General features: G+C 36.4%; 1 pseudogene; it reads right to left on the bottom strand.

Annotated features, from left to right (window-relative positions):
• Positions 1 to 43890: 43890 nt before the first annotated feature.
• Positions 43891 to 53663, bottom strand: LOC125873784 (uncharacterized; annotated as a pseudogene).
• Positions 53664 to 72089: the final 18426 nt, after the last annotated feature.

The following is a 72089-nucleotide window of genomic DNA, read 5'->3' as shown; positions in this document are numbered from 1 at the left end:
AATCATCATCCCAATAGAAAATTCTTCAACTTATATAAATATAACGAACTCCTTGTCTAGATACCACTGCAAATGATACATACAACTTCAATTTAGCTCTATCAATATAGTTCTCTAATGGGCATGAAAAAGACAGTATAAAATTCCTATCAAATTGAATACATTTGTGATATAGCCAAGCATCTTCAATTATACCTCCAAAAGATTCTTCCACATAAATACTATTCACCCATTATTTAATATACATTATTTCCAAATAAGATATTGAAGTGCTCATAATCATGTACCTCATTACTAGTAGCAAACGCCCTTTCCAACTCACAATAACGAATACTTGAAGAATTATGACTTATTACATATAATAAATCATATTCCAACAACTTATCACATAAAAATAAACCCAACACTAGAACAATAGAAGAATTAACTAACTCAATCAGAATCTTCCTCACAATAACATCACTTCTCTTTTCAACAAGTTAAAATCCGCAATCATCTATGTAATGCTCAATTTTGAAAGATCTCAAATTACACTTATTGAACTTGGCAATTAAAGTTAATGACATACTATGTAGCAAAATATCATCATCCTAAAAATCTATGAAGTAACCAACATAAAAATTAAGAGGATCGTTCATTACCTCCAAGAATACATTAGCTGTGTTAGGAATACAAAGAATGTTAATAAACCAATTATACATATCATACTTTGTTTTATGTAGAAAAGAAATTACAGCACCTCATTTTTCCTTTCTCATTGGTGTTGGATCCACAATTGCCTTGTTGAACTTTCTGTTATGAGCCTTATCTTGGGCAATCCGAACAAGAGAGTCAAAAACACTAGAAGAAGTAGTAGTAATGCTAGAGTTAGAATAACAAATAACCTCACTCAAACTCTCTTTTTTTTCTCTCTCGACCTCACTATCATTCTTTTCTTCTTTGCTCTTGTGGTCATCTCTCTTTTATTTTCTCAGATTCTCACTTTTTCTTACTTGAAATCCCATTCTCTTCACACAACACAACCTCTCCTTTTCTCTCTCTTGGAATGTCAAAATGAACTCCTTTTCTCCTCTCACACTTTTCTCTCTCAAATTTCTTCATTACTTTTTTCACGCATTTCTGATCTTTATAAACTTGGGCTGAAGTTAACGGTTCAATTGTATATTTTCTTTTATTTAGCTCAAGAGAAACTATATTATTTCTCCTACCATGAATTTAACTCCTATTAAATTGACATGGCTTCCCAAGCTTGATGTGACAATCTTGCATTGAAATAACATTACAAAGAACCTTATCAAATATCTCCCAATGGAGAAAGAAATCATGCATTGCTTAGTAACCATAAGCTCACAAAAATCATTCAACCATTTCCACTTATAAGGAGTAGTGTGTTTATTGCATTTATGTTTAATCTTCTCCACAACATATGAACTTACCACATTAGTACCACATTCACTAACTATAATCATAGAGAAAATATTGACATTTATCCCACACCTTGTACCAAAATGATCTTCTATCCTTAAATTAGCTATGGTGATATTCTTCTCTTTTAATAGTTTGATCAACACAACAACACAATTAATGTCATTTTGAGTTCTAGCTTCAATTTCCTTACTTGTTTTGTAATACCCCGGGTACTAGTAGACTATACTAGAGCTTTACGTAAAGGTTTCAAGGTTTGAAACAAAGGTTAGAATCATGAAAATGATTTCCCATAGCTTAGTAGACCATCTAGGATTTGGTTGAGGGATACAAGAGTCAAGGCTAAAAGGCAACTGCCAAGGCAAAGGGGCAAGTCCCAAGCCAAAGACCAAGGCTACCCCAAGCTTCGAGCACACTGCCTCAAGTCCATGACCACCGGCACGGCCAGTGTTGTGGAACATGGCTCGTGGTTTGATTCATTAAGACTAGGCAGTAGCTCCCTATGGGCTGCCTCAAAGTGGTACACCTTCATAAGCCACTTCACGACCAGTGGTCTTGACCACGGTTCGTGGGAAGGCTCGTGAAGATGCCTTAGGATGAGGGAGGCCAACATTCATTGGCCAAGAGACTACCCAAGGGACTACAGGTAGGACCACGACTCGTGAACCTTGTCGTGGTGCATGGCAGCATGGCTACCTAATGAGGGTCAAAATAGGAAATTTATTATTAGTTGGTTTTAAGTGGGGGTCATTTTATATGGATTTTATACACCTATATAACGTGTTTTAAGTATTTAACAACCCCAACTAAGTCATTAATTCCAACACTCCAAAAGATCCCAAAGTTCTTCATCTCCAAACTTCTCTCTCTAAGAAAACCTAAGAAGAAGGAGAAGGAGAAGGAGCAGGAGGAGAAGGAGAAGAAAAAGAAGGAGAAGAAGAAGAAGGAGAAGAAAGGGTCAAGCTAGGTCAAATTTCCCCGTTGTTGCAATCTTAGTAACACTTTGTATCTCAGGTATGTTATCTTGTTCATCTATGGGCTCTTCCTCCCATAGAACCCCTTAGTTTTCACGCAATTGTTAATTTAAAAACCCAAATCTAGCTAGGGTTTCTTCTTATATTATGGGTAGTGATGGGTATGATTCCAATGAAGTGGATAATACCCAATTAATATTGATTTAGCATTGAATTATGACAATATGATGAATTTATGTGATTTCCATTGTTACCCTAATCTAATAACAGAAGTTGAATTATGTGGGTTATAGCCATGAAAGGTGAAATTGAAGGTTCATAGGTGATCTTCTAAAATCAATATTATGTGTAGTAATTGGTCAAGGCTAGGAACATATAAAAATAAATTGAACTAGACTTTATAGAATATGAAGGATCTTGACTAGTAAAGTTGAAGTTGAACATTTATGATAAATTATGACTAGAATCACTTACTAATGAAGAATGTGATTAGAATACCTTCAAATATATGTATAATGATAACAATAAAGAGTAAAGCTTGAGAATAAGTCTTGTAGGCATCAATGATAGGGCTTTGAGAGTAAAGCTAAATATGATGTAATCTTGTTGTGTATTGTTTAAGGCATATTCTCATTCACACACATAGGCATAAATATGCTAGAAGATGCAAGGTTATCTCACATAGAATAATTCTAGGTTGAAAATCTAATCCCCTAAAATAATTCAAAGCATTTTAGACTAGAATAGCTTGAAGTTGTGATATGTGAGCCCTTTATGTATAACTTGACTTGGTAAGACAAGACCATCTCATGGTAGCTTAGGATTGAGGGCATATAGTGTCCTAAGAGTTGCTTGAATTAGCATTATATGATTTTTTACATGGTAGCTTGAATTAGGAGTAGTCATGGTAGACTAGGATTGATGAATCATATACTCTCTCAAGGGTAGCTTGAACTAGCATTGTAAAATGCCTTCATGATAGCTTGACTTGGTTAGGCCAAGAACATTTCTTGGTAGCTTAGTATTAGGAAACCCTACTCCCCTAAGGGTAGCTTGTATTAGCATCATGGGATATGTTGCATGGTAGCTAGGATGGACCACTTGTATCTTTCCTTGAATACGTTGGACTTGAATGTTAGTATGCCCTCCATGGTAGCTGGACTTACCATAATGTAGTCATGTTAGTTAGATTATTAGGTTGGTCTAGCCTAGTAGGGTGTTATTCTTTGGTAATCTTGAATATATAACATGTGATCCTTCATGTGTGATGTCTTGCCTTGTACTAAGAAAAAAAGTACCTTGAATAAATAGACGATAATATTGAAAAGGGACTAGTCCTCAACAAGTGAGTATGTATGATAGCCTAAAGTGGTACTTACTGTTCGAAGTAGTGTGGGATACTTTTCATACATTGCACAAGGATGACTTGAAGCTACCAATGAAGTTTGCTCTTATATGATGTATGTTTAGCTTGGTTATTGCTCTAGTTTCCTTCCATGATATGAATGAGTTAATGTGTTTATAATTCCCTTATCTATATGAATTAAGCTAAAGAATGAGACCAAGTGAATGGTATACATGCATAAGGTGACTTCAAGGTTATGCTTAGTGTGAATGTTATTATGAGTTGCCCTTCATGGATTGCACAACTGTACTTTGAGGGTACTTAGAGGTATAGTACTCTTATGATATGAAAGCCTATGATTTGACCATGCATATAGACTATGATTAAGATGACAAAGAGGGATACTTAGTTGGGATGCTATTTATGCATTGCACAACTGTGTTTTGAGGTTACTTGAGAATAGTCCCTTTTTTTTTATGAATGACGAAGAGTTGAGTAAAGCTTATGTGATGATTATGTTTGAGACTTTGCTTATTATTATGATATTGTCTGTTATACTTAGAATTGATGTTTCATGAAGTAGTTCATATGATTTTGGATTATGTGTTATATTGAGTAACCTTTGTCTTATGCTCTTATGATTATGCTAGCTAACATATTTAGTGCATTTTGTACTAGTGCGTAGTTTGCCTACATTCTTATCAAATATGGGGTTTGGAGATTGAATTCTATTCTCGGAGATGGGTTTCTAAGGAGCAAAGTAGTTGAAATTTTGGTGAGTCCTCATAGCTTCAAGAACAAAACCCGCCATTTCCTTTATGTCTTTTACTTCATGTTAATGCTATTGTATGGGCTATGTCCCAAGAATTTTATTCTAAAGATGTATTAGATGTTTTGGGACAAAATTTTAGTAAAGACTTTCGTTTGCATTTTTATGAAAAGTTTTCGATTGTATAGATAAAATTTTTTAAATTTGTACTTTTCTATTGTCTTATTTAATGATATTCTAAGTGATTTTGTAAGACCCCTTCGGGGTCAAGTACGTCATGTTACATCTAGGGTGTACCTCTGGATCGTGACAAACTTGGTATCAGAGTAGAAGGTTTAGAATGGTTCGAGGATTTTCTCAAACCACGTCTAGTAGTGTCCTATTCATAAATGTGAAGCGTGCCACATTAATGAATACGATGCTATTGGATGTTTAGAAAATCTCACTTCGTCATTCTCTAAGTTCTGCCATATAGTTTGACTCTAGTAGGTCATTTTTCTAATCCATGCCCTATTGTTTTTGAGGATGCGAACAATACAAAGGCAATGCTAGGAGAGATGAGAAAGGCAATGAGGAGCAAGAGGTTCCTCCCCACGTTCCACACCAAGCTCTTCCCCAAGCTCATATTGATTTTCTAGATATGTCGAATACAGAGATTAGGTCAGCCTTTTTAACATTGGCACAAGCCATGACGGCACATGTGAATATGGAGGTGGTATCTCCGGCAAACCCAAATAGGGGAATGGTTTCTTCTACAGTAAGAGAGTTCTTAAGGAAGAACCGTTCGGAGTTTTGTGGCTCCAAAGTAGAAGGGGATCCTAATGGGTTTATAGTTGAGGTTTGTAAGGTGCTAGCTATCATGGGGGTGAGTTTTGTAAAAAAAGCGAAACTAACCATTTACCAATTGAAAGATGTTGCCCAAATATGGTATGAGCAATGGAAAGATTCTAGGCCGGTAGAAGCGGGTCCTATAGAGTGAGAAGTGTTTAAGAAGGTATTTCTTGATAGCTTCTTCCCCGGAGAGTTGAGGGAAGCTAAGGTGGAAGAATTCATCAACCTTAATCAAGGTAGTATGAGTGTTAAAGAGTATTCCTTGAAATTTACTCTATTGTCTAAATATGCTCCACCTGTGGTAGCAAGTCTGAGGGATATGATGTCTAGGTATTTGACCGGTGTGTCGAATGTGGTAGCAAAAGAATGTCATACAACAATGCTCTATGATGATGTGGATATATCACGTCTTATGGTGTATCCTCAACAAATAGATGAAGATAAACTTGAAGAGGAAAAATCTAGAAAGAAAAAGAGGACTAGGATGGATAATGATAAGTCCTTTCATGATGGGTCCAATGGGCATGGTCGTTTTAGGAATTAACAAAAGTTTGCTAGACAAGGCTTTTCTAATGCTCTTAGGAATAAGGATGAGAGGGTCCCTACTCCTAGGCCACAAGGGATAAGTAATGTGTCCCTATGGCCCCCTTGTGCTAGGTGTAGCAAGAAAAATGTAGGTAGGTGTTTTACCGATAGAGAGGGTTGCTTTAGTTGTGGTGAGAGCGGCCACAAGATGAAAGATTGCCCAAAGGCAAACACTACAAGAAGAGAGGGAAAGCAAGTTTCCACTGGTGATCCCAATGAGAGTGCTCAAAAGAAGAATAGGTTTTATGCTCTCCAATCTAGATAAGATCAAGATTGATCTCCTCATGTTGCTTCTGGTATGTGTTTTATGCTTTAGTATTTTCAGAATTTCTTGTCTTTTGTGACTTGGTAAGTTGGACTTTGTAGTTGTCCTTAATATGAATGATGTCTAAAGCAGTTTGTGTATGCTTACTCCCAAAGGGGAGATAGTTTGCCTATCTGGAAAGGTTACTTTTTATATATGTGTTGCCATGATTTCCTTATATGCATGTTAATGAAAAACTATAGGTCTTGATTGAAATGACTTATATGCATACTATTGCCTAATGTTGTAGTGCATTTGAGTAGAGTTGCATATAGACTTCATATGATGAATTAATGAGCATCTTTAGCTAGGATATGCTAGTTCCTCCTTGAATATTAGTAGATATGGAAGTTCATGCATTTTGGGTTGATAGATGTAGTTCCTACTCCCTTGTGTTGCGTTGAGCATGTTTAGCTTGGAGTTGAAGTTTTCCTCCTTGGTTGTGTGCATTTAGATGTATTGCATGCATGATGGGATGCTACTCTAGAGTCGTTTCCTCTAAGAAGTGTTTAGAATTGTCATTCGAAGACGAATGATCCCAATGAGGAGATATGTAATACCTCGGAAACTAGTAGATTATAACTAGAGGTTTACGAAAAAGTTTCATGGTTTGAAAGAAAGGTTAGAATCGTAAAAATGATTTCCCATAGAATAGTAGACCATCTAGGATTTAGTTGAGGGTTACAAAAGTTGAGGTTAAAAGGTAAGTGCAAAGGCAAAGGGGCAAGGCCCAAGACAAAGGCCCAGGCTGCCCCAAGCTTGGAGCACACTGCCTCAAGTCCACAACCACCACAGCCAGTGTTGTAGACCATGGCTCATGGTGTTGTTCGTGACGACTAGGAAGTAGCTCCCTAAGGGCTGCCTCAAAGTGGCACACCTTCACGAGCCACTTCACGACCAGTGGTCTTGATCACGGTGCATGGGAAGGCTCGTGAAGATGCCTTAGGATGAGAGAGGCCAAGACTTATTGGCCAAGCTCGTGGTCTTGACTACGGCTCGTGGGCCCTGTCGTGGTGCCTGACACCATGGCTGCCTAATGAGGGTCAGAATAAGAAATTCATTACTAGTTAGTTTTAAGTGGGGATCATTTTATATGCATTTTATACATCTCTATAAAGAATTATAAGTCATAACCACCCAAGCTAAGTAATTATTCCAAAACCCCAAAAGATCCCAAAGTTCTTCATCTCAAAAATTCTCTCTCTAAGAAAACCCAAGAAGAAGAAGAAGGAGAAGGAGAAGAAACGGTCAAGATAGGTAAACTTTCCCTATTATTGCAAGCTTAGTAAGGCTTTGTATCTAAGGTATGTTAGATTAATTATCTAAGGGTTATTCCACCCATAGAGCCCCTTAGTTTTCCCCCAATTGTGAAGTTAAAAGCCCAAATCTAGCTAAGGTTTCTTCCTACATTGTGGATAGGAATGGGTATGATTCCAATTGAGTGGCTAATACCCAATTATCATTGACTTAGCATTGAATTGTGATAATATGATAAATTTATGTGATTTCCATAGTTACCCTAATCTAATTAAAGAAGTTGAATTACGTGAGTTATAGCCATTAAAGGTAAAATTTAAGGTTCATAGATGATCTTCTAAAATCAATGTCATGTGTAGTAATAATTCAAGGTTAGGAACATATAAATATGAATTGAACTAGACTTAATAAAATATGAAGGATCATAACTAGTAAAGTTGAAGTTGAACCTTTATGATCAATTATGACTAGAATCACCTACTAATGAAGAATGTGATTAGACTACCTTGAAATCTAGGTATAACGATAATAGTAAAGAGTAAATTTTGATAATAAGGTTTGTAGTCATCAATGATAGGTCTTAGAGAGTAAAGCGAAATATGATGTGATCTTATTGTGTATTGTTGAAGGCATATTCTCATTCACACACTTAGGCATAAATATGCAAGGAGATGCAAGGTTATCTCACATAGAATGATTCCAGGTTTAAAAGCTAATCACCTAAAATAAATCCAAGAATTTTATACAAGAATAGCTTGATGTTGTGATATGTGAACCCTTCTTGCATAGCTTGATTTGGTAAGGCAAGACAATCGCATGGTAGCTTAAGATTGAGGGATTTAAAGCCAAGAATTCAAAAATTTATTTATAGTCGCCAAATATATGTTGCGAAGGATCATTTGACGCAGTAAGTTGGGATTAGCGATCAACTCGGCGATCTGCCCTTTGGTCAGTTCCATCGCCTTTTTGCTTTAGCCTTCAGCATCCTCAAGTTCTGTAATTTTGGGCTATCCAACACTGCATTGTGAAACCGTTCGGTTACACGCCGACTGGTCCTTTCACTCGCCGAATTGATTTTATCCTTTAGGGCTTGGAACGCTGGAACTTTAGGCGAGACAATGGCCACTCGGCGATTCGCCCAATGGATTAGGCGATCCTCATGCCTTCTTTTCTTCTTTCTTTCAGTTGTATTGTTCCTTTTTGCCCTTTAGTGTCCACGCTTTGTTCCTAAATATAAATTCCTGGAAATCAATGATTTTACATCAGTTATTGACACAAAATAAGCATCAACACCCCCAACTTAAACGTTTGCTTGTCCTCAAGTAAAACTCAAGTTCAACAGTTCAAAAAAGGATGTCTCAAACAGTGATACATGAGACTCAATCATGAATGCACACAAAAAGACTGAACCTACTAATGCAAGGATCAATTGTGCACTCAAAGATTCAAGTTGTGACTCACCATTATCAAAGTTTCTCAAGTACATAATAATTGCTTCATATGCAAGTTCAAGCTCAACAAAGGTACTCAAATGCCCTCACACAAAGAATAATTCCATATTCACACACAATGGTTCAACAACTTATAGCTGCAGAATAACAATCAACACTCACACTCAAAAAGATAAACACAATGCATGAAATCACCCTTAGGTTTGCCCTTATTTTCTGACCAACAATTGTTTCAGCACACTCAAGATCAAAAAGGTTTATTCAAGGCTTGTAACGGGGCTGAGTGCAAATGTATGGTCATTGTTGACACCCAATTTTGGACCTCCACAATATAGATTAATCATCAAGCTTCTTTAATTTTTAAATGATTTAAATAATTAGTTTTATAAAATTTCAAAAGTTTTGTGCAAGTTATTTTGAATAATAGTCATTTTTATAATCTTTTTAATAATATATGTGTTTTATAAATATTAGAAATTCATTTTAAAAGGATTTTTGTTTTTCTTAAATATTTGGTTAATTAGTTTAGCTATATAATAGTTTACATTTTTTAAAATAATTAGTTTATAATTGAGTTAATTATTTTATTTCGATTAGATGAAGAAACTCGTTAATTAATTAATATGAATTCATCTTATTTAGGATTTAGTCGAATTTGTTAATTTAACTTAAATTGACTACTTTTTAAACTCCAAGATCTAACCCATCTTTGACCTCACTTTAATTGGAGACTAATTTTGGGCTTTTTAGTGCCATTTCCAGCAGCCCATTTCTCAAACTAAACAAACCCATTCTTTTCCAATTTTCAGCATTGCCAAAATCCAAGCCCACGCAGCTAAATACAATTCCCAGCCCATTTCCAATTCAACCAAAAGACAAAGACCCATTCCAGCAGCGTGCAGTACACCCAACGACCCCCTGCACGTTCTCTTCTTCTTCCTTGCGAGAAGAAACCCAGAAACCAACAGCCTGCAACGCGAGCGCAAACCCCCCACATATTTTTAGCCCAAAATCTCCTCTTATATAAACCCCTCTTCTTCTTTTTCATTGTGGGGGTTGGATATTATTTTATTTCTTTAGCAGAAACACTAAGAGCAGCTTAGGCAAAAACAACCAAAACATATAGAAATGCATTCAAGAAAAGAGAAGAGCAAACTAGTTCGCATCTCGGTGGTGAAAGCTTATCATCTCTGCTCGTTTAGTCTCACTGGCTGCCCAAAAAGAGGTAAAATTCTCTTTTCTTAGACATAGCTATTTAATTTCAGACCATGTTGGTTTCTCTATGTATGCATTTAGTTGAGTTGGAGCTTTCTTTGTTGATTGTATTTGCCGAAATATGGTTATACACATTTAGTTGTTCGTTCCCTTGCTATGGTTGTTGTTAGCTTTCTTGTGGATTCTTAGCATGTTGAAACCTTTTACTGTTTAGTTCATTTTCTTATGTTTGATTGCTCATAAAAGTCAGCTAACCTGGTTTGATGCATTTTCATTCGATCTCGTTATAAATCATACCCTCTTCGGTGCATAGTTTTGTTATCTTCCCCTTTCCCCTCGAGTTTGCATTTTTCTTTAACTATCTTCAGCATGCGTTATTCTGGATTTTCCCTGCATTTACCATTGTCTTGATCGGCTGTCTTAATATGCATATTCAAGCTGCGGTCCAATGATTATGTGCTCGTTTTGAGGCAGTTCTCTATCTGCGTTAAGCTCATTTAGTGATCATTTAATCGAATCCTATTTTTTTAGTTTTCATTGTTTAAATCTCATCTTTTTTTTATGTTCGTTTTCTTACGGCATTTAGATTTAGCTTTGGTTGGCTCTTCTCATGATACTTGTAACGACCCGAGACCACCCCCGAGTCGTTACTGGCGTATTCGACCTCGAAAAGGTCTTATACAAGCCCTTAGCATTCATCATAGCATGTATCATAGAATAAAAACACGGAAAATTCAAAACTTTGACTTTAGAAGTTCAACTTCGCTTCATATATGAAAATAGAATCTAACTTCGTCACAATGTACCATCTAGACATAGAAGTATCGAAAATGGGACTTACCCCTTACATCAATAAGAAGTCTAGAAATAGGAAAGTACAACAATGTCTTTCAACATAAGCAAAGAAGTAAACATAGAAGCTAGATCATAGGGTCTTGTCTTCGGACTTGAGAACTCACTAACTTGGGGAAGCAACTCCAAGTGTCTTGAGAGGTAAGCTTGAATCCTCAACGGCCCGAAACTAAATGTTTGGGGGAAAATCGAGAAAATATGGGTTAGTACAACACACGTACTAAGTATGGCTAGTATGCATAAAAACCATTGAAACATGCATAAAAAGACATTCTAGTCAAAACATGCTTTTTACCAAGCAAATCCAATATGCATACAAAGTAAGCATCATAGTACAAACCAACATAATATCATCCCAACACGTAGACAACCCAAGTAATACTAGTGCAATGCAAGGAATAGAATCCCATAACCCTATTCAAAGTCGGTCCAAATTTGGGGCAGCCTTGGCTTGCCCCTTTTGTTTGGCAGTTCTCCCTTAGGCCTTAACTCATAGACCACCAAAGCCCACCTAGATTGTCTACTAACTTAGGGGAATTCATTTTATACCACATTGACACTACGTTTAGGCTCTAGTTCAACCTACAAAATTTCCGGGGTGCTACAATAATTTCCCATTCTGTCTCCAAGTGCTGCAGCATGCTTATTTCCCCCTCCTTTTTCTTGCTTGAATTTGTAATGTTGTTAAAATCCTCTCTTATTCATGTCTGGAAATTGTGTGAACTCTTGCCATATTTTTATTAGCATTATTTTGCTTATTTATTCATATATAAAGTACTCAATTTGATAAGTTTGTTGTTACTTCTCTTAATGGTATAAGTGTATAATATTAAACTTTTATCTTTCATTTTTGTTACTTTTCTTTCTTTTACGAAAATCAATGCTTGCGAGCCATGACATTTGTCTTTTTTTTCCTCAAGACTCGGTCTTCTCTTACTCTTATATTATCCTATTTTAAACTCGATGATATAGATTCCCGTTAAGAGGAGCATGGTTGGTCCATTTGCTTTCTGGTTAGTCTCAGTTGGTGGAATGTAGTTGTCTTTTGATGCCTATTTTTTTATTTACTTGTTGGGTCTGAATATTTTTGTTTAAAATCAAGTAGTAATTAACCAATCATGGTCTGGTTATCCTATCTAAAATAGCCTTAGATAATATCTTAAAGTTTAATGATGGAGCTTTGTGTTTATTTATTTGAAATTTGTTGTCATTAATAATCTATGGTATTTAAGGTCTTCTTTCGTGATTGATTCAGAAAACTATATGATCTGTCCCTATTTTTATTTATTTTTTAGGCTTAAAATTAAGAGTAGTTATATAATGGATTTAGTCTATTTGGCATTTTCATGTATTAAATCATTGAGTTGTCACTTACGTGCGTATTTGTTTATGTTTGCATGTGAACGCTATGCAGGTCCGATCGGACTTAAGCCTCCGCCTATGCATTTCGAAATGGGACACAAAGGCCCCAAAATTCTCTATTCGAGTCGGCCGGTCATTTAAAGTCGACATACATGTCCCGAAGTTGAAAGAAGCAATAGATCGAGAAGTTTAATAGATTGGGCCAAAGGCCCACTCTTAATTCAAATTGTATTTTGTTACTTTTGGGCCTAAGCCCACTTATCTATTATCTTGCTAGAATTTAGGACAGGTGAAAAATTGGACCAAAGGACCAAAACAAAAATGGGCCCAAATGCTGGCCCAGGGTGACAGGAAAACCATATTTGGGCCTAAATCTTTTTCCCTCTTCATTTTGATTATGTTTGTTTACTTGTTAATATTTGTTGTTAATCTTAAGGTCGAAAAAATGCAAATTCCCGAAAGACACTCAATTTGACTTAACAATTTAACTAAATCAGTCTTTTAGCCAAATAGTTAATTATTGGGTAACCGTGTGTTAGCGGGCATTTCGGGTGCTTTAAATCCCTTTCCGAAATGCTAATAAGAACCTATAACCCCTTTTAATTTTTCCTTAACTTTCTATTTTATTGTTTTGGAAACAATAGTTTCTCTTGATTTTTTCTTTAAAATTAAGTGGCGACTCTTAAAATCAGTCTTAGTATATTTTTTTTTAATATAACAGAATGGCGACTCTGTTGGGGAGTTAAATGGGTTCTAACCTTAAGATTAACTTATTTGGCTATTTGTTTAAATTACTTACTCGTTTAAATTCTTGTAAATTATAAATTGTGGCATTTCATGGAATCAATTCCGCCAAATAGTTTGCATTAGGAAATAAGGCGGTTACGTGCCTTTCCACGGCTATTCTTCAGAAAGCACCCTTGAATTCTTTTGAAGTGATAAACGAATAGTTGGCTTGTGGTCATCCAACACCGTTTATTATACTTCACCCCTTAGTTTGTCCAACTCGGGTAACCAGATCTTGTCTAAACCAACTCTTAGTCAACTAGCGTAGAGCGAAACCAAATCCCTTTTAGCGCACGGAACTAAGATGACTCAACATCCAAGGCGCGTTGGGCCCATTAGAGAGACCACCTTTAGTCCAAAACGGCTCACGGCCTAAATGGGGGATCATACTTATGTGTTTAAATTTCAAGGATGGATACATTGTTTGAAAAATCATTGTTCCTTGGGGGTTGAGAGTTTAATAGTTTGTTATAGTCGAAAAAGGAGTTGTACAAGCTACTATTCCATCTAAAAGTGTACACATTCGAAGACGACAAAAAATCAAGGATGAAGAACCTTTAACGGACGCATAGTTTAGTATTGTACCCCTGTGTGGGACTGATTATTTGTACTCTATATTCCCCATTATGTATCTTCATTCAGATTATTCACAAAATTTGTAGAAATTTGGATTTTTGGGGCAATGGGTTGTTTCAAACGACGGTATACATCCTTCGAATCGCTAAGCCTAGCTTTGGCTCAACAGGGTCATATATTTTCTTAGAACACACAATATTTGCTTATGTGTTTTAACTGATTGTGAATATGTTGCTTTATTTGAAGATATTCTATCTCACTCCTCTTCAAATTATTTTCTAGAACCCTTTATGCACAAATATCAAAGTCACTATCAAAAGTGTGTCCAAATACTTCTTCAGTCTTTAGTTTCCCAACAAAATTCGAACTTCATTTTTCACATCTTACTTTCTCATTTCAGAAAAAAGGTTAAGCCTTTATCTCAAATCTAAAAAAGGTGCAAGGGTCGAACTACGTAGGACCTGAATTCTCCCTCATGAGATACGTAGGCAGCTTTTCTAGGCTCGGTCCCCATTATTCAAAAAACTTTATCTTTTCCAACTCTAGCAAAGACATTAGAGTTTCATATCGATCGAAAATCAGAAGTACAACAATGAAATATAAAACCGACTTTGTCTCGACTCAAGTCAACATTTCTGATTCACTAAGGTCAAAATCAAATAAACAAATTCCTTTCTATTTAGTCATTTCTCTATATATGCGGGTTGGTTTATTTTCAAATGAAATAACTCTTATGTGTCTATCGTAATGTGTGTGATAGTTTGTATTAATTATCACCGACACAGACTAACACATTTGCCTTTGAGTTGTTTTTCTTTGTCAGGTACTCAAAACTGATTTGTGTTGAGAAATTGGTTGAACATTCAAAGTTCTCAAATATTCCTTCCCCAATCGAATTTTTTTGAAAGGAAAAAAGAAAAATGACTAAGAATAGTGAGAATATTGGCCTGACCGAAGTTGTTATAGTCCAGCCCCCTACCGTTGAACAAAATGAATTAATTGCATAGTTGATGCAACAAATTGCTAAGTTGAGGGCTAAGCTCCAGAAAAACCAAGATTTGTCAATTCCGGTTGTCGATATCAACAATTCAAGCGATGGAAGGCTTCCAGTCCATTTTCCACCTCTGAATTCAAACTCGAAACATGTCCTAAATAACCCTCTCTCCAACCCTGTTCAAAATCCCTCCGCCATCAACTTAACTATCCCAACACTTCATCATACCAAGTACTGCCTCCTTTTCAAAGCCTGAATCCCATCCCTCAAGTTTTTCCTCCCATTCAAAACCAAAATGCAAATAACTCTCAAATATTTCCTCAATTTCAAAGCTTTAATGTCAACAATCCTCAAACATCTCATTTCATATACCAGACCCCTGCAAAAGGCACTCAAAATCCACCAGACGCTCAATCCCTACAACCAAATGTCACTTTTTATATCCCAATACAAATCGAACCACACCTTCACTATGCTGCTTATTCCGAACTTGACCACTACGAAGAGAAGGAAAAGGAGTGGAGAGCTAAAGAGGAAAAGACTAAGAAGATCATGAAGGAAGAGATTGCAAAAGTGATAAAAGAACTTGATTACTCTTCAGAAGAGGTGGGATTGAACTACGAAAATTTATGCATTCACCCGGATTTGGACCTTCCGAAAGGGTTCAAATTGCCAAAATTTGTCACTTTAAATGGAACTGGAAATCCTCTACCACATCTTAAAGCTTATTGTGATCAACTCGTGGGAGTTGTCAAAAATGAAGCATTGTTGATGCGCGCGCCTCTTCAGTCGAAGTCTAAGTGGAGAGAAGCTTTGGAAGATTGCTTCAAGACTGGAAAGGTCACAAACCTTACTCCATTGCGAGCTAATGACAAATCTACTAAAATTAGTGGTGTGAATACGTCAAAAGGAAAAGTAAAAGAGGTATATGTGGTGACGTTTATCCATATGCAATCGGCTCTACAAAGGAGACATCAAAACCATAATGTCAATCAGAAACGATTCCCTCGTCCAAACTTTAGGAATCCTCCTAAAGTATTTAGACCACTAAGGGAATCTCAAACTCAACTTTATGAAAGGTTGAGAGCAATGGGTACAGGAAGACCAGCCAATCCTTTGGGAAAATTTTACAGGGCTGACCACAAATGTGCTTATCATTCAGGAACGGTTAGACACGAAACAGAGAATTGTTCAACACTCAAGCACAAAATTCAAAACATGATCAACAATAATTTAACCAATATTAATTAAGCCTCCCGAATGATAACTTATTAGATGCTAAAGAGTAAGTACATGACATTTTTGAATAGAGTCATTTGAAGATATTCGCCATCAAAAAAGTATGCCCAGCATTGGCCAGATATTTGCACATGAAGTTATTGTTATCTTTCTTTCAAAAATGCATATTTAATCTTTTTTTTGTTTTATCGCGCATTCCTTGTATTGAACTACGTTCGACCTGAATTCTCAAGAATGAGATACGTAGGCGGCCTATGTCTGCCTCTATCGTTTCCTTATCAAAATTTCCTATTTTTGTTAATCCTTGAGAGGAGGAACTAAGTTTGACATGATTCCTGCCTCAACGAGATACTCATGCGCCACAACGGCTCGGTCATATTTTTCGTAAGATTTCTATTTCTTTAATAAATAGAATACGAGTCAAAAAAATTTAGAGGATCTCAAAAATTCATTTGAGAAGATCTCTCCAACAAATCAAGACTAAAGATCAAAATGCTACGGGGTTGGTTTTGAGTGGATCTCGAAAAATAAGATGAATTTTTTTAGAGAATCAGGTTTGCAACTGGGACATAATTTTTGAGGTGATCTCAAAAGTTCCACAAAAATGTCATTAGCTAAATGACTTATACCTATGATTATTGAAGCAAACTCAGACAGAATTGTGAGGAGGGATATCAAATTTCCAGAATGAGCAACCTCAGAATTAACAAAGCAAGTTGCAAGAGTTTTTCCGTATTTTAGAATGGGAAATAATTTTTTAGGAAGGTCCTAAAAAATTCCATCAAGACTATCTTGCAAAGGACGGACGAGCGTGTAAGCTGACCGCATGAAGGAGCATGGAGACAAGACCAACACAAATACGTCTTTCAAACTAAGAATTTTTCTTTGGATGCAGGAACAATGAAGTCACAAAGATGGCAATGTAAAGCTATCAATCGTGACAAAAAGCGTCATTTACACCTACTGTGGCCTCATCAACATAACTTAAAAAACTTTTCATCTCATTTTATCTTCATTTCATCATGTTGCGTGAAGTGATTTATAAACATTTTCCTTTTATTTTTGCAGGAATATTTACGAGAAACGCTAATAGATTCTTTCAAAGTTTTAAGAAACAACGAGTTGGAGAATCTCAAGTGACAACTCACGATCAAAGTCACAATCATAGCCTAATCCTGATAAGAAAAATCACTTAATCTAGCGCTTTATCTTTAATTTTATTCTTTACTTCATCATCGATATTAATGTTTGGTGTCAAGCTTTGCAGGTGATAGTATTGATAAAGTCAGGATCATCTGTGAATTCGACCTCAAATATGAAAGATGATAAAAATGTAACACTATTTTGGAAATGTTGCAACGGAAAATAACCAAGTCCATCACATCAGAATAGATGTTGGAGATTGCAACATCCTCATGACAGTCGAAGTTAACGAAATGTTACAAGTTTTCGATAATGATTGATGATGTCAACAACAACCTCAAATTTTGTTGAGTTTGTCTTGAAAGACGGGATTGACTTTAATCTTCGTGTGAAAGAATTAAGTTATTCACCTCGATAATTCTGTCTGTTAAAGAGAGAATCATAGTCGCAACGTGCATATACGACGATATAGTTTCTTAGTATGATCGGCATACGTGTTGCTTGACAAAGTTGGGGTCAAGATTTCAAAATTTGTTGGGTATCCACCCCATAAGTGGATTATGTGTTTTGATTGGTTGAGCAAAGACTTTAGTATATAGTTTTGTTGGGCGATCCACCCTATAAGTGGTTCGTATATTTGTTTGTCCATTTCAGGTTCCTATTTTGAATTATGTTGGATTATTATTGAGACATCCACCCCGTTACATTGGGAATATTATAGAGCATCCACCTCGTACAGTTGGAATATTATCGAGCCTCTACCTCGTAACAGTTGGAATATTATCGGGCCTCCACCTCGTTACAGTTGGAACATTATCGAGTTATCCACCTCGTTATTGTTGGAGTATTATCGAGTTATCCACCTCGTTACAGTTGGAATATTATCGAGACATGCACCTCGTTATAGTTGGAATATTATCAAGCATCTACCTCATTATAGTTGGAATATTATCGACCCATCCTCCTCATTACTATTGGAAAATTATTGAGTATCTACCTCGTTATAGTTGGAATATTATGGAGACATCCACCTCGTTACAGTTTGAATATTATCGAGCATCCACCTCGTTACAGTTGGAATATTATTGAGTCATCCATCTCGTTACAGTTGGAATATTATCAAGCTTCCACCTCGTCACAGTTGAAATATTATCGAGCCTCCACTTCGTTATAGTTGAAATATTATCTAGTTATCCACCTCGTTACAGTTGGAATATAATGGAGCCTCCACCTCGTTATAGTTGGAATATTATGGAGTCATCCACCTCATTATAGTTGGAATATTATCGAGCATCCACCTCGTTACAATTGGATTATTATCGAGTATCCACCTCGTTACAGTTGGATCATAAGAGTTTTTTCATGCACAAAACAAGCAATGAAATCTCGAAATCCTCAGCAAATCATGAGTTATAATGGACACACGATGTTCGAAAGTGGTATCAATTATCTTGTACTCTCAATACTCCTTTATTTTTCTCATCTAGTTTAAAATGATGTTTATGCCTATTCATCAAGATATACTCATTTATTATATAAGTGATCTGTCTTTATTTTTTTACTCAAGCCGCTACCTAAAGCGACACTATGTCTACTAATTATTTACTTTGAGTGCGTAGACATGTATTGAACATACCTATATTACATCTTTCAAAGAAAGAGTAAACTCAAAATACCAAGGCAATGGCGTGCGTATCCACAGAAACGTGCAAGAACATAACTAAAAAAGTATCGTAATAGATGTTACCATTTCCTTCAATGATAGTTTGTACTAACAAGTTTATTTCAGTCTTTGACGAAAGCATCCAAGAGGATGAATTCTCAAATCAAACCACAGGTGCGGACGACATCAATATGGATGCAGCACAAAGTGGAACTTTTTCTTAGCAGGGAACTAGGACATAGTCTGAAAAATAGTATCAAACTCTTGGGACGCGAGTTGAAGAGCGACTTCCACCACAACAAACCACATCCCTATCAGAAGGCATGTGGGTTTTTCTTTGGGTTTATCGATTTCAGTTTCACATCCGAAAAACTTTGATGTTAACCAGGAGCAACTTGCTAATCTGAGTGACAATGCACCAAGAGCTTTGGAAATTATGTCCATGCAAGTTCTTAATTATGGATGTGAAGAGCTCCACATTCATAGCAAAGAGGTTGCAAACCTCTTTTTCATACTCGACTTACTTGTCACTCCTCCAAAACTAAAGGTTATCTTGCTTAATAGATTTCCTTTTCAACTGATCGAGTCGAACCACAAGCAGCCTGATTCCTAATGTTTAAGGGTATGTAAGCGGGCTCAATGTTGAAAACTCTATTGTACTCCAACATTCTCTTGTAAATCTTATTCTTGAGCATTTCGGTCCCTTCATAATTAGGTGTCGGGATAACTTTTGAATCCTTTAATAATCGTGCGTTAAATCAAGCGTATAGAACTACAAGTGGCCTGAATTCTCATATAGCCTGGGATATGTAGGAAACCCGATTCCGAGGTCCGACCATAATTCTTAAAGTTCATACCAAAAGCTCTTTTCTGAAAGATGAAGATGTGGTCGGTCAAAATTGGATTTGTCAATTAATTTGCCTAGGATTTCTTTCATCAATCCAACTCAAATGAGGGACAGTTGTTGAAACCCAATTTTGGACCACCACGATATAGATTAATCATCAAGCTTCTTTAATTTTTAAACCATTTAAAGTAATTAGTTTTATAAAATTTCAAAAATAGTGTGCAAGTTATTTTAAATAGTTGTCATTTTTATGATTTGTTTAATAATATATGTGTTTTATAAATATTCGAACTTCATCTTAAAAAGATTTTAGTTTTTCTTAAATATTTGGTTAATTAGTTTAGTTATATAATTGTATATTTTTTTTTAAATAATTAGTTTATAATTGAGTTAATTATTTTATTTCATTAAGATTAAGAAGCTCGTTAATTAATTAATATGAATTCATCTTATTTAGGATTTAGTCGAATTTGTTAATTTAACTTAAATTGACTATTTTTTAAACTCCAAGATCTAACCCATCTTTTACCTCACTTTAATTGGAGACCAATTTTGGGCTTTTAGTGCCATTTACAGCAGCCCACTTCTCAAACTAAACAAACCCATTCTTTTCTAATTTTCAACATTGCCAAAATCCAAGCCCACGCAGCCATATACAATTCCCAGCCCATTTCCAATTCAACCAAATGACCAAAGACCCATTCAAGCAGCGTGCAGTACACCCAACGACCCCATGTACATTCTCTTTTTCTTCCTTGTGAGAAGAAACCCAGAAACCGACAGCCTGCACCGCGAGCCCAAATCCAGATCGAGTCCAGCAGCCCATAATCGTGAACCCGACCCATCTCGCACAACAACTCGTGCTCTCTTTCCACCTCTCTATGTCCTCTCCGTACAATAATTTTCTAGGTGTCAAAATCGTGATGCTAGACCATTCTTTTCTCAAGAACGAAGGGCTCTCATTTTCATCCGTTGAAGAATTGTACTATTCAACAGCTGGCCGACCTTATCTCTTAAAGGAATTCAAATTTTTTATTGGAAATGGATCTCATTTTCGTTTTCATTTTCCCCCTCATTATTTTAACCCAAAATCTCTTCCTATATAAACCCCTCTTCTTCTTCATTGTGGGGGTTGGATTTTATTTTATTTCTGTAGCAGAAACACTAAGAGCAGCTTAGGCAAAAACAACCAAAACATATAGAAATGCATTCAAGAAAAGAGAAGAGGCAACTAGTTCTGATCTGAGTGTCATTCTTCTTTCTCGCTTATCATCATTTCCGGACGTTCGTTAGAGTTTAAGATTCTGCCCATGTCTCCTGTTTGCTGATTCTTATTCGCATCTCAGTGGTGAAAGCTTGTCATCTCTGCTCGTTTAGTCTCACTCGCTGCCCAAAAAGAGGAAAAATTCTTTTTTCTTAGCCATATCTATTTAATTTCACGCCATGTTGGTTTCTCTATGTATGCATTTAGTTGAGTTGGAGCTTTGTTTGTTGAATGTATTCGCCGAAATATGGTTATATACATTTAGTTGTTCGTTCCCTTTCTTTGGTTGTTGTTAGCTTTCTCGTGGATTCGTAGCATGTTGAAACTTTTTACTGTTTAGTTCATTTTCTTGTGTTTGATTGTTCATAAAAGTCAGCTAACCTGGCTTGATGCGTTTTCGTTCGATCTTGTTATAAATCGTACCATCTCCGGTGCATAGTTTTGTTAGCTTCCCCTTTCCCCTAGAGTTTGAGTTTTTTTTTAACTGTTTTCAGCATGCTTTATTCTGGATTTTCTCTACATTCACCATTGTCTTGATCGGCTGTCTCAATGTCATGCATATTCAAGTTGCGGTTCAATGATTATGTGCTCGTTTTGAGGCAATTCTCTATCTTCCTTAAGCTCATTTAGTGATCATTTAATCGAGTCCTATTTTTTTAAATTTCAAATCCCCGAAAGACACCCATTTTGACTTAACAATTTAACTAAATCGGTCTTTTAAATGAACTTAAAGAATAATTTTGCAAATTATCTAAATTAGATAGTATTCCCGTATTTCCCCCCTTTTTCCCCTTAAAAACAGTTCTAACTATAAATTATTCAATTCAAATTAAGTCAACAAATTTAGCCAAATAGTTAATTATTGGATAACTGCGTGTTAGCGGGCATTTCGGGTGCTTTAAATCCTTTCCTGAAATGCTAATAAGAACCTCGAACCCCTTTTAAATTTTCATTACATTTCTGATTTAGTCTTTCGAAAAAAAAAATTTTCTTGATTTTTTCATAAAAATTAAGTGGGGTCTCTTAAAATAAGTCTAAGTATATTTTTTAAAATAAAACATTCATTTATGCTCAATGGTTGTAATCCTATTGAAATGTGGTATGAACAACACTTCCTTTCCTTTTCTTCATCATTCTCATTCATGCTCAAAAGTCACCCCATTACTCATCATTCATGCACTGTTGGACACGCTATTTTCTTTGCACTTTCAAATTATATTCCACAACTCTTTCATTCTTTTTCTTTTTCATTCTTTTCTTCTCTTTCTCCTTTTTTTTTTGTATTGAGGGGTTCCATCTTTCTCAAAATCATGGGTCAAACGGGACTTATTTGCATTTCTTGATTTACGTTCTCTTTTTACCACACCCCCAACTTAGGATTTTGGATTAAGTTGGCTATTCAAACAAACCACAAAGCATGAGGATTATGGTTAATTAATGGATAAAGAAAGGTCACAATTTCGTCAAGTTTCTTCCAAGAAAATGTTAAGGCTCAAAAGGTGTTCAAGTGAAGTTCACACACTCACAAGGTAGGCTACAAAAAGAGGTATAATATCAAATTGTTTCTCACTCTTCAAAGTTGCCTAAGATCATCTCAAGAGCTTGCATCACTTAGTCAACCGGACCAACGGGGCAAATTCTAGGTGTCATCACACATAGTTCACGGTAAGCTCATCTCACAATCCATTGACACCAATGTCAAACATGACTCCACACTTTTTCTAGTGTGCAATATTCATCACAAGACACTCAATTTGATAATTTGCTAGTCACAACGAGATATAAAAAGTTTGCATATTGTCTATACAACTTCCTTTGGCCTCATTGTAGCCGCACATTCATTTTTGTTTAATTATGAGCACTATTCCATTCATGAATATTGATCAAGACCGAAAATCAAATTTGCAAGAGAACAATGACATTTAAACATAAACAAGACGTGGCACAAATTTTTTCGGAACGGTCTAAAAATCATTTGCAATCAAAGCAAGGAGCCACAAGCTCAATCACCCACAAAATATAGTATCAACATAATTTATAGCTCAAAATCCCAAATATATAGACAGAACAATAGTCACAATAGGTGGGCCCCACCCCACCACAAAATAAAAGCTATTTTTCCTCAAATGCAAGTAATAATATATCCAACAGTCAAAAAATAAATTTAGAGTGAGGTAAAAATGGATCTTGTCTAAACAGTCACTCTATCTGTCAGGACATCAGTACCCGGTGCAAAACTCTGATCTTGGGCATCAGTTCCCAGGGTCACATCAACCTTAGTAGGTCAACTAGGGGTCAGTTAAGGGTGTATCTGCCAAAGAATCCTTCACAATTGCATCTACCATGGCCTTCTCAGTCTCCGTAAGGCCCTCATAAGATGCCTCCTCAGTGACTTCAAGCATCTTCTCATCCTTCTCAACCTCGGACTCAGGATCAACTGCCTCTTCAATCCAAACATCATCTCTGGTGTTAGCCGAAGGCATTTCTAGCACATCTAGGATCTCCACCAACTCGAAAATCATGGACAAGTTGGTGGACTTCAACTAGTCTACATCTCTCCTCGGTGCAGCAATACGGCCTTAGGGCCATCAATTCCTAGGTGGCCCGTTGGACACACACACCGTTATCGTAGCCGCAAGGGCATCAAAGGTAGCACTCAAGGGTGTCACAACATCAGCGAAGGCTAACTAAATCATGCCCGAAATAGAGGCCTCAATTCTGGCAACACGACGATGGGCATACTGGGCTAGGTGTCCCATCTGGAGTAATGCAACCTGAGTAAGCGTGGGTCGGGAAACAATAACAGCAGATCTCACGTCTTATGGTGTATCCTCAACAAATAGAGGAAGATAAACTTGAAGAGGAAAAATCTAGAGAGAGAAAAAGAACTAGGATGGATAATGATAAGGCCTTTCTAGGAATTGGCAAAAGTTTTCTAGACAAGGCTTTTCTAATACTCCTAAGAATAAGGATGAGAGGGTCACCACCCCTAGGCCAGAAGGGATAAGTAATGAGTCCCTATGGTCCCCTTGTGCCAAGTGTGGTAAGAGAAATGTAGGTAGGTGTTTTGCCAGTAGAGAGGGTTGCTTTAGTTGTGGTGAGAGCGGCAACAAGATGAAAGATTGCCCAAAGGCAAACATTACACGAAGAGAGGGAAAACAAGTTTCCACTAGTGATCCCGATGAGAGTGCTCAAAAGAAGAATAGGTTTTATGCTCTCCAATCTAGATAAGATCAAGATTGATCTCCTTATGTTGCTTCTGGTAGGTATTTTATGCTTTACTAATTTCCAAATTTCTTGATTTTTGTGACTTGGTATGTTGGACTTTGTAGTTGTCCTTAATATGAATGATGTCTAAAGTAGTTTGTGTATGCTTACTCCCAAGGGGGAGATAGTGTGCCTATCTATCAAGGTTTCTTTTTATATATGTGTTGCCATGATTTCCTTATATGCATGTTAATGAAAAAGTGTAGGTCTTGATTGAAATGACTTATATGCATAGTATTGCATGTTGTAGTGCATTTGAGTAGAGTTGCATATAGACTTCATGTGATGAATTAATGGGCATCTATAGCTAAGAAATGCTAGTTCCTCCTTGAATATTAGTAGATATGGAAGTTCATGAATTTTGGGTTGATAGATTTAGTTCCTACTCCCTTGAGTTGCATTGAGCATGTTTAGATTGGAGTTGAAGTTTTCCTCCTTGGTTGTGTGCATTTAGATGTATTGCATGCACGATGGGATGCTACTCTAGATTCGTTTTCTCTAAGAAGTGTTTAGAATTGTCATTCGAGGACGAATGATCCCAAGGGGGAGATATTGTAATACCTCGAAAACTAGTAAACTATAACTAGATCTTAACGTAAAGGTTTCAAGGTTTAAAATAAAGGTCAGAATCGTAAAAATGATTTCCTGTAGAATAGTAGACCATCTAGGATTTAGTTGAGGGTTACAAAAGTCGAGGTTAAAAGGCAAGTGCAAAGGCAAATGGGCAAGGCCCAAGACAAAGGCCAAGGCTGCCTCAAGCTCGTGGTCTTGTTCGTTAAGACTAGGAAGTAGCTCCCTAAGGGCTTCCTCAAAATGGCACACCTTCACGAGCCACTTCACAACCAGTGGTCATGCCTACGGTTCATGGGAAGGCTCGTGAAGATGCCTTAGGATGAGAGAGGCCAAGACTCATTGGCCAAGCTTATGGTTTTGATTACGGCTCGTGGGCCCTGTCGTGGTGCCTGACACCATAGCTTCCTAATGAGGGTCAAAATAGGAAATTCATTATTAGTTAGTTTTAAGTGGGGGTCATTTTATATGAATTTTATACACCTATATAAAGAATTATAAGTCATAACCAGCCCAACTAAGTCATTAATTCCAAAACCCCAAAAGATTCCAAAGTTCTTCATCTCAAAAATTCTCTCTCTAAGAAAACCCAAAAAGAAGAAGAAGAAGAACAAGGAGAAGAAATGGTCAAGATAGGTAAACTTTCCCCATTGTTGCAAGCTTAGTAAGGCTTTGTATCTAAGGTATGTTAGCTTATTCATATAAGGGTTATTGCACCCATAGGGCCGCTTAGTTTTCCCCCAATTGTGAAATTAAAAGCCCAAATCTAGCTAGGGTTTCTCCCTACATTGTGGGTAGTGATGGGTATGATTCCAATTGAGTGGATAATACCTAATTATCATTGACTTAGCATTGAATTGTGATAATATGATGAATTTATGTGATTTCCATAGTTAACCTAATCTAATTAAAGAAGTTGAATTATGTGAGTTATAGCCATGAAAGGTGAAAGTTACGGTTCATAGGTGATCTTCTAAAATCAATGTAAAGTGTAGTAATAATTCAAGGTTAGGAACATATAAAGATGAATTTAACTAGACTTAATAGAATATGAAGGATCATAACTAGTAAAGTTGAAGTTGAACCTTTACGATCAATTATGACTAGAATAACCTACTAATGAAGAATGTAATTAGAATATCTTGAAATCTAGGTATAACGATAATTGTAAAGAGTAAATATTGATAATAAGGCTTGTAGTTATCAATGATAGGGCTTAGAGAGTAAAGCTAAATATGATGTGATCTTATTGTGTATTGTTGAAGGCATATTCTCATTCACACACTTAGGCATAAATATGCTAGGAGATGCAAGGTTATCTCACATAGAATGATTCTAGGTTGAAAAGATAATCACCTAAAATAAATCCAAGCATGTTATACAAGAATAGCTTGATGTTGTGATATGTGAACCCTTCTTAAAAGGCAAGACAATCGCACGGTAGCTTAGGATTGAGGGCATATACTCTCCTAAGAGTACCTTGTATTAGCAATATAAGATACTTTCATGGTAGCTTGAATTATGAGTAGTCATGGTAGCCTAGGATTGAGTAATTGTATACTCTCCCAAGGGTAGCTTGAACTAGCATTGTAGAATGCCTTCATGATAGCTTTACTTGGTTAGGGCAAGACAATTTCATGGTAAGTTAGGATTGAGAAACCATACTCTCCTAAGGGTAGCTTGCATTAGCATCATGGGATGTGTTGAATGGTAGCCACGATTGAACACTTGTATCCTTCCTTGAATATCTTGGATTTGCATGATAGTATGCCCTCCATGGTAGCTTGACTTAGCATAATGTAGTCATGTTAGTTATATTAGTAGCTTGGTCTAGCCTAGTAGGATGCTATTCCTTGGTAGCCTTAAATTGATAAATTGTGATCCTTCATGTGTGATGTCTTGCCTTGTACTAAGAAGAGAAGTACCTTGAATGAATATAGACAAATAGTGAATAGGGACATGTCCCCAACTAGTGGGTATGTATGGTAGCCTAAAGTGGTACTTAGCCTGGATAGTAGTATGGGATGCTATTCATACATTTCACAATTAAGCATTAAAGCTACTTATATAGTGTGCTCTTGTATGATGTATGTTTAGTTTGGTTGTTGCTATAATTTCCTTCCATGATATCAATTACATAAGGTGATAGTTCCCTTGTCTATATGAAGTAAGCTAAAGAATGAGACCAAGTGAATGGTAGGTATGCATATGGTGACTTCAAGGTTATGCTTAGTGTGAATGGTATTGTGGGATGCCCTTCGTGCATTGCACAAATGTGCTTTGTGGTTACGTAGGGGTACATTACTCTTATGATATGAAAGCCTAAGACTTGACCATGCATATAGACTATGATTAAGATAACTAAACAGGGATACTTGGTTGGGATGGTATTATGGGATGCTATTCATGCATTGCTCAAGTGTGTTTTGAGGTTACTTGAGAATAGTCCTTTTTGATATGAATGACTATGATTTGAGTAAAGCTTATATGATGCTTATGTTGGAGACTTCTCTTATTATTATGATATTGTCTCTTATACTTAGAATTGATGTTTCATGATGTATTTCATATGATTTTGGGTTATGTCTTATATTGACTAACACTTGTCTTATGCTCTTATGATTATGTTTGCTAACATATTTAGTACATTTTATACTAATGCATACTTTGTCTAGATTCTCATCAAATGTAGGGTTTGGAGATTCAGTTCCATTCTTGGAGATGGGTTTCTAACGAGCAAATGAGTTGAAGATTTCTGTGAGTCCTCATAGCTTTGAGAAGAAAACCACCATTTCCTTTATGGGCTACGTCCCAAGAGTTTTATTCTAAAGTTGTATTAGGTGGTTTGAGACAAAAGTTTAGTAAAGACTTTCGCTTGCATTTTAATGAAAATTTTTCGATTGTATGGATAAAAGCTTTTAAATTTTTAGTACTATTCTATTATCTTATGTTATGATATTCTAAGGTCTTGGATGAGACCCTTTCGGGGTTAAATATGTCGTGTTACATCTAGGGTTTACTGATTAATAACGTTTCAAAGACACTTCATTCAATACTAAGCGTCAACGATCGTTAGTTAGTAATATAACCCAACTAAATGCGTTGGGGTCGAATCTCACAGGGAGTGGTACGTGTTTGAGAATCAAGAGCAAAGAACGAATATGTTCAAGTCAATCATAGGAATAGATATTTATGAATAAAAACATAATTCAAGATAAGGGATGGCACAAGTGTCAAATAACAGGGGGGTTTTGATTGTAATTAGCAAATACAACATCAGCAAATAACACTAATTACCATGTAATGAGACTGATTCTTGGGATGTGATTGGATTATAGGCTAAGGTAGACAAATGGGTAATTGCAACTGATAGTACATAGCTTTAAATCACTGAATAAGCGAGACTTTAGTGGGGATAAACGCTCTCTCAAACAATTTACCCCGAATCAAGTTGGTTTCTCTCGAATACCAACAAGCAGCAATTAAGAACAACCTACGATTTAGTCCATTCACTCTCTCGAGCTTAATGTGTGGAAAAGAGTTTATGATTCACTCTCTCAAGCTGAACCAATGACAACCCAATACCCACAGACCTTCAATTTAGTAATCTTGGTTTTAAAATCTCTCTCTCGAGAAAGCCAAAAACACTAAGATAGAGTTGTATTTGCAACTACAACCCTTTAAATTAAACCATAATTACTGATTGAAATCAATTTTAAACTATCAATTACCAATAAACATAAACTAAATCAACCCAAAATCACATAATCACACCCCAAGAATTGGGATTTTAGCTAGACATCAAAAAAAGATAAAAATTGTTACCAAATTGTGTCTCCATCAACTGCGTAAGATTCATTTCATCTTTACAAAGGTCCAAATTGAAGAATCTCAAAGACCCACTTCCAATTTCGCAAAAATGGAAAACTTCAGTTCTTCAAAGCTAAGGAAAGTTTTGTCTCCAAACTTAGAGTTCTAACTCGAAAATTCTATATTATGAAAACTGATACTAAACTAAGAATTCAAAAATTTATTTATAATCGCCAAAAATATGTTGCAAAGGACCATTCGACGTAGTAAGTCGGGATCGCCGATCTACTCAGTGATTCGCCCTTTGTTCAGTTCCATCGTCTTTTTGCTTTAGCCTTCAGCATCCTCAAGTTCTGTAATTTTGGGCTATCCAACACTGCATCGTTGAACCATTTGGTGACACACCGACTGCTCATTTCTCTCGCCGACTTGATTTTTTCCTTTAGGGCTTGGCACGCTGGAACTTTAGGCGAGACAATGGCCACTCGGCGACTTGCCCAATGGATTAGGCGATCATCAGGCCTTAATTTGTTCCTTCTTTCAGCTGCCTTGTTTCTTTTTGCCCATTAGTGTCTATGCTTTGTTTCTAAATCTAAATACCCAGAAATCAACGATTTTACATCAGTTATTGGCACAAAATAAGCATTTGAGGACACTAAATATATCCAAATAAAGCCCTAAATGAGTCCAAATAGTGGACTCATCAATACCCCCAACTTAAATGTTTGCTTGTCCTCAAGTAAAACTCAAGTTCAACAGTTCAAAAAAGGATGTCTCAAATAGTGATACACAAGACTCAATCATAAATGCACACAAAAAGACTCAACCTACTAATGCAAGGATCAATTCTGCACTAAAAGATTCAAGTTGTAACTCACCATTATCAAAGTTTCTCAAGTACACAATACTTGCTCCAAATGCAAGTTCAAGCTCAACAGAGGTACTCTAATGCCCTCACACAAAGAATGATTCCATATTCACAAATAATGGTTCAACAACTTATAGCTCCAGAATCACAATCAACACTCACACTCAAAAAGATAAACACAATGCATGAATTCACCCATAGGTTTGCCCTTATTCTCTAGCCAACAATTGTTTCAGTGCACTTAAGATCAAAAAGGTCTATTCAAGGCTTGTAATGAGGCTGAGTGCAAATGTATGGTCATTTAGGCTCCATGGTTGTAATCCTATTTAAATGTGGTATCAACAACACTTTCTTTCCTATTCTTCATCATTCTCATTCATGCTCAAAAGTCACCTCATTATTCATCTTCCATGCACTGTTGGACACCCTATTTTCTTTGCACTTTCAAATTTTATTCCACAACTTTTTCATTCTTTTTATTTTTCATTATTTTCTTCTCTTTATCCATTTTTTGGTATTGAGGGGTTCCATCTTTCTCAAAATCATGGGTCAAATGGGACTTCTTTGCATTTCTTGATTTACCTTCTCTTTTCACCACACCTCCAACTTAGCTCATCACACAAAGCATTGACACTAATGTAAAACAAGACTCCACACTTTCGCTAGTTTGCAATATTCATCACAAGAGACTGAATTTGATAATTTGAAAGTTACAACGAGATGCAAACAGTTCGCATATTGTCTAAGCAACTTCCTTTGGCCTAATTGTAGCCGCACAACCACATTTGAACACAAACAAGAGGTGGCACAAAATTTTTTGGAAGGGTCAAAAAATCATCATTTGCAATTAAAGAAAGGAGCCACAAGCTCAATCACCCACAAAATATAGTATCAACACAATTTATAGTTCAAAATCCCCAATATATAGACATAACAATAGTCACAAAAGGTGGGCCTCACCCCACCACAAAATAAAAGCTATTTGTCCTCAAATGCAAGCAATAATATATCCAAAATTCAAAAAATTGAATTTAGAGTGGGGTTAAAAGGGATCTTATCTAAACAGTCGCTCTATCTGTCAGGGCATCACTGCCTGGTGCAACACTCTGATCTTGGGCATCAGTTCCCAGAGTCACATCAACCTTAGTAGGTCCACTAGGATCAGTTAAGGGTGTATCTGCCAAAGAATCCTTCACAACTGCATCTTCCATGGCCTTCCCAGTCTTCGTAAGGCCCTCATAAGAAGCCTCATCAGTGACTTCAAGCATCTCGTGATCCTTCTCAGCCTCAGACTCTGGATCAACTACCTCCTCAGCCCAAACATCATCTCTGGTGGTAGCCAGAGGCATTTCTGGCACATCTAGGATGTCCACCAACCCGAAAATCATGGACAAGCTGGTGGACTTCAGGTGGTCTATATCTCTCCTCGGTGCAGCAATAACAACCTTAGGTTCGTCAAATCCTAGGTGGCCCCTTGTCCACGCTCACACACCGCTATCGTAGCCGCAGGGGCATCAAAGGTAGCACTCAAGGGTGTCACAACATCAACAAAGGATAACTAAATCATGCTCGGAATAGAGGCCTCAATTCTGGCAGCACGATGATGGGCATAATGGGCTATCTCCCCCATCCGGACTAATGCAACCTGAGTAACCGAAGGCCGGGAAATAGTAGCAGCAGATTTGGAATGTAATGGAGCAACAACGAAACCGGGAGATTAAAAAGGAACAACGCTGGAAGCACCCGAAGGCCGAAGGGTTGGAGTAGGCAAATTATCCTCTGCATGTAATGTGTCTGTGTCCAAAACTGGGGAGGAGTCCACCGGGGCTGCCTTATTCTTCTCCACCTCATCTTTTAAATACTTCACCTCGATTCTCTGGATATTAGTAGAAGATATGGGAATCACTTCCACTTCTTTCTTCACATCTCTAGGAAACACTTTCGAACCGGTCTGCACAGCTCAATCATCAACACCAAAAAGGGGAGACAAGTCTGGTGCTGCTTGGCCCTTATGACCATCTCATGAGCCATAGTAATCTCCAGATTTATCCTGATCTCATCAATGATGCAACCCAAATAAGCTTCCTTGGCTAGGCAGAGAATCGACTCATTTTGGGATGGCATGATAGTGCTGCTAATTAAGCCAAACTAGGACGTTGCAACTACGTTTAGATCCTTCTTTTCAACCGGTGCTCCAATCTCCAGCCACATGGGAGTGTCTTCTGATATTAGCGGAGTCAACCACTTCTTCATGGTTTTCCAGTGTCTTTGTTATGATCAGATGCTGGCAATCGTCGTTAAAATCATCAGGACAATCCAGGACAACATTAGTAGCCTCACTATCACTTTTGAATTTCCTTCCCCAGACAACTACGTAGTAAACCATCTTGAATGCAGTTTCCTGCTTCTTTCTCTGTGTTACCATGGCTCCAAAAGTAGCGTAGAACTCCCGGACCCAATTAGGAATATAAGGGCCACGGGGCTTGGTGAAGAGTTGGAAGTTGTGTGACTTTAGGCAACTCATTATCTCCGGGTACCTGTAAATAACTCCATCAGTGGACAGACGATTCTCCTCGATAATGGTCGTCAGCCCCTCAGTCTTCAGTGTGTACATAGACTTGGGAGGAGGACCCTATACTGGTGGTGCGAGGACCACAACTTATGTTGGAGCAGGAGGAGGAGTAGTGGTTGATTGAGGAGTTCTGATCCTAGATGGTCATTCATCCTTCTGGATCGCAACTCTTCTCTCTATGCTGCCAATGACTCATCCTTCTCCTCAGTCATCTTTTATTCTACCAAATAATATTGGTATCATCTTTACTGCCTTTCAAAATTTTGTTGAAGAAGATGTTGTGGCAGTCAGCATTAATGAAATAAATAATTTAATTTCTCAAAATAATTATTTAGGACTTTATGTTAAAGTTTTTGGTGAACATATTATCTCTCTTGATAAAAAAAAATTGGATGAATTAACTACTTTGATAATTCAAATAAAAATAATTTAAAGACTTCTGATACGGCTTCTACTTCTAAAGGTAATTCAGAAGCTCAGATTATTTCTACTCATGTGCAAAGGCCCCCTGAGATTTGGAATTTTAAATTTAAACCACTTTATGATTTAGAAGAACTCTTGAATAAAAGTTGTCTGCATTTGGTGCAAAGTCCATTGATTTGTCAGATAATTTTACAGATGAGATGGAAAAAACTTTTGATTTTAAAAACCATGTTTCTTTATAATTTAATAAACTTTGTGGTTATCCCAAGAAGAACAATAATATAAAGTTTGCTCATAAACCTAGCATGCAAACCTATTTTATTCCATACCAACTCCTCAAGATGTGCTTATAGAGGGACGAGACTGGAATTAGACTAATACCTCTTATAGTGGATCTGGAATTTGTGAATGAAATCTTGATGGTATGACTGATAGACAGTTAACTATTCTTGTTTATAGATTGCTTATATATGAAACTATCCGTCAAAGTGTTAAAAACACAGATAGGAATATTTACAAAATGATTATTGAAGGTTTTACTAGCCAACTCAGAGGTTGGTGGGATAATTATATGAGCATTGAACAAAAAGTTGTGGTGATAAATGCTACTTCCGATAGTGAAGGTGTTGATAACTTCGGCATGGCGCTAGTGAAAAATAGAGAAGACGTTGTTTATACCTTAGTCTTAACCATTTTAGAACACTTTAATGGTAGATTTACCAATCAGTATGAGACTGTTCGCACCTTATTAAATGGTCTATGTTGTAGAACCTTATGTAAATTTAGATGGTATAAAGATACTTATATGAGCAGGGTGATGGAATTGCCCGAAAATAGTTACGAGCATTGGAAAGCTAAGTTTATAGATGGCCTTCCTCCTTTGTTTGCCGAAAGAGTTAGAAAAACTCTGAGAAATGAGCATGGTGAAATTCCTTATAGGGATTATACTTATGGTAAGCTGATAGGAATTTGCACTAAAGAAGGTATAAATCTGTGCAATGAATTGAAGTTATCCAGAGATCTTAAGATGGATAAGCTTAGAGAAATATCTCAGCTAGGAGACTTTTGTACCCAGTTCGTTTTACCTGATACTTCGGCTAATAGCAAGAAGAAGAAACATAGAGATTCTAGAGATTCTAGATACTCTAATCCAGATAAACCTTATAGGAAGAAGAGGTCTAAATATAGATCTAGGGAAGAACCCGATGCTAGAAAAGCCTTTCGTAAGTCTAATAGATTTACCAAGAATAGGTCTAAGCGGAGCTCGCAAATATCAAATGCTATAAATGTGAAAATTTCGGTCACATAGCACCCAATTGTATGCTTGAAAGGCTGAAAACCTTTGTAACTTGATGAAGAAATTCATGATAAGGTTTATAGTTTCTTATACACTTCTGGTTCTGAGTCTGATTATGATTCTGATTCAGGTTCTGAAGAAGAGATTGATTTGCTTGATTTATCTGATAGTAATCAGTATGATAAAGTGAATACTTGCAATGCTTGTCATGGTGATATTTGTTCTTGTGAAAATGATGAATTTTATAAATTGCAATCTCAATTTGAAGATTTGAATATAAATACTATTACCTCTGATAATATGACAGAACTTTTGAAAGAAGTTACTAATAATAATCTTCGTTAAAAAATTATTCAATTAGCTATTCATAATAATGCTAGTTCTAGTTTTTCAAAAAATTTAGGATTAGAGTAGATAACAATTTGAATAAATTATATAAGATAAACTTATTATTTCTGAACCAGGCACATAATTATAACCTTTCGTTTTAACGTTTAATGTTAAGGCATCAAGTATATTAACATCAGAAAGAGATAACTGCAAATTTGGTCAAGCATTAAAATATACGATTAGAACTATTAGACACATGGGCTCAATAAGAAATATGCATTAGATCCTTCACAGACCCTTTGCTCAAGTAAAATTTCACCATCTAGTCCGAGGAGCTATATAAAATTCTTGTGTATTTCAATTCTTATGCAGTGCGGACTACCGCTAGCTTAAGGATGATGAGCTGTTAAATTTGACTGGCGAATTACCGCTAATTGTCGATCCTGTAATCTAGTATCAGAGCCTAAAACTTTCATGAACATTTATAACTTCTCAAAAATCATTATTAAACAGATTATATCTGTTGAAGATTGGAGTATTTCTACCATGAAAGAGAGGCAGATAAGCCTCAACAATACTAGAATGAATTTCACGTATTGGAGTTATATCCAACCATTTGATAAAGTGCTCTATTATAATAATGACAGACATAAACACACTTGGTTCATAAAAGTATGCGCAAAAATATTTGCAGAACCAATCCCAAATTGGTTTATAAATTGGTGGTCATACCACGGTCCTACATTTCAAATTCTACCAGAACAATTCCTCAAGTTATACAAGGAATGGACCAAAGTGTTACCAGACCTGAACAAATTGTATCATGCAAATCATATCTAATGGTTAGAAAAATTAGATCAAATATATTTCTTTATTGAATTTTCAATACCATGGATTCATAAATGGACTCCTGAAATAGGTTTCACAGAAGAAAATATTTCATGCCTATACAGGACTTATTACAATAACTTTTAGGACAAACTAATGAAACAAGATCCCAAAATCAAACAATTATTTGGTCAAGAGCTCTTGGATATCATTATCGAGAGAATAAAATAATATAATAGAATTCCTCAAAAGGGGATTGTAGATGATAACTCAGTAAGGCATATTGCCAGAAGGATCTCCTTTCAAGACGGAGATAAAGAAAGCATGATCAATGATTATTTAAAAGAAGCAAAAAGAAATTTACTTCAAACCAAAACTCAGATCGATAAATTAGATACTTCGATGCGCAGTGAAACAAGCAACGATATCGCGGAAGAGTCACAGAAAGCTGAAATAGACAATATATTGTCTACAATTGAACTACAAGATGCAGAAGAGTTTTTGCAACTGAAGGTCATGGATAAGAAACATGGCAAAGAAAAGACATAACGAAGATGGCACAATAAAAGTTTGAGCCCACTTAACAGTAGATACACTGTTACTTGAGCTCACTCAACAGTAGATACACTATTTAGGGATCTCGATAGTGGGACCCCTTTTACTGTACATAGATTCTTTCTGTTTTTGTTTTTGTCTATAAAAGCCTTCATTTTTTTAGTAGAGAGGCATCAAAAAAATAAACACTCTCTCTCATAGAAAGTTGTAAATCTTTCTAAAGCAATCCATTTGTAAGCACTGTTTCGATTATAAATAAATATCCGGTCAATTATTCACATCTTGGACTTCAGAGACAACCATCCTTATAAGGTATTTTTATTTTTAGTCTTCCTCTTAGCTTTGTCTCTCCTAGCCAGGACTATGTCCGGCTAAAGATCTCATATCTATGTTGAATAACAAACTTCTCCCCTATATAGACCATGACGATCTAAGCTTTATTAAAATATAAAGGAATTCTGTTATGGGTTCTCGACTTGGTTCTGAAATCGAGGTACAATCGGATCTAGCTCTACTCTTATTGATTTTGCCTTAGTTGCTCCGTCTGGTCAACTATGGTTCATTGCCCGATAAGGAGTTGCAAAAGGGCGCCTTATACCCGGTTAGAACTATCAGACACATGGGCTCAATAAGAAGTATTTATTAGATCCTTGACAGACCCTTTGCTCAAGTAAAATATCACCATGTAGTCCGAGAAGCTATATAAAATTTTTTGTGTATTTCAATTCTTATACAGTGCAGACTACCGCTAGCTTAAGGATGTTGAGTTGCTAGATCTAACTGGCGAATTACCGCCAGTCGCCAATTCTGTAATCCTCTCGTAAATCTCATAGATTTACCAAAGATAGATCGGGAAGAGATCTTTCGAAGGTAAAATGTTACAAGTGTGGACAACTTTGGTCATATAGCCCCTAATTGTAGGTTGAATAAGTTTAAAACTTTAGAATTGAATGGAGAGACCTATGAGAAGATTTATGGCTTGTTATACACCTCTGATTCTGACGAGGATTATGAATTTGATTCTGGTTCTGATATTGAACTACTTGATTTATCTGATAATGATAAAATTGTGTTAGCCCTTGCACCACTTGTAAAGGTGATACTTGTAATTGTGAAGATGATGAAATTTATAAACTTCAATCGCAATTTCAAGACTTCAATATGAACACTATCGCTTCTAATAATGTGATTGAACTTTTAAAAGAAGTTACTAATAACAAGCTTCGAGAAAAAATCATTAATCTGGCTACTTCTAACAAAGCTAGTTCAAGTTCTTCTAAACCTTTTCAAAACAAGAAGAATGATTTAAATGATTTTGAATATTCTGCACCTTACTCTTTAAAAGAGGTTGATGATCGTCTTATAAAAAGGAATGTTTTTCCTGAGAAAGATTCTTGTTTCGATGATTTAAAGATTGTAATTGAGAATTTAAAAAGAGAGATTAAATCTCTTAAGCAAAATCAATTGATTTGTGATCATAGAATTACTCAGATTGAGATGCATAATTCTGAAGACAGGTTCTCCAAAAATAAAGGTATTTCTGAAAATCATATTGGAAAGGAACCTATTAATCTTGGCCCCAAAAGGGATATGTTTTTAGGAATGATGCAAATTATTATTACTCATAAACGATATGTTAAATGTACTATTTTGATTGATAACAATTTTTCGATCACTAACATTGCCATGATTGATAGTGGTGCAGATGTTAGTTGTATTCAAGAAGGCTTAGTGCCTACAAAATATTTTCAAAAAACTACTCATATGGTTAAGTCTGCATCAGGACATGCTTTAGATATAAAGTATAAATTGCCTAATGCAAAAATTGCCAGAATAAAGTCTGCATTCCTCATTTCTTCTTCTAGTCAAGAATCAACTATATCCTCCAATCATACTTGAAACCCCGTTTATTAATGTTATTTATCCTTTTACAGGTATTGACTCAAAAGGATTTTCTGCCACTTATAAAGATAATGAAATAACTTACTCTTTTGTTACGGATCCAGTAACCAGAGATATTAATGTTTTAATCAATATGTAGCAGAATCATATGGATTCTTTACAATTAGAATTATTCAGTATGAATATATTCGATTCTTTGAAATCTGCTAAAGTGAAAAAAAAAATTAAATTAATTTCTGAACAAATTGTCGTTGATATTTATGCAGATCACCCCAGTGCTATTTGGAATAAAAAAAAAGCACATTGTAACTCTTCCGTCTGAAGAAGAATTTTCTGAAGATGATATCCCTACTAAATTTCGACCGTGTCAAATGAACACTGAGTTAGTAGAATTTTGTAAAAATGAGATTGATAATATTTTAAAAAAGGGTTTGACTAAACCTTCTAAATCTCCTTGGTCTTGCATAGCCTTTTATGTTAAGAATGTTGTTGAAAGGGAACGAGGTGTCCCTAGACTGGTTATTAATTATAAACCCTTAAACAAGTATTTAAAATGGATTAGGTATCCTATTCCAAACAAAAGGGATTTATTATCCAGATTATATGATGCCAATATATTTTCAAAAATTGATTTAAAATTAGGATATACAGATCCAACTATTTAAAGAGCATGCTTATAGAACAACTTTTAATGTTCCATTTGGACAATATGAATGGAATGTTATGTCATTTGATTTGAAAAATGCCCCATTTGAATTTCAGAAAATCATGAATGATATTTTTAATCCATATTTGAATTTTATCATTGTTTAATTAATATTAATGATATTTTAGTATTTTCTAAAACATTTGAAATGCATTCTAGGCATCTTGATATTTTTAAGAAAATAGTTATACAAAATGGTTTGGTCATCTCAAAATGAAAAATGAGTTTATTCCAAACTGATGTTCGATTTCTAGGAAATCATATTTGTCAAGGGAAAGCTACCCCTATTCAAAGAGATATTGACTTTACATCAAATTTTTCTGATGTTATCATTGATAGAACTCAATTGCAAAGGTTCTTGGGAAGTTTAAATTACATATCCCCTTTTTATAAAAATCTTTCTCATGATTTGGCCCTTTTATATGACAGGCTGAAGAAGAATTATAAATCACCCTGGACTGATAGTCATACCACTTTGGTAAAGGATATTAAACTTTGAATTCAATCCTTACTTTGCTTCGCTCTTGCTAATCCTGCTTGGCAAAAAATTATTGAGACAGATGCGTCTAATATTGGTAATGGTGGGATATTGAAACAAATTAATCCCACTGATAAGAATGAATATCTAATCAGATTTCATTCTGGAAAATAGAGTGAGGCTCAGAAAAAATATGCTACTGTGGTCCATGAAATGTTAACCATTGTTAAATGTGTATTGAAGTTTCTGAATGATTTATACAATCAAAAGTTTTTAGGCATATTGCCAGAAGGATCTCCTTTCAAGACGGAGATAAAGAAAGCATGATCAATGATTATTTAAAAGAAGTAAAAAGAAATTTACTTCAAACCATAACTGAGATCGATAAATCAGACACTTTGATAAGAAGTTAAACAAGCAACGATGATATCGCGGAACAGTGACAGCAAGCTGAAACAGACAATATATTGTTTACAACCGAACTACAAGATGCAGAAGAGTTTTTGCAACAAATGAAGGCCATGGATAAGAAACATGGCAAAGAAAAGACATAACGAAGATGGCACAGTAAAAGCTTGAGCCCACTTAACAGTAGATACACTGTTACCTTGAGCTCACTCAACAGTAGATACACTGTTTAGAGACCCCGATAGTGGGACCCCTTTTACTGTACATAGATTCTTTTTGTTTTTCTTTTTGTCTATAAAAGCCTTCATTTTCTTAGTAGAGAGGCATCATAAAAATAAACACTCTCTCGTAGACAGTTGTAAATCTTTGTAAAGCAATCCCTTTGTAAGCACTGTTTCGATCATAAATAAATATCCGGTCAGTTCTTCACATCTTAGACTTTGGAGACAACCATCCTTATAAGGTATTTTTATTTTTAGTCATCCTTTTAGCTTTGTCTCTCCTAGCCAGACTATGTCCGGCTAAAGATTTCATATCTATGTTGAATAGCAAACTTTTCTCCTATATAGACCATGAACGATCTAAGCTTTATTAAAATATAAAGGAATTTTGTTAGGGGTTCTTGACTTGGTTATGAGATCGAGGTACAGTCGGATTTAGCACTATTCTTATTGGCTTTTCCTTGTGGCTCTGTCTGATCAGCTGTGGTTCACAGCCGATAAGGAGTTGAAAAAGGGTGCCTTATACCCGGTTAGAACTATCAAACACATGGGTTCAATAAGAAGTATGTATTAGATCCTTGAATAACCTTTTGCTCAGGTAAAATATCACCATGCAGCTCGAGAAGCTATATAAAAATTCTTGTGTATTTCAATTCTTATGCAGTGCGGACTACCGCTAGATTAAGGATGCTGAGTTGCCAGATTTGACTAGCGGATTATCGCCAGTCGCCGATCCTGTAATCTGGTATCTTATTATTATTATTATTATTATTGTTGTTGTTGTTGTTGTTGTTATTGTTGTTGCTGTTGTTGTTGTTGCTGATGTTGTTGTTGTTGTTATTGTTGTTGCTGTTGTTGTTGTTGCTGATGTTGTTGCTGATGTTGTTGTTGTTGTTGTTGTTATTGTTATTGTTATTCTTATTCTTATTGTTGTTATTATTTTTATTGTTATTATTATTATTGTTATTATTGTTATTGTAATTATTGTTGTTATTATTATTATTATTATTGTTATTATTATTATTATTATTATTATTATTATTATATTATTATTATTATTATTAGTATTGTTATTGTTATTATTATTATTATTATTATTATATTATTATTATTATTATTATATTATTATTATTATTATTATTATTAATATTATTATTATTATTATTATAATTATTAATATTACTATTATTATTATTATAATTGTTATTGTTATTGTTAGTATTATTACCAGAAATCATAAGTATACACATTTCATACATATATCATGATAACATTATTAATATTTCATATATTGTCATTTATTAAATAAACAGTATACTCAAATTATTCAAATATAAATTTGAAATCGTACACAAAAATGATATGAACAGTATACCATTTTCAAATAAATTTTATGTTTTTTTTTTCAGAAACCTTAAATTAAAGAAAAAATTCATACTAGTATTTACTATAGTTTCAAAAAATTATTATGTAATATGAACAAAAGACTGTTCGTACAAAATACGTCACAATTAAAATCTATTATACACAAACAAAATTAGAAATTTTCTTTAAAGTATCATTGTTCTTAATTATTTTTTTTTTTTTTTACATTTGAGTAGTATAACAATAGCAATAAAAAAATCGCAAAGAACACTAACATGAAGGATCCCATCTACCACCATATTTTATTATATTGATAAAAAGTCGTCTATTACAACAAAATGAATATTATTGAACCAAAACGAATTGTAACTAGTAATGAAACTTAACTGATTGGAGTTAAAAAAAGGGAAACAAATATTCTTATTTTGTTTTGAATCTCCTAATTTTATGGCAAATATTAATTATCATTAATGAATTCAAATTTATTACTCTAATTTCGTTTTTTTACTTTTAATTTTTTTAAAATATTTTTTTACTATTATTTTGAAGCATTTTTTATTTTAATAAAATGTTAGAACTTGCAATTTTTTATTGTTACAACTTGAAAGAATTATTTTACTATCATAACTTGTAATTATTAGTCTTATATATGTCATTTATAAAATGTTTACATAATTATAATACGGAAAATCGTATTAAATAGCAAACTATTAATTCAAATTAAATGTTATAGCCATAGTTTATTTTATTTGTAATTTGTAGCAAACATCCCATTTTTTTGCCATCTGGTTCGGTATACGATTAGTCATTTTCGTTATACAATTACCCATTCGGTTTATAAATGTATAAAATGCATTTGTGTCTGTATAAAACGAGAGAAAAGTGTATATACAACTACATATATTTTCGTCATATACACTAATAATTATATCAATACAGATCTCATTATGCAAATTACAATGTATAAATGAATTTATACAAAATTGAACAAGCGAATTATACAAATTAAAAGCTTCATAGCAAACATAAAATTTACTATGAAGCACAATTATGCAAACTATAGCTATAACATATAAATATTATTTTTATGTTTGCTATATGTAAAAGTTGCTCATAATAATAAGCAAACAATAACAAAGGAGGGAAGGAATAATTTCAAACTTGGGCCCTTTGCCCAAATTCAAATTGTTGGCTTGGCAGCCCAAACCTGAACTTGTCCTAAAACACTATAAAGCTTTTGCATCATATGGGCCTGTATTAACCCATTTGGACTGTTGCGTGCCTAAAAAATTTGAGCTTTGATCCATTCTTTGTTCCTGTCAAGTATGTATATACTGAGTATATTTCTATGTATATATAGGATGTTTATCAGCTTGTTTTGCCATCAACACCTGTATATAAGCTTCCCTTTCGACTTGTTTATCAGCTTTCACATATGTTGGTCCAATTATGAAGAGGTGACTCGAGAGAAAAAGCAATTGGGCCTCCATGACCCATTTCGAAGATGCAAGGGAGAACATGTGGAGTCCAATGGACTCAATCCGAGGGACTTCATGCAAATAAAACGATACGGATTAACAATCGGTAGCCTTACTTTAATTCATATTAATAAGTCACAACAATTACAAGACAACTTCCACTGATGCAAAGTGAGATAAATTTCATTCATATAGAAAGATAAGAATAAGTTACTCCTTACTTTAATTCATATTATAAGTTAAACTACTGGTAATTAAACATGGCACTGAGGAGGCAAACAAATGATTTCAAGAATACATTACTCCATAATGTAAAGCTTCAAATCTATAAAATTACAAGCACTTTAATAAACTCAAATTTTCACGCCAACAAACAACTATTACTTCAGCATGTTACTACATCAATAAACAATAGCTAAGAAAATGACAAATAACTTTAATAGAGACTAATAAAATTGTTACACCACGCAAACATTTAGAACACTTACTAAGTCGAAATATTCTAATTGCAGAGAGGGATAAACCAAGTTCATTAAAATTTTCAGAGAAAACCATTGACTCAGTTTACATGAAAATGAATCATGATTTGAAATTAGTTGTTAGGGTTTGTGCGAAAATCTGCACTCTCTTACTTTTCTCTCTATATGGCTGCTGATCTAACTCTTGTGATTCTTCAAAATAAGGCCTAAAATAAAGTCTTACATATGCACCATAATATTGGGTTTATGGGCAAAACCGGTTAGTCAAATTGGGCTTAAATTTATGCACAAGGGAAGGAAAAGAGACTCAAAACCTTGGACTTTTATTTATCCATATATAAAGGGAAAAAACCCAAAAACCAAAACCCAACAATATTTAATATGAGTGGATTGTAATCCAATCCAGTGTGGCTCAATTCATATTCAATCCATCCAATTCCGATCCAATCCCATAATTTGCCACCCCTAATGACAACTAGAGAAACATGAGATCCATACTGTGCAAGTAACTTTTTTGTCAAATTTACTTTATATGCAATTTTATAAGTTGTTCAAAACACAAATAATCAAAAAACTTGCATATATATTTATATCAACAAATAATACATTCAATTCAGATCACAAACATCATGTGATCATATATTTACCTTTTCAATTAGTAAATGTAACACAACTCACATTTCAAATATTGTATTGGAATTTGCAACAAACAACTCTCTATATAATAAAATTTGTAAACTAATTTATTTAAATAAATTTATTAGTATAAATATAAAACATAAAATTAAAAAAAAAAAAACAAAATGATGAAAAAATATTTGAGGGATATTTTTGTCTTTACATATATTAATCACACAGTATTAAATAGTATACATTACTAATTCCACCAAATGGAAGGAATTAGTTTTACATACACTCTTTAATACCATGTAGGCTGTATAACTAATACATGGATTAATTATACATAGACCCAAAATTTCTACTAAACATAGTACTAAATAATATCATACATAATACATAACCTATATCGCCTAATACACCCTACCAAATGACCCCTAAGTGCTTAAAATCTTAATGAAAACAAATAATTTGATGTCTGAATCATTCAATTTCAGACTTTCATTAAGTACAAACAAATGAGACCTAAATGTTTGATAAAGTATTGATTATGTATTAAGAGAATAAAGTAACAGGAATACTACACTCTAGAATGCAAATGGAATAAAGAAGTGGTGGAGTTATCCTAGCAGGTTCAACATTAAGAAACTGTGCCATAAATATCTCATCAAGTTATTCAATGTAACTTCTAGGAAATGTTTGCCACAATTCTGTAGGGACAAACAAATTGTACGCAACAAATTGAGTTTTGAAAATGGACATAATCAGGATATGCATAGAATTACCGCCTATATATTCTCCATTTCTCTTCCCAGTGAATTGCAAGTTTACAACAACATTTTTCTGATGAAGAACAAACCGTGACACAATTGAATTTGTATTGTGGCAATATCTGTTCGATGAAGAACAATTAGTTCAACTTGCCAACGCCGCCACATGAACTACAGGATCGGGCAGCATTGCGTTTCATACAGTAGCCCCACTTTTTCGGAAGCCTGCCAAATGCGTGATATGAGTTCATGTATCTAGAGCTCGGTGCATAATGGAATTGGAAACATACCCTGCTGTATATCTGGTAGCTGCATTCTTTGCCATCAGTCTTGCTCTCTCAGCATTTTCATCTGACATCTTTTTTAGCACAAATCCTTCCCCTCTGCATTCTGCGCAAAATCCAGAGCCACCACAATCCTCACAAATTCTCGGTGGGGCCTGTCAATTGGTAAGAACAACGATCAAAGCGGGTTTTCTAAGAGCATAATAACAAGCTCATTTAAGCAAAAAATTAACTATTGGTTTTCTCCCTACTTAAACTTCACAACTCTCCATATTGATTTTCCTCTTTTCTAGTTAGTTTGAAGAACTTTCTTAACTTTCTGCCAAATCAAAATCAGACAAACAGATTGAAACAAAGGGAGTGGTAAGACAAATGAGATATATCAACAATCATTCCAAGAGGAGCAGCAAATAACCTACTACAGATTGGTGGTACCTTAGGCTAATGGTTAACCTCACTGAACGGCTAGAAACAAATTTTGTTTCCTTTTTCGTTACGTTGCAGAAGCAACTTTTAGCAGGATAGATATCTGAATACAAATAGATACAACATATGACTGAAAATGCAAATCTCAAGCTTTGTGCTGGATTTTTTTCAACATATCCAGTGAAATCACACAACTGGGGTTTGGCGAGGGTAGACGCAGACCTTACAACTACCTCATGGAGGTAGAGAAGTAGTTTCCAATAGACTTTCCTCTAAAGTGCAGCACCTCCAAGTACAAAGAAGAAGAAAATAATGTAGAAAGGTACAAGAACAACAAAAAAGTGCGATAATCGGAACACAGTAAACAACTGACGATGCTAAATATCAAAAATAAGAACTTCAATACTATGGCTAATACAAAGCAAAACAGTGCAATACATATATGAAAGGAACCATAACAACAACAACAACATGGTGCGATCACCAAAACACATGAACAACAAATATCTTTCCTCTTTTTTTTTGAAAGACAGAATGTCAGCAAACCATGTTAGGAAAGGCCACTCTTTCTTGATAACTTTTACGTATAAAACGTATATTCATTTGGGATTATCCAGAAGGCAAGGAGATTTTCATTGTACTTCAAGATCAGTATCAGAAAATACCCGAAGTGTAATTTCAGTCCCAAGATAACAATATTGTTTAAGGTGATCAAGGATATGAACAAGTATTTCTATCTAGAGAATAAATCTTTCTCAGCTTTCAACGCACCTCAATTGCTTAAGAAGCGTTATTTCTCCTTACAAGAATAGTTGCTGCAGCCCCCACAACAGTAGCAGCAACTGCAATAGATGCTGCTGTTTCTACAAGCGCGGAAGATGCCTTGAGCACTCTCCTAGCAAGTTCTTTTGACTTGGTAGAACCAGAAGGATAACTGCTTGTACACAAGGCATTGCAATCTCTAGATTTCAATGTACCGGTTGCTTCAAAGATCAAAAGCAAGTTAAGCTATAGAAAAAATATAAATTTGACTATTTTTCATGCATCAATATAAAAGTATACTAACAGATTGGTGAGACAATATCTTCGGATTATTCACTGGATAGGAAAATTGAAAACTACACACTTAACCATAAGTCACTGAAAGCAACAAAGCAAGTAGAATAAAAGTAGTAAAATCGGGAAACTTGTTCTTCATTTGATACAGGTACAAGAATTTCAATCTGCTTATGTGTGTCCTCAACATAAATTCAAACTGGCTAATTTTCATTATTTAGGCTTTGGTTACTGCTAAATTACAAAACATAGCGATTTCAATGAAAGGAGATAAAAATTTTGTTTGACCAATATGTCCTTTTGATTGTTTAGGGAAAATGTCTTCTCTATATAAGTAGTTGAACACTTACGTTCAAGATGTAACATAAGTCCAATCATACATACTTTTCAAAATTTATCACACGCCTCTTAATTTGATAACACCATATTATATTGAAGCATGAGTAGTCAGTAGTAACCATAGATGCAGCGGCCAATGCACATTCTACTGAAGAGGCAATTGCATTGAGATGAATGAAGATGTGAAGTGAATGTTGAAAACGCATTCATCAAACGCTAAACGGTTTCTATAGGAACTTCAAGCTAAGTAGGAAATTGCAAATAACAGGTAAAACAGACAGAAATATAGCAATGCTGAAAGACTAAAAGGGCACACACATTAGATATTTATTAATGAAGTTTTACGACTGTTAATGAACTCTGCCTCTCATAATATTTAGTTTCTTCCCTATCTAAATTGTACTGTAATTCCCAGATAATAATTATTGTGACTGTTGGATTGACTGAATTTATGTACTTTTCAAGCTTCAAGTGCTCAAAAATATTTTTTACTTTATATTAAATAAGCTTATCTAGATGGGCTTGTGATAATAGACCATCTAGGGAATTGGGCGATTGGTTTCATTGAACATAATCCTCTAACTAACCCTATTAGAGCTGAATTACAAGCAATGCGGAGGGGTCTGATGCTAGCTGTAGAACACAATCTAAATGCACTCGAAATTAACACTGACTCCTTCAAGGCTATAAACATGATTCAAAATAATAATCTGCTCTATGATGATCTAATTGCTTAATGCAGGTGCTTGATGAAGAAGCTGGGAGCGACAAAGCTGACACACACATTCCGAGAGCAAAATATAGAGTGGCAGACACACTGGCCAGAGAAGGAGTGAAGGAACCAACTTTTGGCGTATCAACCATTTTGAGAGTTTCTCCGATATTGCTCAGAAGGAAGCGGACGCAGATACCTTAGGAACTAGTTATACTAGGACTACTAACAATGAAACTAATATTTTCCACGGTCGGGATGTGACCCAAACTGTTGGAAACAACCATCACTCCGTAATGGGTGAATTAGCATTATGCATGCCCTAGTTTTATTACTATACTATAAATCCTTTTAATAAAAAAAATAAAAGGCTCGTGTTATTATTTCTCACACAATTTCCAAATATGTAAATTTTTATTTTAATATGTAAATAAAGACAAGTCTTATACGAGAAAACAATTAATTTTAATTATTTTATGTTCAGATCTTAAAATCTAACATCTTAATATTTAAATTTATATTTAAATTCCAACATTTCTTATTTAACACCTTACGGTAGAGTTATTTGAATGAATAGAGTGTTACTATTGTAAAGATTTTTATCAATTATAGACTTTATGCCATAAAAAATCCAACATGAGATGTGATCAGTTATTCAAAAACATGAAACTAGCTATATGATTTTCACATATCTTTATGATAACAATAAATCTAATCGACAAAAATATAGTTGAATCAATTGCAATGTTTCTTTTGACTTAAGAAACTTGTTTCTCTCTCTTTTCCTTACTGATTTCTTTCAAAATAGCATAGATGGAATACATTACTATTTGCTTTCTTAGACACAGAAAGAGGACCAATAATTTCTGAAAATGATGTTATTTTTCACGTTCCATTATTGTTATTGTTACTGGATACGTGTTGTGTTGGAATTGTACCACTAAATAACTTTATCATCATCCAATAGTAATTTACATAATTAATAATATTATTAAACCAAATAATTGTATGGAATTTTTAAACAAAATATACAACTTACCCACCATAATATATTACACCTACATAGCCATATTTTCAGTTTACACTCGTATAAATAAATATTTTTTTCTCAAATAGTGCTTATAAACTAATAAACTATATACAATATTATACACCAATTTATGAATATTATGCGTAAGCAATGTATAACTAAGTTATTATACACTAATTCTAGTATTAGGCTGTACAACAATTTTTGATGAAGTACAGGGCTGAGGAACGTCTATCCTAATTCCTAATTTCTTTTTATTTTCGTGGTTCTTCACTATAATAATTTACTTCTCGCTTTTTTTTTTCTTCTTTTTTTGGTTTATTTGAGAAATCCTTAAGTTTGAATCTTTTGAGTCTGTGTCTTTGTCTCATTCTTGTTTTGTGGTTTTCTTTGCCTTATTTTTCATGTATAATGGATGACTTTTCTTCTTGTTCAAATTGTTGCTTCTTTTAATTTATACTTGCTATTGTCACGACCCAGACCCTCATGATTGACACCCACACCAACCCTCCGATTGGAGAACCATTACTACAACCCAACTAAGCAACTTAACAAAAAGCTAAATATTTAAAGATACAGAGGCAGGTTTAAATGTCTAAAGAAAAATGGAGTTCCCATAAACTCTAAAAGTTAAACAAACAACTACCAAACATTTGCGGAAACAACTCCTAGAACCTGAAAGTCAATGTACCAAAACTTTACTAACGATAAGTCTAAGAACAAGGGGTACAACCCCGAAACTAAACAAACGAAATATCTAAAGCACTAGTCTAATAGATAGTCTGAGTCCGAAAAGAATTGACTAAACAAAAAAGAACCCATGGCAGCCTGAAAGAATTGGCTCACCCTTGAATTCAGTCTCGATTAGTGATCTCCTAAGTAGCCTCTTGAAGATGCCCTGTACTCAATAAAGAAAGAACAGGTGCAGTATCAGTACACAACCACAGTGTATTGGTAGGATCACACGGCTACTCCCATAAGCACAATATACAGCGAACAATCACAACATAATAAGCACACATATACAAAATACATTTCATTTATCATTTCAGAGCAACATATTGTCTTCCATTAACAATGACAAGTAGACATAAGCATAACAATCACAAGTAGTTCTCTCATGGAACCCATACCCAAACTGTTACTGTGTCGGAACGTGACACCCGATCTAATGCATGTGTCAGAACGTGACACCCGATTCAATATATGTGTCAGAATGTGACACCTGGTCTAATATATGTGTTGGAACGTGACACCTGATCCAATGTATGTATTGAAATGTGACACCCGATCCAATCAGCACAACCACAATCACAATCACATCCATAATGAACAATACTCAAATCATACAATCAAGTAACGGGTTCATGGCATGTATTGTTCACACATCATCATTTCATTAGGTTCAATTCACATTTTCCTATTCTCATATACGCATGCATACAATGTAGCAATCAATCGGCATATATCACACAAACAGGAAATCAAACTATCACCTACCTCGAAATCAAGCTTAAATCCTCCTAAGTCACTTGAGCCTTCCCTTTCTGGATTCTTTTCACTTGATCTTGGTGTATAAATGAGTAATTTACGCAAGGATCAATAAACAAGGTCTAAATTACCCGAAAAATATCACAGTTATTAACCCAAGACCAAAACCAGATCCTAATGTTCAATTAGGGCACCATCAACTTCAGGCCCGCCCCCCCCCCCCCCCCCCCGATGATAATTACCCAAAAATCTAAGTTTTACGGATCGAAAAATGGATTAGGGGAGTAATAATCTTACCTTTTGCGCTAGAAGTTGTAGGAATCTGTCAAGAAATAGCCCTGGGTTGTCTCTTAGCTCTCAAGAACAAAGGTTTGCAGAAAAATAATATTTTGGGGTTTTTCGCGACTTAAGTCACGACTGGCCCACTACGACGGAACCCCAACCCGCCACAACGGCCCTGCCTTGGCGAGAATAATCCCTCCCCGGCGGCTTACACGGAGAAAGAAGCTCGGAATTTGAGTTCCAAGCCCCATTTCATAACACACCTTCCACCCTTGACGTTCAGAAACTACCCTTTCACGCCAAGATCATTTGGAGTTCTACTTGCCCGAATTCGATTTTGTAAAGTCGTACGAGCTCCTTAACGTCTTAGCTATTCACTCATATGATCACATTCATAGTTAAATCCCCCATTCATTATCAAATTTCCCTAGACCTCACCTGACTCAAATTTCGTCCAAATCTGGACTAGGCTATGATTTTCCAAGTCACTACTCAAAAGTTTTCTGGTCCAAATTCTTTCCCCATTGGCATTTTCATAACAACGGGAACTGGTCTTACAGCTACTCACTCCATCTCAAAATAAATGTCATCTTAGTTTATTTTATGTTTATTAAGTTATCCTTATTTATCAGATATTTTTTGAAATATGAGAACTATTAAGAAGAAGTAGCTCATTAATACAAATGTATAGTAAGAAAATACATTAATTTTTATCTTCAACTTTTACGATTACACTTATTTCAGACGGAAGGAATATAGATATATGAGCGTTGAATCAAGATCCAACTATATATTAGCTGGCGAAAATTAAAGAAAAAAATTGACCAATTAGTAACTCTGTGTCATATGTATACGGTATAGGAGTCTCGAATCAAAAGCCAAATATTGTCTAATGTTGTTCTGATTCGTTAGACCTAGTGCACTTCGTTGACACTTAATTTTGGCATAACATTTTCAAAATTTATAATTTCTAAGTTATATATATATATATATACTTTTTATATATATAATTTTAAATAAGATTATCGATACTTATCCTTATTTCTCAAAATTTTAGGATTTTTATCAGTTAACTTTGATTACATTATTTTTTGTCAAAGTAAATTGAATATGGTCAAATATTTGTTCGGTTTGATTAAGTCATTATTTTTTGTTAAAATTACATTTCTTACATGTCATTCATTTTAATCGTTATATTTGTTAATATTCATTTTATTTGTTACTTTTATTAATATTTATTTTGGTGTTTTTTTAGCACAATCTGGAAATACCTTTAAATAGTGATAAGAGTTTTATACACAAATATTTTATAAATCAATGATTTTGGGTCACAATCTCGAGTCCACGATTTGAGCACATTGTATAACAATTTCCTATTTAAGATCTTATTTGGTCCAAAATAAAATGATGGTGAAAAAATTCCTAAATAAGCAAATTCTAAAGGGTAAGAAACCTAACTATACAATTTAAGCACTCAAATTACTCCTACATAACAGTAGTTTAACTTTTCACCTGTATAGCAATAATTCTTTTTGCAAAACAAAATAAAAAAAAATGAAAAATACTAAACTATAGTGTAGAGATTAAAAAATCACACGTATTTTAATCCTAGAAGATCTCTCTTTTTAGTCTTCTTCCTAGAATATCTCCCCCTCAATCTCAAAATAGGAGGATCTGGAGCTTTTTAACCTGGAGATGGAGGAACTGAACTACCCTTGCACTCCATCGCAAAATCACCTGCAGAATGATGGGAATCAGAGACCAAATGAGGGAGTTAAGAAGAAAATAAAGCAAGAGAAAGAAACCTTTGAACACAACTGGAAAAAAGCATAAAGGTCAGTAACATGGAGGCAACATTGTTGTCCATGTACAGAAGCAGTAAAGAGAGCTAAGGCGAAGAGGCGGAGATAGCGGCAAAAAGACAAACAGAAAATGAGGGAAACTGTTTAGGAAATCCTATCTTAGATTAGATATATATCCATATCAGGTTTAGGAAAGGGCCTGGTCTATTTGTTGTTTTTTACATTTTTAGTAGTGGGCTTGTCAAGGATGGACACTAGCTGTTGGGGTGTAAGAAGGTGTAATTTCTTGTTTTGATTTTGGAAGCTATGAATAAAATATCCAAAACTTAAACAAAAAAAAAAAAAAAGCCCTTCAATCTCGTTTTCTCTCTCTACTATTTTTATTTTTGAATTTTTTTCCCTCCTCCTCTTTTTTTGTCTATTCAGTCGTCTCTTTATCCTTTCTTTTCTTTTCTTTTTATTATTTTTACCTCATTTTATTTTTCAAAAAGAATTCTTTGCCCTTTTTTATTTTTCTCCCTTCATTTTTTGTTTAAATCATTTTGTACACCATTGTAGATTGAATATATAATCAATTTTATCATTAATGTATAAATTTATTTGGTTACAAGTTTTGTATAATTCATTCATTATAGTAAAATTGAATTAAATTAATTTGAACTTGACACCAAGGTCAAATCATATTGTATACCATGTAAATTAATTTGGTGATACTAAAAAGTTGGTATATACTTGATTAAATTGTGGTTTATGTGTTCTAGGGTTGTAACCTATAACTAAAATCAACTTTACCATCAATTATAAATTAATATCTTTTATAGTTCTAAACCAACATATCATAAAAAATTAGGGGAAAAGAGTTTGAAAAATACTCCAACTTTGATCGAAATTATTGTTACGATACCAAACTTTATGGAGGACCTTTTACCCCATGCACTATTTAATAGTGTATTTTAAAGGTATATATGTGCCCACGTGGACACACTACTATTTATAATTATGCAATATTTATGATGTCCATGTGGACACATATATTAAAATACACTATTAAATAGTGCAGGGGGTAAAATGTCTTTTCCAAAGTTTGGTATCGTTAGAACAATTTCGATCAAAGTTCAGATATATTTAAGACCTTTTAGGCATACCATACATCAAAATATATAGACTATAATATATTGAAACTTTAAATCAACAAATCACCATTATTTTTTAACCAACAAAATCTTCTAATTATTTTAATTGTTATAGTAATTAAAATTTGAAATTGACACAAGGGTTACACCATATTATACACTATGTATATTAAACTTGATGATACTAAAAGTTTGGTATATACTTGATTAGATTATGGTGTTATGCATTGTGGTGTTGGAACATATAACTAAAATCAACCTTACTATCAATTATAAATCAATTTCTTTTATAGCTCTGAACCAACATATCACCAAAGAATCAGCCACATCATCCATCAAATTTAAATCAACATATTACCAATATTTTAAATATATCATCCATCAAAATATATAAATTAAAACATATCACAGTTAGATATTAACAGATCACCAATTATAGTACCAGATCAACCACCAAAGTATATCTCTTAATACATATCACTATTTAAAATAACATATCATCAACAATTGTACCAAATCGACCATCAAAGTGTATACACTTAACTATTTTTGTGTTTAAAAATTATTTTGATAATTTATGGACCATATGATACAAATCATATTCAGTATAATCATGCAGATCTTCTTCGAATAACAGTTTCATAGTAAAACACAATTTTTGTTCTTGAATTAGAGGTGCTTTTTTTTATATAGAGAAAGTAAGAAAAGAAAAGAACCAAAAATATTATCAAGAATGGAGGTTTTACCTAGATACTAACAATGAAGGAGATGAGAGAACAATTAAGAGAGAGAGAAACATATCCCATTAAGAGAAGAATATTCTTGAGATTGAGATGAATAATGGAGAGAGAAATAAAGATCTTGTTATGAGTCCCAAAAAATAAGCACATTAATTAAAAAAATAATTAAAAAGAGCGTGTAATATTTAAAAAAGCTATCTCTGTAATTAAAAACTTAGTTTCCCACTGTCCGCCTCCCTGCTTTCTAGTGAACAACAACTTTACATACCAATCACCAGACCCCTCCACACACCTCCATAGCCGCCACTACTCGAGCTCCAAACCACCAACTATCAAGCTCCAAATCAGCAACCATAAACTCTGACCACAACCATCGCGTTTTCCCTTCAGAACCAGCTGAAACAAACCACCACCAATAGTCCCAAACAACTCTTTCTTTTTTTACAGCAACCTTCAACTCCCAAATCCACCAAAAATCGCCACCACACACCCCCTTAAGACACCTCTCTTTCTTGCCATTGTTGACAAGCAAGCAAGCCATTACCACTGGCGAACCCATTGTAAATCAGTGAGCTCGAAGCTCAAACAACCAAATCTAGGGATGACAGCGGGGTTGTGGGGGGCGGGGTGAGCTTAACAGGAAAAGTTTTTGATCTGCCCCGTCCATCATAACATTTTTTTTATTTTTAACCCACCACACCCGGTCCCACATAGATCCACTCATCATGAACCTGCCCCAAATATTTTTTAAATATTTTTTTCTAGTTAAGTTTGATACTAAAAATAAATTCATTTTTACATCAAACCCCGCTTTGACCTACATAAATCCACCCTACCCACATCCGCCGGACCGCCCCGCCTTGCCGTCCTTTAGCAAAGCCCGAACCAGTGAGATTTGAGCTCGCATCTCAACTCCTTTGGCTTTGGCGAAAAGCCATCAACAATGAGGAACCACCGCGAACAACCAACCCTTATATATCTCACAACAACCAAATCCACCACCCAATCCCCAGATCTGCGAGAAGCTCCAAGATCTCAAAACATTACATTGTTGCCCTGCTCTTCTCCCGCGACTCAGCGAGCACCGCAAAAACCAAACTCGCACCACCAAGCTTCGGCGAAGATCGAAGCCCTAACAATCGACCAAGCAGTAATTCCACCAATGAGCTTTCCCTTCGGTAACCTTATTTCTATATAGTGTCTGTCTTTTTTTTTTACTGCTAATCATAAATATTGATTGAATTTCATATTGTTTTTGCTCTATGTTTGTTGTTGTTTTTAGCTATTGCTCATCATTTTTGTTTGTGAGTTTGATAATTAGTTAATGATTGGTTTTCTTTAATTAATTTTGGGACTGATTTAGTATTTTTGAAATACCCTACTCTAACTTGATCTGTTGGTTAATATGAGGTTTCGTGTTGCTGATGATTTTTGGTTGACATGGTTACTGGTTGTAATGACCTAAACCATCATTAACTAGGAAAGAAAAAGTGTCGAAAAAATTGGGCCTCTCAGCCCGCCAAAGCGGGACAGATGCCGCCAAGGCGCTGACGCTCTAGCGGGATAAGTGGCCGCTAGAGTGGGATGGACGGGACAAAACTTAAATAACGCGAAGTCTTATTTTCTCCTTTTTCTAAATACACTAAACAGAGGCGAGGATCACCCCAGAAAACTCCAAAAGGCTGCTCTAAGTTTAATAAGGAAGGATAAAGAGATTTATAGTGTAAGGATGTTGATAGCTTGCAGCTTTCTGATAAAAATCCACCTTCTCGGCATTTGGAAACCAAGATTGAAGCTAAAATCCCTCTGCGACTGCTTCGTGCCCAGGTAGTCTAGGTTTATTTAATCGAGTAGTTTTAAATCCATGTTCACTACATAGTATGTTGATAATTGATGGTAGGATTTATGCTTAGGTCTTCGTGCATCGAAAAAGGGATGATTGTTTATATACTATCAATTGTTGAATAAGATGGGAATCATAGAAGGAAGCCTTATCTTGGGGAATAGGTTGGAGGATGTTTGATTCTAGTTTAGATAGTATATACTTGTTGTTGTTGTTTCCATGTATTGTGTACATGAAGGGGATTAGAGAACATCACTCAAATGATAATGAAAAGACTAAGTATAAATAATTACATACCATGAACCTATTACTTTGATTGTATGATAATAGGTATTGTTCTTATGAAAGTGATTGTAACTGTGCTTGTGTTGATTGGATTTTGTGTCACGTTTCAACACACTAACTTGGATCAGGTGCCACATTTCGGAGCATATATGGGATCAGGCGTCACATCCGAAACACTCACTTGGATCGGATACCACGTTCCGGTACACTAACAGTTTGGGTGTGGGTTCCATGAGAGGAACATTGTACATTGCTCCTGAAATGATGACTGAACTGTAATTTTGCATAACTGTGTCAATGTGATGTGCTTATTTGGTTATATATCTCATTATTAAATGAATTGTGAATGGTCAGGCTCAAATCAGAATAAGATATGGTAAGTGTTGATCGAGGGTTCAGGGGTTACTGAGTGTTGCTTAGAGAGGTGGTCAGTGTGCTTGTCTTTGAGAATTGGGGAGGTGATATATTGCAAGTGTTAAATAGTTAGGTACTACTCTGGTTGGGTATTTGTATGGGGACGATTAATAAGCCTTGCTAGAATGTACTGTGGAGCCAAGGGTTGAGTGGCGAGTTGGGATGGGTAAGAAAGTTAGAGCCAAGATTATTGGTATATGATAAATGTGTTTGGGAATGATGAAGATATGAAGGTGGAGGAGCAAACAGTCTTATTACATGTTTTTCTGCTAGTCGATTCCTTATATTATGTTGTGCTCATCAGGTTGATCGATGATGCCGACCAGTACGTGTGGTTGTACTGATACTACTCTTGCTATGCCTCTTTGGGCATAGTCTGGTTGCAGGATCAGTGATGTTTCATAGGTGAAGACGAAGATAATCTCCAACAGCTTCTACTTTTTCCTTCCGCATGGTGGAAGCTGTGTCATTTATAGTTTTGTTATACTTGTACTCTTAGTAGCTCTTGTACCTGTTTAGACTAGATCCTTGGGGTGTTAATTACTTTACAAGTCTTAACTCAAATTATTGGCAAAAACTCTCTATTTTATAAAAACTTCTTATAAATGTTAATTATTTCTTGTTTTCTTAATCTTCCGCATGTCATTTAACTGTTTGGGAATCGAGGGTTCTCCTACTTAGGTGTTAGAGTAGGTGTTCGCACGGCCCGGTGGGTTGGTTCGTGACAAATTGGTATTAGAGCGAAGGTTAGCGGTCTCCCACTACAAGAGCAAATGTGGAATAGACTCCTCCGGATTGGTGTGTTGACGTTCACATCTAATCTTCAGGAAGCTATGAAGCATCCAAGGAAGTCGTTCCATTCCTTCTATCCTTTCGTGCAAGTTGTCGCTTGTTGTATGGGTTGAGTCCAATTGGTATCTCCTGATTTCAATTGATATCTCAATAAGGTGAACTGGACGCTGCTGTCACGGCTGAGAGGGCACAAGTAAGGTAAATTGGACTTGGGAAGGTTCCAATTGGTATTTGGTCGTATGGGCTGTGTAAATGCATGGATGATCAGTAATGATCCTGGACCGTCTGTGAATTTTAGCTTGAACCTGTGAATGTGTGCATATTGTTATCTGAGTTAACTGTTGTTGTGAAAGTTATAATGTACTTGGATTCTATGATATGATTATGTGCACAGTATGCTTGTCTAGATTTTGATCTGTGCAATAGGATGACCTAAATATTCGAACTGTGTGAGTTGTACTTGCTTGAGTTTTGGGAGCTTGTTGTCGGAAAGAGAGTCATCTCTAAGTTAGGTGCAAAGGTCCAGATAAACCACAATGTAATTCGTAAACAAAGTTTGAACGAGTGTTGCGACCGACTATAACGGTGTGAGTCTATGGGCATATCATGGGGATGTGCATGTTTGTGGTGTTGAATTAATGGGAAGGGATTCTGGAGTGTGTACCGTTGGGTCAACTCGGGGTAGACAATGACTATCCTAGCTTATGGGAAAATCCTAAATACTTAGTTATAGGTTGGGAATCACGGGAATATTTTAGAAAAACGGGAAGAATCCTAGGAAATTGTTGACCTGGGGTACTATTTCCATCTGAGTCGCTTGGGCGGGATCATTCCCACTAGGGCAAGGCCGCCAGAGCGGGATTCCTCCTGGGAGAGCGGGACAGGGTGAGACAGAATCTCAGCCATGTCTCCCCTATTTTCCCTAGTCACACATATAAACCCCGAATCGTACATGGGATAATTCCCGCAATCCTATCAGTACTCAGCAACAGAGCATGTGTTATAAAGCCTAGAAATTAATTATTTGCAGGGAAAAACAACAAAAACCAGCATCCACATGCTTACAAAAGTGTAAAGGAAAAACAAAAAGAAGAAAGCAAAATATTGTCCGTTACATGCCAATAAGGGGTAAAACCATATCAGGAACCTGGGATGGGAAGTGTCGCTGTCGGACCCCATGTCCTCTGGGGTTGTCTCGCCAGCCCAAGCTTCACTCAACCAAGGAAACTCCTGGAAGTCCTCTGGCTTGAGTGTGGAAAGCTCCTGCTGGGGCGACGCATGAGAAAATGACCTTAAGAGTCTTTCACATCCGGCCCATCAGGCGATCCCTCTCCATTCTTCTTTTCCATCGCAGCTGGCGGTGGAGCATCTCTTATTCAAGGGAAGTAGAGCATGGAACCGGAGTCGGGTACTAGCCTGAGAGCCTCCAATTTTTTTCCAAACGACCGTCAGGTCATCCTCTACACGAGCACTGGAAAGAAAGGGCTGGGACTGGGTAGGGCGAGCGTTGTCGGCCTCGTTATCTTCCCTTCCTTTGTCGTCCGCCTCAGGAGCTTCTTGACTGCTGCTAGCCTAACCTGTCTTCCTCCTCTTGCTCCCGGAGATGGAAGCTTGTTTAATCATATGAGGGTGAAAAAGGGGATCCATAGGAAGTAACTCATCGATGTTCAAGAGTGGCACCCCCCTCTCTTGCACATCGCAGTCACCAGTCTAGGAAGGAAGAATGTCTTTTTGTTACCCCGGTAGAACCCCTTCCATTTTGAGATGATCTGTGCTCCCACATTTAGTCCAATTCCCTGTATACCGCAAGCCACCACCAAGGCCCAAGGAAATGTCATGTAGGTGTGGTTGCTCGATGTGCTGATCCTCTTGGTAACCAAGTGTAGCCACCTCTTAGCATCCGGTGACCAGTCAGTGCTAGTGATGCCCTCTGTAGTAGCCTAGTAAACCCTATCCTGGAGTGTAGGCCCCACCAGCGTATCCCTCAACCAGCCCAAGTCCATCTCCCTTCGCTTGGCCTCGTACTCCATTTTTGGAACCTCGGGCACCTCAAGTACTTCATTAGCGTTCAAGGGAATGTCAACTCCCCGGATGCAGATGGTAGGGTGGGGATCATCCCAGCATACGGTAGGTGACATAGAACTCCCTCACCCATGTGGAGCGTGCAGTAGGGGAAGCCTCTGTTAGTGGATCCCATCCAAACTCCATCAGACGAACATAATTTGTGGGTGCCTTCTACTCTAAGTTCAGTAAATAGAAACTTCCTTCGCAGCAGAACTTGGTGTTTCGGCGGTTGTGGTACCTTTCCCGATTTCCCAACTGGAAGCATCGGGAAACTGGACAAAAGGTAGATCTTCCTTGTTAAAAGTAGCCATAGTAGATCAACCTACAATTGTTATTAAGGGTACACGTTAGAATTCCATAGGGTTAGAAAATGTTTGGCTAAGAAAAGAAATTTTTTGGTTTAAGTGGAAAGGGGCTATTGATACGTCCAAACTTACACTTCAATTGAGAAGTATAAACGATTGAAGTCAATTTATAGAAGTCAACGTGAGTAAAGGTCGATCCCACAAAGAATTTCTTTAAAGAAATGATTTCACTGTCGCGTTTACCCAAATGTTGTTATTATTTCCTAAAGAAAACAATTACAAAATGTAAATTAGGTTTAGATGTAAAGTTTTAGTAACCAAGATTGTTAAGCAAGATACGAATTAACAATTAACAGAGTATTGATTTTAAAGTTTTATTTATAATTGAATGAAACTAGGATTGTGTTCCCAATAACGTTGCATCTAGTGTTTTTTCATGAATGACTTTCAGGCAATTCATCTCTACAAAGTACATGCGAGTCAGATATATCTAACACTTCTCACTCTAGTTAGATAGCTTTCATCCAAGTCCTCTTGGTCCTAGAGTGTTAACATGTTTTACTCTCGCTTATTATGATGTTAAAGTTGCCTTCTCTCTTCTTTCTCTCAAACTTTGACTCCATTTAATCAGGTTAACTCAGCTTTTTCCTAACTATCACTTTTCTCTCGAACAATTGACAGATACATGCTAACTCTAATTCATGCACTCATTGGAATACATGAATAACGAAAGATGAATTATGCTTTGCATATATAAATCGCCTTCTACTCGTTTTACAAATTCACACTTAGATTTCCGTCATGGATCCCACAATCCCAGTTGTGGTGTTTAGTCACTCATCATTTCAACTAAACAAATGGAGATTTATAATGAAAACACGAAGAGAAAGTACTTACAAAAGTAGGCAAAATCAGTAAACACTTGATAATTCAAAACCAAAATCTAACTCCGAAACTCGATTCAATGTTATTTGTTCAAAACCAAAGTTAAGAATATTTCAAACCCAGTCGCTCGTTCTAGATATGACAAGATAAAAACAAAAAATGACTTAATTAATTCAAATAAAGTGTCTAAAATGAGTCTTACTCGAAGTAGGACTGAGATATCGGGCATCTTCACGGATAATATGACGATTCGTCAAGGGCTTCACGGTCCGTGAAGCCCTTCATGATCCTTACTTAGGAATTTGAAAACTTGGTTCTTCAATGATTGTGTACTGAAAGTCACCACAGACAACACCATGAAGCATTATAGAGATCACGGTCCGTCTGGGTGTCCGTGGTCTTCACTTGGCCAAATCAAAATTTCACTCTGTAATGCCTGCACACTGGAAATCTATGACGATCCTTACCATGGACCGTTGTGAGGATCACAGCCCGTGAGGCCTTCAGTGGTCTTCATTTGGTCACAATCAACATTCACTCTGTAAGGCTTGCTTACTAGATCATCTTCACGGGCTACTTGACGATTCGTGAAAGGGGCCACTACCCGTCAAAGGCGTCGTGGTCTTTACTTAACCTTTCATCTGCAACCTCAAAATCTCCATGCCTACTGCTTCATCACCATGAGCATCTTCACGGCTCGTTAAGAGGACCAGAGCCCATCTAGGGCTCTATGGTCTTCACTTAGACATCAGAATCCCAAATTCCAGCTTGCATTTTTTTCTTTTCTTTTCTCTTTCAAGTCCACCTGCTTTACCTATACGAACATCACCAAACACATCATATCCACATAAATACATTTGATTCTCTAATAATCCTTAGTTTTGAACATCAAATGTGCTAAGATCTCACGACACATCAACACCCTCAACTTAGAACCATTACTTGTCCTCAAGTGATGAGAAACACAATACATTTAGCACTCGAACATTCAAAACCTTTCGAAACTATGCAGCACCCATCTCAACGACAACTTGTGTCTGAAACCGTGTATCTAGCATGCAAGGATCAATATATGACATCCCCATTACTCACAGTCGATTCATGTTTATGCATGTGCACTATCAGCTAACACAATTGAACTATCAAATGCAATCACTGTGTCCTCACACCGAAGAAGTCCTTCACTCATGATAATTGGGACTATGTTCTACGCTCACACTCTCAAAGAACTTATAACACTTACAACAAAAGACCACACGCTTGCCCTTGCTTTCTACGCTCTATCTTTCAAACAACCGAAATAGGATCACTTTAGGACTTTATCAGCTTGTAACATAGGCTTAAGCTAGGGAAAGGGTTTTTTGTTTTATGAGTGACTAGTACCTTGGTTCCCCAAAGTTTCGTTCGCACACAACTTTTTCTGAGCGATGCCCTCGTTTTTTCATTTCAGTACAACCCAACAATCATTATTTTTTATTTTTTTTGTTGTTGCACATTTTGTGGTTTCAAGCTAAATGAGTGGACCTTCTTTTTTACCTTTTCTTTCTGCTTGGGTTGTAATCACCCTCAACTTAGGCTTTTGACCTGAGTTGTGGCATCGTATCTTCGGAGATCCAAGGATATGGTATCAAGTGGGTAAGACCAAAATTTGTTTTCAGGCTCAAATCGTGTTCAAGTGGTATGCTTTTTATTCGGTTGTTTTATTTTTTTTGGCTTTAATGTCTTAGAAAATGACCTAATGATCCTTTCCTATCTAGTTATTCTCAGATTTAAGCAAGACTACTCGGGAAAGTTCTAGTTTCTACTCATAGCGTTTGGCTTCAAGCAAAACTTACACACATATGACACATGATTACATTTTCCAGTTTCTTAGTTCACCAATTTATTTTCCAGCCTAGCAATGTTCAATATGCAAGTATCTAAGATGTCATACAAAGAGCCTAACAGTCAAATTTCAGATCAAGGCCATACACATTATCAGTTCAGACAACACAAATGACTCAAACTTAGTTGCTGCACATCTCAACACACAAAACATCACAAAAACACTTCACAACACAAAAGCACAGAGCACCCCCTCCCCAAACAAAATGACTTTGCCCTCAAAGTCAAAAAAGCAAAATAGTATAGGGCTGTGAGGAGGGTTCATACTTATGGCGCATTAGGTGCCACGAGTCAGCTCGACGTCAACTCCCTTATCAACTTGTGCACTCTAAAAAACGTGCACTGGGTCAGCTAGACCAGTAGCACTAGGAGGTGGTATGGCATTGCCAGAAGCTCTGACCAACAATGCATCCCTCCTCTATTGCTCATGTGCTTCTTCTTCTCTTGCCCTTTTCCTCGATTCCTTGTGTGCTTTCGTTCCTTTTCTTTTCTTCCTTAGAAAGGTCTGATGGCCGCTCCTCATCAAACTCATCGTCTCTGTGTTTCCTCTTGCCGGATTCTCTATTGGGTAGTTCACCCCAGAAGTCGTCAAGGGATTGGGTGGTAGGCGGCTCACTGACCAAGTTCATAAAGGACTCTAGCACGATCGGAGTGGGCACATGTACTGGCTTCTCAGCCAGTTTAGCAACTTGAGCTCGCATCTCGGCGAAATCCATCTTGAAATTTTTAGTACTTCCTAAACCTGTAGCCTGCAACTGATCTTAGACATAGACCTCCAAGCTATCCATCCTGTCTTTTAAGACAGTCAGCTCCTTCCGCATCTCATCTTTTACTCTCTTTTTTGTAACTAACACATCACGCTCTATGAGCTGGGGCATCCAGAGTACAATTTGGTCGACTATGGATCTTGTTTGTCGCGGATCTGCAATCAACCTTTCAAGGAATACAATAGGAATAGTAACAAAAGTACATGTAGCCTGTGAGGCTGAAGCTGATAGCGGTGGTGCCCCTGTATATAGCTGTGACTATTCCCCTGCTCTGGCCCTCTATCTGCATGTGAAATGTCAATTGGTACATGAGGAACAACTGCTAATGATCCCAAAACTTCGAATTTCGCACCAAAGCACTAAAAAGATAGTTAGCGACATCTTTGATTTTGGATGCGTAGGTGAGCCTGATTGCCTCATTCCATCTGTCCACTAGTCTATTTGGTTGGATGTTTGCTTACCCACACAATTTCCCTATCAGATAGGGAAATGGAAGTCTGTCTCTCTCATTGAGCGCCCTGTCCCGCATTTCTGTTGCTATGATCCGATCCACATTTACTAGGTAACTAGCCATGAGGCAAGCTACCAATGATGCAAGTGGTGGAGACACAATCTTATTATTACATGTAGGCCACAATTGTGCACGGACCACAACCCACCAGGCATTGGCTGGAAAAGACAAGGAAGCTTTAGTAATACGCACATGTGATCTTATAACCCAAGCTGCGTTTTCCCCCTCTGAAGTGATTAACCTTGAAATCCATCGCACGACTCGCTCTCTAGAACTCTGATCCTCTATCTCTGTTTCTCTCGTCACAACATGATGTTTGCCCCAAAAAAGGCCAACTGAAGCTGGTGTTGTGTACTTTGTCCCATGCAATATCCTGTTGATAATAGACTCAGAGATATCCATAGATGTGCCTCGAACCATAATTGAGTAAAGTGGTCCCCAGGTGCTTGCAATTTCTTTCTACCCCCATTTAGTAGTCTCAGTCTCTGCGCCAAAGTTCATCAATGTGGCTGCATATGACGCATAAAATTCTCTGGTTAGATGGCTAGGGAATTCTCCAAGAGAGTTGGTCATCCATGCAAATTGATGCAACAGAAATAACCTGTAGATATCTGGGAAGGCTTGGATATCCATCACCACTACTCTAGTCTCAGGCATGACTGTTCTATCCTTAAAGCCGCCCGACTTGTTCACAATTCCATTCTTGAAGAAATCTTCCGACCTGTTCATAGTCCACATAGAGCAGAAATAATCAATCAGCTGTTGTCTCGCTGTTGGATCGAATTCATGGAAGAATGTGGTGCTGCAGATTTTCTTTGTGGGCCCATGGTACCTCAGAAAAATAAAAAAAAATAAATTAGTAAAGAAATCAGTAAAATGACACACTATTGGGTACTTAGACTTCCCTTGTGTAAGTACAACGTGACGCCTTGCCTTAAGAATGTCGTCACCCAATCTATCATTGGGAAGGGCCAAAAAATTGAAATGCAAAACAGAAATAAAAGTACAGAAAGAAAGATTTTTTTATATGGGAGTCGACACAGGTTGTGGTGGGTACCACGGTCCGTGGAGACCATCGTGAACAAGACTGGGCCATTGGTGCAGCAGGGGACCACACTGGTTAAAGTTCACGGAGGGCTTCACGGTCCGTAGAGTGAACCATATTTTGTGATGACCCTGTCAAAAGTAGATAGTGTGTATTGCATGTGCTAAGTGTGGACCACGAGTGGTTTCATGGCCCATGGTTGACATCACGGTTCGTGAATCCCATTGTGAACTTACATTTCACACATTTCCAGTGACCTTTTCTTCCTAAATACAAACACGCAACATTTCACCCATATTCAGCATGCAATCACACCATTACACGACAATATAGCTCATGTATATCAATATTCAACCGTAATCATTCAAATACGATCACTTTCTACCCAATCCAAGCATACCCACATACAAACTATCATCGATTCTCAAAGTAAACGACTTTTACTGGTTACACTCACATAGGCATACTCTTTTCACACCCTTTGGACTCAACTTTATGATAATATCATCATTCAACACTAATTACTCAGAACTCCATCATACCATAACATTAACAACTAGTTCCACACAATTTCAAAAAACACACATATGAAAACTACCAATTTTAACAAACCCATAACAATTAGGTATCACCAATGATCATTCATCAAGAAAAATGCTCAAATTCGACTAAATCATAGCAGTTGTCACTTGTTTATTGATAATTTTAAGCTTATAACATGTTAATAGCAAACTTACTTTGAATATGATCAAAATTTTCGCCCAAAGAGAAGAAAGATGAACCTCACTTCAATTTCTTAACAATATAGCACTAGGGTTTGGAATCGTGGATGAAATGTGGAAGTTCTAGAGATGAAAAACTTTTGATGAAGTGACGGGCCGTGAAGTTGCCCGTGAAGTGCACCACGGCCCGTGGGACTGCGCGTGAATGACTTCCTGCACCTAGTTCAACATTTCTTTGTTCAAGTCCTTCCTGCACACACCAACACCCAGTGACTCTATAAAAACAAAGAAAAATGATAAAATGTAAATTACCTATTACAATTACAATCTTGGGTTGCCTCCCAAGCAGCACACAATTTATCATCACGACGCGACGCGAGTTACTTGATTACTTAGACTTCATCAACTTTGCATTCCTCTACTATTTTCACTTCTTGTGGAACTCCCAAGTATGCCTTGATTCGTTGACCATTGACCTTGAACCTCTCACCATTGCCATTCTCAAGCTCAATAGCACCCGACTGGAATACCTGAGTTACCTTGAATGGCCCAGACCATTTGGATCTCAACTTCCCAGGAAACAGACGAGGCCTGGAGTTGAAAAGCAACACCAAGTCACCAGTACTGAAGGTCCTTTTTTCAATATGCTTGTCATGATACAACTTCATTCTTCCCTTATACAGTGCTAACCTATTATAAGATCTTAGACGAAACTCATCCATCTCATTGATTTGGTCTAGTCTCAACTTTTTTCTTTTCACTACAATTAAGATTCAACTTCTTTAACGCCTAGAGTGCCTTATGCTCAAGTTCAACCGGCAAATGACATGCATTTCCAAACACCAACTGACATGGGGACATACCAATATGTGTCTTGAAAGCTATCCGATATGTCCATAGAGCATTATCCAACTTTCTTGCTCAATCTGTCCAGTTGGCATTCATTGTCTTGGCCAAAATCGCCTTGATTTCCCTATGTGATACTTCCACTTGGCCACTTGTCTGAGGGTGATAGGGTGTTGCCACCTTGTGATACTTAACTCCATATTTTGCCAGAAGTGCATTGAATACTTAGTTACAGAAATGGGACCCTCCATCGCTGATAATGGCTTTAGATGTACCAAATCGTGACAAAATGTTCTTCTTTAAGAACCCAGTGACGCTTTTACCATCATTTTTAGGCAGAGCAACTGCCTCCACCCATTTGGACACATAGTCCACTGTCACAAGTATGTACTTTTGCCCATAGGAGCTCGTAATTGGGCCCATGAAATAAACTCCCCACACATCAAACAACTTCACCTCCAGAATGGGTGTCATCAGTAGTTCGTGGCAACGAGAGATGGCTCCTTGCCACTGGCATTTATCACATATCTTCACTATATACATTGAATCCTAATGAGTTGTAGGCTAGTAGTACCCACTCTGAAGTAGGAACCTCTTTCTTTGCTGAAATGATGGCCACCCACTAGAGAGGAGTGACAAGCCTCTAAAATATGTAGCATCTCAGCCTAGGGGATGCATCACCTAGTGATATTATTATCAGAACACACCATGTACAAATAGGTTTCATCCCAAAAATACTTACCCACATCATGTAGGAACCTCTTTCTTTTGCTGAAATGTCAGCCCCTTAGGAATCAAATTACTGATAAGAAAGTTAGCAATGTCAGCAAACCAAGGAATAAGATCAAGAGTTGCAGCTAATACCTGCTCATCTAGGAATGAGTCATTGATATCTAACTCAAGTTCCTCTTTCTTTTCAACATCCAACCTAGTCAAGTGATCAGCCACCTGGTTTTCACAACCTCTCCTGTCCTTGACTTCAAAGTCAAACTCCTGAAGCAGCAACACCCATCTGATCATTCTTGGCTTTGAATCTTTCTTTTCCATGAGATATATCAAAGCTGCATGATCTGTATGGACTATTACCCTAGCACCCATCAAGTATGCCTTGAATTTCTCAAAGGCATATACCACATCAAGTAGTTCCTGAGTGACTGTGTAGTTGCGATGTGCTCCATATAGTGACTTGCTAGCATATAGATCGGATGGAACATCCTTTATGCGCTTCTGCCCCAACACAACTCCTAAAGTTGTACCACTAGCATCGCAAATTACCGTAAATTGTTCAGCCCAATCTGGGCCAATAATCACTGGGGAAGAAATCAACTTCTTCTTCAAGCATTCAAAAGCTTTTAGGCATGCCTCATCAAAGGCAAATTTCACCTCTTTCTCCAAAAGCACAAGGGATGTGCAATTCTTTGTGAAGTCCTTAATGAATCACTTATAAAATCCTGCATGTCCTAAAAAGCTTCGAATACCTTTCACACAAATAGGTGGAGGCAACTTTTCAATCACCTCAATCTTAGCTTTATCTACCTCTAATCCCTTTTGCGACACCTTGTGACCGAGGACTATACCTTCCTTGACCATGAAATGATATTTCTCCCAGTTCAGCACTAGATTGGCCTCCTCGCATCTCTGTAAAGCCCTACTAAGATTTAACAAATAGTCATCAAAAGTGTCACCTACCATGGAAAAGTCATCTATGAATACATCCAGAGTGTCCTCTACCATATCCGAGAAGATAAACACCATACACCTCTGGAAAGTTGCTGGTGCATTACATAGTCCAAATGACATGCGTTTGAATGCAAAGATGCCATAAAGACATGTAAAAGTAGTCTTTTCTTGATCTTCAGGAGCAATTGATATCTGGTTGTACCCAGAGTATCCATCTAAGTAACACTACCACCCTTTTCCAACCAACCTGTCAAGCATCTGGTCCATGAATAGAATTAGTAAGTGGTTCATCTTGTTCATCTTTCTGTAATCCTTGAAAACTCGCCATCCAGTGACTGGTCTCTGCGAGATCAACTCGTTCTTCGCATTGGAAACAACTATCATACCACCCTTTTTAGGCACACATTGCACTGGGCTGACCCAATGACTGTCAGAAATAGGGTACACAACCCCAGCATCCAACCACTTTATGATATTCTTTTTAACCACCTCTTGCATTGGTGGATTTAACCTGTGCTCTATTCTTAGGCTGCAGTCCTCCTCAAGTTGGATCTTATGAGTGCAGATACCCGGAGGTATCCCAATGATGTCAGAAATGGTCCACCCAATTTCCCTTTTGTATCTTATTAGCACTTTAATCACAACTTGTACATGTTCATCATATAATCTGAAGCCAAGATCACGTGCATAGTATTGTTAGTACCCAAAAATACATACCTCAGGTGATTGGGTAATTGTTTCATTTCCAACACATGCGGATCCTGAATGGATAGTTTTGCTGGAGGACTTGGCCTATTTTTCAGATCCAGGTCTAGTTTCTTTGGAGCATAAGAGTGTGCTCCCATGCCCTGTAAGGAATTCACTATCTCCACATAGTCATGTCGGTAGTCTGCTTCAAAGTTCATAATCACGGCGGCTAATGTTTTGACAGCAAGCCTTTCCTCAATGGCAACTCCCAGCTCTTCTTTATCAAAGCCCTCTATTGCAGACACCACACTAATGTCTTGAGGCTGCTTCATAGACCTGAAAATTTTAAACTTAACCTCCTCATTGTTGAGTCTAAATTTCAGTTCTCCACTCGCAACATCAACCAAAGTTCGTCCTGTGGCCAGAAATGGTCTTCCCAAAATTATGAGAACCTCAAAGTCCACTTCGCAATCTAGAATCACGAAGTCAGCCGAAAATATGAAACTGTCCACATTTACAAGCACGTCACATAAGATGCATAACATTGCTTCAATAATCTATCTGCCATCATCAACCTCATCACTGTGGGTTTTAGAACTCCTAAGCCAAGTTTCTTGTAGATGGCTAGTGACATCAGGTTTATACTGGCCCCTAAGTGACACAGGGCCTTTGCAAACTCAAATGATCCGATGGTGCATAGTATAATGAATGCACTTGGATCCTCATTTTTTTGTACCAAAGATCTTGTGGCAATAGCACTGCAATGATGAATATTGTCAGTCAAATCAAAACTTACAGCTCTTTTCTTTGTGACCAAGTCCTTCATGAACTTCACATATCCTGGCGTCTTCCCCAGAGCTTCCACAATTAGGATATTCACTGATAGCTGTCTTAGCATGGTTATGAACTTAGCAAATTTCCCATCTCCAACTTTCTTTTTGAGCCTCTAAGGGAACGGATGATGTGTTCTTGGTATCTGCTGTAAAGGCATAGTTACCTCAACCGCTTTTTCCTTTGCTCCCATCGAGTTTTTTATTTGTTGAGCATCTTCCACGTCATCTACCTGTTTAGATTCAACCTCTTTTCTTTTGGTTCACTCCAAGCCCTATTCATGCTTGAACCTGCAGAAATTGGTTCATTGAGATTCTTATCACTTCTGGTGGTGATAGTTATGCAATGCCCATCCTTCTTGGGATTATGAATAGTATCACTTGGTAGTAACCCATTCTTCCTCTGGTTCAGTGATCCTGAAAGTTTCCCCAACTGGTTCTTTATTTGTTTGATGGAGGTGGTGTGAGAGTCTACTAGTTGACTCATACTGGAGAAATCACCCTTCATCTCCTTCACCCCTGCATCAGTTGACTCAACCTTATGGAGCACCTTAGCGAACATATCTTCCAGCTTGGACCCGCTAGAACTACCACTTGCACAATCTTTATTATCTAGGAGCACCTACAAACCACTGCGATCATTCCTATAACCATCTTTGTTTTGCCAGTTTCCCTGCTCTCTATTTACTGGCCTTTCATATTGCCCTTCTCTGGAATAGTTCTGACATGCATTTTTAGAATTATATCCTTGGGTCCCTATATCATTCACCTTCTCAGAACCTATCGTGATATGCTTCATGAGTAAATCCATCTAGGTTCGTATATGAGCCATATCCTGATCCCTTTCTTCCTCTCTTCTCCTTTGTTCAGCTGATAGCCAAAAAGTGACTCCCAGATCTTCTACTTTAGCCTCCCTGGTGTTCCTTGCTCTATTATTCTTTGTCACTTCATCTGTTAGCTACATGATTTCAGCAAAAGGCTTCCTTATGAATGACCCACCACAAACTGGATTAACAACATTCTTAGTAACATAAGTAAGCAATCTAAAAAAGTCATGTTTCAAATGTCTCTCATTGAGACTATGGTTTGGACACTTTTTTTTAGCTTTTGGCTGATTCTCCACCAAGTATCATGCATTGCCTCCCCTGGTAGTTGCTTGTGTGCACAACTCCTTCGATTTAGGATAGAATCATTCCAAGAAAGCTTCCTTCAAGTCATTCTAGGGTCTAATTGAACATCTGGCATCTTATTCAGCAAATTTGTTGCCTCCCCAGTGAGAGAATGGAAATAGCCTCAACCTCATGGGTGTCTAACTCACCCCAGGAATTTTCTGTGATTTGCATATAGCCACAAAGTTTATTAAATGCTGATTCGGATCATCACTAGCTAGAACATACCTTTCAAGTTCATCAATTGAATGATTGTGCTGCTGATAGTAAATTTTACACCTGGAGGTAGTATAGGTAATACTATTTCTCCGGTCGCTCCAGCTCCGTCCATATCTAAGTCAACCTCTTCGAGCATCATATGAGCTAGTTGCTGTGCTCGACCCGTTCGAGCTAGTGGTTGACAGTGGGGAGGAGCTATTTCGTCCACTCATGGATGTTTATCCACCACCCTAGGTGGTTTATTCACAACACTCTGCTGAGCACCTCTTGCAGTGATCTCAACTTCAAGTCCCAATCGTTGCCTTTTTGCCTCAAGTTCATGTGCATTCACCATCTTGCGGATAGTCTTTTGAAGTTCTGGGTCGTAAAGAATCAATGGGTCTACCTTACTTTTGGTATTTGGCAAACAATATAGAACTTACTTGTAAAAGATACAGACAAAGAACAAGACGTAAAATTAGGAAAAATAATTCCAAAATTATATCCTTAGTTTCCCGAGTTATAATTCCGGAAACCTCCTTGGTTGCCCAAGTATTTAGCTTCTTCATCTAGATCGATGTCCTGATCCTCATACTTGTTTGGGGTCCCTACAACATTCACCTTCTCAGAATCTGCCATGATATGCTTCGTGAGTGATCATCCATCTGGGTTTGCATATGAGCCATATCCTGATCCCTTTCTTTCTCTCTTTTCCTTTGTTCAGCTGACAGCCTAAAAGTGACTCCCAAATCTTTTACTTTTGCCTCTCTGGTGTTCCATTCTTTATTATTCTTTGCCACTTCATCCATTAGCTACATGATTTCAGCAAAAGGCTTCCTCATGAATGACCCACCAAAACCTACATTAACAACAGGCTTAGTAACATAATTAAGCGACCTATAAAAGCCCTGTTTCAAATGTCTCTCAGTGAGACCATGGTTTGGACACTTTTCAGCTTTAGGCTGAATCTCCACCAAGTATCATGCATTACCTCCCCCGGTAGTTGCTTGTCTACACTTATTTTGTCTTTCATCTGCAATTCTTTCGATTCAAGGTAGAATCGTTCTAGGAAAGTGTAACACCCCGTATTCTACGTGTACTAGTTCTATTTATATGACGCTTATAAATTGCCGTGTGGTATAATTATGGACTCAGTTTCCTATGCGACTAGTGACAATAGAATAGGTTTAAAGTGAATTGCCCATAGATTTTGATGCGACCCGAAGTTGATGTCGATGGAAGTATTTAAACTTGATATCATAAGGTGGTATTTGAGTCTAAAGTTTAAATTGACATAGTGTATAAAAGTTTCAAGTTAAATTAAAGGAGTTAAGGTCTAGAAATGGAATAAGATATTGAGGTGCTTGATTGACTACACTAAGCTAGCAGGTGACAAATAGGTGCATCACCTGCTTTGACTTATTGACCAGCCCAAAGGACCAAGTAGGTGCATCACCTACTAGGACTCTTTTGACCATGTTATTGGGCCAAGTACACTACCACCTACTTGAATTAATCTGGCCCAAGTTGATTAGAAGAATAAGGGGAAATGGACAGCCAAGGCCCAATGTTTAAGTCCAAAAAGGCCCAAGTGAAAATTACAAGTAGGTGAGTCACCTACTTGATAAATTATAGCCCAAAATGAGTGAGAAAGTCGGCCAAAGCAGGTCCCTTTAAAAGGGATAGATATCAGCTTTTTCCAGCCATTTTTACTTTGACAAAAAAATTAATTTCTAGAGCTTTATCTCTTCTCTCTCTTAGCTTCATACAACAACCATTAAATACCATTAGGGTTCTTGAACATTAGGGAGTTCAAGCTATTGGAAGGTATAATTTAAGACAAGTTAAGGAGGACAACCTTTACCTTGAAGAATCCAAGTCTTAACAAATGGTAGTTCTGTCCAGCAAGGTAAGCTACTTCAATTTTCTCCCTCTTGTGCTTGAGTAAATTAGGACACTTGGTATGTGTTAGCGAGTTGTAAATTGTTACTTTTACATGGTGTAATATTGGGGTGGATGTTCTAGTGATTAGTGCATGTT

The sequence above is a fragment of the Solanum stenotomum genome, chromosome 8 (assembly GCF_019186545.1).
Source record: "Solanum stenotomum isolate F172 chromosome 8, ASM1918654v1, whole genome shotgun sequence".
NCBI lineage: Eukaryota > Viridiplantae > Streptophyta > Magnoliopsida > Solanales > Solanaceae > Solanum > Solanum stenotomum.
This window is presented reverse-complemented; position numbering and strand designations above follow the sequence as displayed.